This window comes from Dermacentor silvarum, chromosome 4 (genome assembly GCF_013339745.2).
Source record: "Dermacentor silvarum isolate Dsil-2018 chromosome 4, BIME_Dsil_1.4, whole genome shotgun sequence".
Classification (NCBI taxonomy): Eukaryota; Metazoa; Arthropoda; class Arachnida; order Ixodida; family Ixodidae; genus Dermacentor; species Dermacentor silvarum.
In genome coordinates this window covers 100,201,442-100,273,196 of record NC_051157.2, presented here as the reverse complement: position 1 = coordinate 100,273,196, position 71,755 = coordinate 100,201,442, and the positions used below count along the sequence as shown (strand labels likewise).

Here is a 71,755-nt window from a genome sequence, read left to right as displayed (position 1 = left end):
AACTCCGTGAGGTACCCTAAAAATGCTAACGCCATAAGAGATTCCTAGCTTTAAAAAAGCCAATTTACATGAAAGCAAATACTCAGACGCGCAGAGAACTAAGGCTACCTTACGTGGATAAGTTTTTCGAAAACCGGGTTCAGCCGGCCACTGTGGCTGGCCACATAGTCGGAGACCTGAGACCCAAGATGGAACGGCTTGACGAAGTGACCCCGACCGTTGTTTTCCGCCATTGGAAATATGAAGCAAGTAGACCGACTCCTGTGTGTGCACTGAGGACTCGGAGCGGCAGCCAAATACCGGTGCCTACAGTGAAGAAGAGAGCGTCGGCCAGCTGATGCAGAGGAAAACTGTCACGAGTGGTGTTTCCGCCAGCTGTGGCAAGGCTGAGTGTGTCGAGTGGCACATGTGGGACTGCGCCGTTGGAATGAGTACACCAGTGAGAACTTTCTACTATAGGTATATTAAAACGCAGCGTTCTTTATCTACCCTCCCTGCTATGGCGTTGCTGCTGCAGCCGTCTGCTGCGGGATCGGCCGATTGCAAGAACAAGCAAACACGCTGTGTACGTAATCCCTGTGTATACACTAGAACGCCTTTATGACCAAGTGATTCGGGCTTCCGAAATCACTCGATAAACAAGTTACTTCTTAGTAAAAGTTTCACCGCACAGTTCACAATAGAACCAGAACAGACTTGTTCTTTCGTTTTTGTTATACAGGTCACTTCCTTGCAGAGGCATCCGTTGTAGAGGCGCTCGACTTTATATTGATTAAGAAAGTATAGCGCTATGAAAGCGCATCTACGTTCCGCGTAATTGAGAAAATTTCTACATACAACCCGAACGTGTGATGTATCTCTAAAGCACGCCAATCGGTTCTAATAATAGCAGGCTACTGTAATGCGTAGGATGGACAACCGGTGGAACATTAGATTTACAGAATGGATACCACGAGAAGTGAAGCGCAGTCGAGGATGGCAGAAAACTAGTATGACGTTACGAAATTTGCAGGCGCAAATTGCAATCAGCTAGCGCAAGACAGGGGTGAGTGGAGATCGCAGGAAGAGTCCTTCGTCCTGCAGTGACATAAATATATGCTGAATATATATATATATATATATATATATATATATATATATATATATATATATATATATATATATATATATATATATATATATTGTGACGTCTCGGTTGGAACGACGTTTATTAGGCCCGGGAGCTCGTCAGCGAACCAGCGCAGCACACAGGCGATGATGATGAACACATATACAGGCGAAGAGGAGGATAGGTAAAAGTGCGAGGATGATGATGATAACATACAGATGAGGAAGATGTGCGTAATAAACGCCCACACTAATTTCCCCCCGACGTGAAAGCGGCCATCCTGGCCGGCCGTCAAGGTGTCGAGGCACGCCGCGTGAAGGGCTTCATGCGGGAGACGTGGACAACCTTGGTATTGCGGCAACGGCGGTCTGTGGGGGCGTCAAGAGGAGTAACGCGATAGTTGACAGGCGAAGTCTGTCCAAGGACTATGTACGGCCCGATAAACCGTGGCTGGAATTTTTCGCATAAACCAGGGGTGCGAACAGGAGTCAGGAGCAGGACCTCGTCACCAGGTCAAAAAGATACAACGCGATGGCATTCGTCGTAAATATTTTTCCGGTCTTGTTGTCTGGCCTCTGTGTTCAGGCGAGCAAGCTGGCGACAGTGGTCGAGTCGGGAAATGTACTCTTCGCACGATGATAGAGATGTATTAGCCTTGGAGTTGAAGAATGAAACGTCCAGAAAGAAAGTAGGGGAGCGTCCATAAACGAGGTAAAATGGCGAGTAGCCAGTTGTGCGCTGCACGGCCGTGTTATAGGCGAAAGTGACGAATGGTAAAAGAACATCCCAGTTTTTGTGGTCTGGTTGAATATAAGCGGCGATCATGTCGGCAAGGGTGCGATGAAACCGCTCGGTCAGGCCGTTAGTCTGGGGGTGATAGCTAGAAGCTGTCTTGTGGGCTGTGCGGGAGGCTCGAGATGGGGGTCACGCTGGGCGCTGTTGATGATAAAGGAAGGAGGCACTTGCGATGTCGGAATGGAGGCAATAGGGGCGCCAGGCTGCACGTCCTGCGGCATGCTAGCTGACGGTGGGCGCAAGCGGCGACCTGAACGAAGCTCCAGGAGGCAGACTGGACGGCCAGAGGACGTAGGACCGAAGAGCACACTCCACCACTTGTGACGTCTCGGTTGGAACGACGTTTATTAGGCCCAGGAGCTCGTCAGCGAACCAGCGCAGCACACAGGCGATGATGATGAACACATATACAGGCGAAGAGGAGGATAGGTAAAAGTGCGAGGATGATGATGATAACATACAGATGAGGAAGATGTGCGTAATAAACGCCCACAATATATATATATATATATATATATATATATATATGAAAGAGAAGAAAGAGAACCGAGAGGCCCGATTTTTATTCATCATATCATTAGAAGCCAACAAACAATGACACCAAGGACAACATAGGGAAAATTACTTCTACTGACTCATTCAATTAAAGAAATTATAAATTAATGAAAATGAAAATGGATGAAAAAACGACTGTCCGCAGGTGGGGAACGAACCCACGTCTTCGCATTACGCGTGCGATGCTCTCACCATTGAGCTACCGCGGAGCCGTTCTCCCATCCACTTTCTGGGGTCTTTATGTTTTTACAACTAGGACTAACGCTGGGAGTGTTACTCTCCCAGAGTAACAACACTCCTTCTCTTCCCCAGAAAGTGGATGGGAAAACGGTTCCGCGGTAGCTCAATGGTGAGAGCATCGCACGCGTAATGCGAAGACGTGGGTTCCTTCCTCACCTGCGGACAGTCGTTTTTTCATCCATTTTGACTTCCATTAATTTATAATTTTTTTAATTCAATTAGTAAGTAGAAGTAATTTCCCCTATGTTGTCCTTGGTGTCATTGTTTGATGGCTTCTTATGATATGATTAATAAAAATCGGGCCCCTCGGTTCCCTTTCTTCTCGTTCATTACATAACGAGGGCTCGAATCCGGCAACATGATGCCTTCAGGTAGCATATGTTGGTTTATTGACCACTTGCCATCACCCAAAAAAGATCACGTGCTCCTGACGCCTGCGGCAGAAAGGATGTTCCACATCCGCCCCTAGGTTTGTGAGTGGTGGCGCTGGCGAACACTCCCAGAGATAGTTCTAGTTGTAAAAACATAAAGACCCCAGAAAGTGGATGGGAAAACGGCTCCGCGGTAGCTCAATGGTGAGAGCATCGCACGCGTAATGCGAAGACGTGGGTTCGTTCCCCACCTGCGGACAGTCGTTCTTTCATCCATTTTCATTTCTATTAATTTCTAATTTGTTTAATTCCATTAGTACGTGGAAGTAATTTCCCCTATGTTGTCCCTGGTGTCATTGTTGGCTTCTTATGAGATATATATATATATATATATATATATATATATATATATATATATATATATCAGAAAGTGCAAGTAGTGTAGCATGTTGGCCTTCATGCCCTTTATTTGTTTTAAATCCTGTTTGACGAATAATGAGAGGCGGAAACAGTGTGGCGACAGCGCCTGTGCACGTGGCCTGCGCTTCTGTGGTTATAACGTGACGCGCGTCGGAAGTGCCCGCGCGGCTGCAGCAGTGGTTGCGGAAAGTGCATAGAAGATCCGGTGACCACGGTGGCGCTTGTGTTGGCGTAGAGGGATGTCGTATGAAAAAAATTGCCGCGTATCTGCGTGCTTCGCTGCAAATGTCGTCGAAAGACGATAGTCTTCTGCCGGCCGTACTACATGAGTGCTGGTCTGATCCGCGGCCACCCGTGATGCTGTTCTCGTACCATTTCCGTCCTGGCATGAAGGTTTGTTTGAACAGATTTCATTTTACCGCATTATTTCATCAAGCGGCCACTTATGTTTTGCCCTGCCTCAGACAGCGCTTCCTTTATGTTAAATCGGCCGCATCTGGCTGGCATTGATAAAATTGAGGAGGCGCTGCGTGAGACATGGACGCCATCTGGCAATACATCGGGAAACATGAGCTTGTGCAGAGGGTTTCCTTCCTCCATGGCAGAGGGCGCTCGTCGGCGCGCATGATGGAGGCGACCTGATCTCTTAAAACCATAGGCAGCGGTACAAGGTAAATTTTTGAAAAAGAAAAATAATGATAGGTATACAAAAATGCAAGATAAAGAACATGTATAGTATACCTGATTAAATCAAGCAGGCTAGGTGACTATTTGTCGCCGCCCCGTTTCAAAGGGGATGCCAATAAATCATCATCATCATCATCGTAGGGAGCCTACATGCCACGCCGTTTTAGGGTGGTGACAACACCAAGATTTTGGCCGCTATTTGCCGCCAAATTTGGCGTGTAGCCATTTTGGTCCCCAGTCTTTCTGCCTTTTTTGTCACGCTCTGATGTACTCATGTTGGCACGCGATCTATTAAATTTCTTTAATTTAGATTCGCGCCAATGTGCTCAAGAAACCTGCATACATCTTTATTATACTATTTGCATTTTCCTTTTATTTTAACGTATCAAACTTACTCTTCCATTGCATGTCGTGCGACACATGTAAAGCAACATGTTATAAGGCACGATGGCATGCTCGTGGTAGGATTATCTCACGCCAAGAATGTGAACTGCATTAAGCATTGTCGTTGCCTTCCAGTTGTACATAATATATAAAGGGTGCTTTTCGAAGTGTGCTGTAATAAAGATTGTCCGTACTAGTCTGTTTAACTAAAAGGTAGACTTGCCGTGTACGGCGCGCAGACGCGCCATTTGCCTCTGGCTGCTGAGGCCAAAGTTTATTAAAAGAAGTTAATTAATTTCACGTCACCAAGGGTTACAGGAAATGTGGTCGTCGGCTGGTCTTTCGCCTTTTTGTGCCCCAGATTTCACCCACCAATTTAGCTGGCGGCGGCAAGTGCCCTTACAAAGGCTGTCACCACCCTAAAACGGCGTTGCATGTAGGCTCCCTACGCAGTCGGGGAACGTCGTTCGTCGGCGCGCATAGCATGGCATTTTCAGCGCAGCTTAAGAAACTAGGGTCTTTAGAGTTACGTATCTATGTATTTTCTATTAAAGGAACACACCTCCTAATACTTACCTAGTGATGTTGCGCCTCAGATATGCGTAATATTTACTTTGTGATCGATAACGTTCACAAGTATGAACAGCCGTACCAGTTTAAGTAGTGTGGGCGGTAAGCGAGTGGTCCAACTTTGGCCGAGTGGCTGAATCGGGTGACAGACAGACAAACAGACAGGCAGACAAACAGACCAAATTTTCAGCGTTTAAGTTCCCCAAGAAAGACTATCGTCTTTAAAAATGTAGGATTTCATAATGTATGCAGCCTTTGTATCCATCCTAAATAGCTTCGCTGTTAATCCGTCACCTTATGAATGTTGCGACCCTACGAATTTTAACTGACATGATCTTTGATATAACTATTCGGCCTGAGCCACTGGGACTGTGCCCATTCTTGGTGAATCCTCCAGAAGTGTGACGTCGCTCGGGAATTATTCAAGGCAACATCAGTTATTTGTTTAATCTGTTGCTTCAATAGACGAATTAAAGTTTAGAAAAATAATAAAACATACAAACCGAATTCCTGCGTGTTTTTGTTTTATTTCGCATCGCAGCATGAGAGATGTGTACTTCCGTTTCGTCTGCTTGTTCCCACGTCGTGTGGTCACGCGCGCTGACAACGAAATTATGTCATTTTCTACTGTGTTCCGGTGCTCGATCATGCTCTGTGATCCACTTGCGTCTGCCCCAGCGTTCGTGCAGCACTGACTTACTGCTAGTCGGGTGTTCTCGTGCGCTGCACGATTCAAGGCAAACGCAATAGCTTTGCGTTCGAGGCCGTCACCGGAAGTGCGCCGCGCAGCACAAATACGAGAAAGAAAAATAAAAGAGGCGGGGCCCGTGACGTACACGTAATGCGCTTCTCCGGCTCCTACATTGGAGAATGCAGGGAAGGAATTTCGCTTGCAGAGGCTAGACAGGGCAAGGGGAGAGAGTGTCTGTCTTGACAGTGGCCCTCTTGAACGCATGGTTTCGCGGCACTGAAATATTTCTATCTCGGATATTAATGATCCTACGAATTTATGCACGAGGCGTACGCAAGCACTCTCCTTGTGCAGTGGACTATAGTTCCGGACGTAACTGTCTGATTCATGGTGGGATTAGAGAGTTTTGTTTTATTGCGATAGCAATTATATGGACACTCAAAAGCAGATTTCTGCCGTCGGCGTCGCCGTCGCCGTCGCCGTCGCCGTGAGGTTCCGTATGACGTCATTTGGAGATGAAATCGTCGCCGCGCGCCGAACGCTGTATGTGCGAGTGAAAGGGCGCGAGGGGCGCGTCTTTCACGGGGAGTGAACGCACGGCGGAGAACAAACGCGCGTTCGGCGCCGTGCTCGCTTAAGGGCTGCAGAAGTAGGCGTCTCTTTTCTCCTTTACAATCACCATATATGTAGAGCAAACGCGCCTTCTTCGGACGCGCGAGAGGCCGTGGGGGAGGGGGAGGGAAGGGAGGCGACGTTTAGCTGCGGCACCAAGTGCCTATTTATATCAGAGGTTTCAGCAACAGTCACCAACGCCGCACGCATTTTGAGCTAACGCGGGCAAAACGCCGATGGCGTCGACAACAGTTCTGCGTGTTGTTGCTACCAAAGCCGCTCACCTTACTTCGTATGACATTGCTGTGTTGCTATCGCATTCATTGCTTCGCCCTTAGGGCGAAACTGTGACATTTTTTTATTGCGATAGCAATTATATGGACACTCAAAAGCAGATTTGTGCCGTCGGCGTCGCCGTCGCCGTCGCCGTGAGGTTCCGTATGACGTCATTTGGAGATGAAATCGTCGCCGATGATAAGTGGTTCTTGAGGGAAAGGGAAAGGTTGGCGCTATCTTCTGCAGCCCTTGAGGGAGCACGGCTCAGCGCCATTCGTCGCCGCGCGCCGAACGCTGTATGTGCGAGTGAAAGGGTGCGAGGGGCGCGTCTTTCACGGGGAGTGAACGCGCGGCGGAGAACAAACGCGCGTTCTGCGCCGTGCTCGCTTAAGGGCTGCAGAAGTAGGCGTCTCTTTCCTCCTTTACAATCACCATATATGTAGAGCAAACGCGCCTTCTTGCAAATGCGCGAGAGGCCGTGGGGGAGGGGGGGAAGGGAGGCGACGTTTAGCTGCGGCACCAAGTGCCTATTTATATAAGAGGCTCCAGCAACAGTCACCAACGCCGCACGCATTTTGAGCTAACGCGGGCAAAACGCCGATGGCGTCGACAACAGTTCTGCGTGTTGTTGCTACCAAAGCCGCTCACCTTACTTCGTATGACATTGCTGTGTTGCTATCGCATTCATTGCTTCGCCCTTAGGGCGAAACTGTGACATTTTAATTGGTACATGATACGATACCACGACACGTGACGGTCTAGGGCATTTGCGCATGCGCATCGTAGACAGCGATCCACAGCTCAAACGCTCGGGAACACCGTCTCGAAAATTAAAGTTTATTTCATCATCATCGGATATTAATGAACCAAACCGAAAAATTTTTGCGGTAGAACGCTCCCTAGAGGCCACGTAACAACTTCCAGTGTATAACCAGAATTTGCTATGGGGCCTGGCGAGGGGCCCTTTAAAGTAGGTGGTGCTTTGGAAAAGTTGCGCCGTAAGTACCCGAGCATGCGATTAGCATTGTTAATGACGTATGCTGTATGAATGGTTCAATTTAAGTTATTTGTAATGTTTACGCCAAGACATTTATGTTACATGACGAAATCTAAGGTAACCTTGTTAAGATGATAAGTGCTAGGAGTAAAATTAGATCCGGATACTCGTATTATTTTGTGTGGCATGTATGGTGCATACAAGCATCAAACACACAGAGACACCAAGTATACACCCACGATCCTGCGCTGTGATCCGCTTGCGTCTGCCTCAGCGTTCGTGCAGCCCCTTCAGGGCTGCAGGAACGCAATACGCATTCACAGGACGCCGTAAAAAACTGGCGAAGCCTTTTGTTTGGCATTCGCTCTTGCCCCCCTGAAACTTCGAAATTGGCCGTCCCACTCCCCGCGTCTTCGATTGTCTTCCTATACTCCATTTCACGACTCGTTTGCAGCAGTGCCGAAGGCACCAGGCATACGCAAGCACTCTCCTTGTGCAGTGGACTATAGTTCCGGACGTAACTGTCTGATTCTTGGTCGGATTAGAGAGTTTTGTTTTTAATTGGTACATGATACGATACCATGATACGTGACGTACTAGGGCATTTGCGCATGCACGCCGTAGACAGCGAATTATTGCGGCAGTGAGCAGACGACGCGGCGTGGATGAACACATCTCGAGGGGTATTCGGCCTTCCTATTGGCTAAGGAGTCCTGCAGCTTCCAAAGCTGCAAACTACTTGCGAGATGAAATATAGTTGAGCATTTAAATTCGCGCTCTCCATCGCTGAGGGGCTCGTCGACGTGTAAACCTCGGCATGCCGCCTCTTGAACTGTGCTACTGCTTCCCACGCAGGGTGCTGGCACTCCTGCCCAGAACAAGTAAAGAATTCTGTGGCTGAAGAGCATATGGGTTAAGTGGGAAGACAAATCAGGCACACGGTTTTGGAGTCACGTTGATACGTACAAGAATATGGCACAATTTTAAAAGTTGAGGAATTGTGTTTTGCAGCGTAAGCTGTTATGGGCTCATTCCAATAGCCGTTCCGGGTCGCGATGATGCCGCCGCCGCCCCCGCCGCGTAACCGCTATCGCATGGAAATGAGAAAAAAGTATCCGGTCTCATCCGGAATGGGACCCAAGACCGCTACGCGTGAGTCGGATACTTTACCACTGAGCCACGCAAGCACTTGACAGAAGATAAAAAAAACCTATAAACACAGACGCAGACGATCCGAGCCTCCACCAGTATGGTGGCGCCATCTAGTTAAGGCGCAGACGACGAGAAGCCATGCAAACGAGGCGCGCAAAAAAACGCGATCCCCAGTCTCCGCAAGTATGATGGCGCCATCTAGTTAACGTGCCTGCAAACGCATCGTGCGCAGCTCGCCATCGATGCCCGGCGGACAGTTCAGATCGTTCTCGTCCAAACGAGGCGAAGAGACTTTCTCGCGAAGACCCTGGTGTGCGTGGTGCCGAAATGGGAGCTGCTCTTGAGCCGCTCCACCAGCTTACGCTGTGACTCTGCTGCGTGTGCCGCGCAGGCCTGTGACCTTTTTTACTTTATATCGGAAAGAGCTTGGTGAGGTAAAGAATTATAACGTTGGGCCTATGCACCAGTGCCTATCACTTGAACTGATTTGACTGATCTACATAAACAACACGAAATCAGTGGTATCGGTCCCACGCTCTTTTTCCTCCGCTTGTACGCACGTTTACAAGTGACAAATGGGTAGGCTTTTGTGGCCGGAACTTGAACAGAATTCCGGTGGACTGAAATAGGCCAGCTAGTCCAAGGAAAAAACCGTTAAGAGTGCGATATCTAATGATGAGTCATGAATAACTTCAAGATCATTTTAAATTAACTTTGCGGGTAAACATTCAATCCCAACTATTTAATTGAAACCGAAAGGAAATCGCATTCATGGCGAAAGAATTTCGGTGTCTGAGATTAAATGGAGAGTCGCTCGTCGAACCGTACGCAAGAAGTATTTCCAAGCACATTGATGTGACAACTGTGAAGGCACTCTTAACTGAAAATATTGAGGTTCTGCAAGCCGATTATGATCGGCTTGCAGATCTGATTACGAGTCACGCAGTAACGATCTGATCTGGATTAACGATCTGATTATGAGGCACACAGTATTGGAGCACTACGGATTAATTTTGACCATTTTGGATTCCTAAGACGCATGTAAATTCAGGTAAACGAGCGACTTTGCATTTCCCTCTTATTGAAATGCAGCCGCCACGGTCGGGATCGATCCCGCGACCTCGAGCTCAGCAGCGCATCGCCATAACCGCCGGGCTACCACCTCGGGGGAAGGCACGCTTCGAACGCCGGCGGTCGCTCGGTTTGAGCGGCTGATCAAAGGTTACCAAAGTGTTAAACATTTAACACTTTGTTTAATGTTTCAACACTTTTTAAGGTGGTTCACTGGCAAAAGAAGACTCACACGAGTGTTATGCCTCGCCCGAAGGTTGCTTGCTCACTTTGCATTGTCGCGAGTTGCACTGTCTGCACCCTTCATTGCGCCTTCGACTGTCGCCTGGTTTATCTCGATGCGAGGGACCTTTACCACTTGGCACTGCCGCGTGTCATCGGGAATCACTCGTACAAACAACTACTGCTCTCGCATCGGCATGACGGAGACAGCCTTGTGCAACTTTTGTGATTGTGACAAGACCATCGCATTCATATGCTTCCCTTCTTTTCATGATAAAACAGAGCGTGCCACTCTAGGGAGACCGACGAGGGAACGACAAGCACAGGCGCTTGCGTTTGTCGCTCGCTCGTCGTCTTTCAAGTTATTGCGGTAAAAAGTTGTATCACTTGTGGGACACTTGGAGAATCGCTGCCCTATTTATCAGAGAATCGCGGTTAAGCTGTTCCTTTCAAGCAGTTGCCTTAAACATTTCAGCTGCCTGTAATTAGGCGACATATTCCAACATGTGGCCCGCATATCACATCCGCTTGAAACGCTTCCCACATATCACGCTTTCGAGCACTTGTTAAGGAAGCTCTAGCAAAGGTCACACCTCGCACACTTACTTTTAACTTAACACTCACATCAGCAATAATATTCACCCCATTTTCACCCAATTTGATCACGGTGGCTGTCACTGTTCTGCCAGTACAACTAGCTAAATTCGGCGCCGTTCGTAAAATGCATTATTAAAATCTACCCTACGTTTTTACTGCAAAGGCCGTAAAGGACCCGCATACGTTGGGCTTTGCCACACATTACCCTTAACATTGACCCTACTTTCAGGAACACAGAGACGGGCATATACGCATATACGCCTACATACAAGGTATAACAAGGTTGACTCGTACAACGCACAAAATTATTAAGCAAGAGTGTTCAGCTTTATTTGCAAAACTCATAATCTGGCCAAAAAGCTGGAAATTTGCAGATACAGTACAGCTAAAATGCTCCCCATTTTTACCGAATGTGAACTCAGTCTGACGCTGAGTTCTCTCGGGACACTCGGAACGATTGTAGATAACATCAATTTAACGTTTTTGAACAGTTGTTGAAAGTTTATAAAAAGCTGCAATTTATCCCGACACATTAAACTTCGAAGCCTTTATGCTCTCACCACTTTCCCTCAGTATGATCTGGTTGGCACATTTGGTTCTCCCAGGATGGCGCGCTGAATTTGCGCGCTTCGTAAAGCACACTTATAATGATCCGTAGCGCGTGCAAACATAAGGTAAAGCAAAAACCGCGATGGTAACGCGCACTTTGAACTTCGCACACTGATTACCGATAGCAAGCCCCTTATTTTCACCAAATATAAACAAGGTGTCTTGTTTTGTTGACGGAAGAAAATTGAGAAACTACTAATACATGTTCAGGAATAATTTGCGCAGTTCATGATGAAGCCAGTGACGCTACTTTTGCCGCACACTACACATAACTCATCCCTCATTTTCACCTAATGTGAAATCAGTGTAACTCAGAAAACATTATAACATACCGGCCACCAAACGCTTTCGAGGATGTAATGTTACGGATTTTTTACAAAGTACGTAGTTCTTTCAAACTCTTGAAACTTTGCCCACGCATCACTCGCGAGATTCCTCTTAATACTTGGATATGTGCAACTTTGTGGCAAGATGAGTTTTTTTTTTTTTTTTTTTTTTTTGGGGGGGGGGGGGGGGGAACATTGTAAAACGTTCCTACGCGGCTCGTAGACTACTGTTGTAAAGCTCTCGGACGTTTTCATAAATACGTTTCTGCGAAGGATATGTTTAACCTACACAGTTCAAACTTCTTTTCATGCATTACTGAAACCATGCTTCCTAATTCAGTGAAGTTTTGAAAAAACGTGCCTTACTGACGTTGATTAAGAACATTCCAGCTAGATATAGTATTCAGGTACTTTTCTCAGCTCCAAGGTATGCGTAAAAAGGTTAATAATGAAAGAAACCGGCAGATCCAACGCCCTGTGGGAATCGATGTTATGTGAAGCAGTGTGCGGGGAGCCTACCAAGTTAACAAAACGACCATGAGAGCACCAAGACGTAAGCGACTCTTTGATGACCTACATGATACTCATGTCATGACATTCATGTCATGACTCCTGAGGAGTCCCTTTAGCTATTACCTAATAGACCTTAGGGCGAAAGCCTTAGTCATACTTCTGACTATGACTTTTACCACCATCCTTTAGGGTTTCCTTCACTTTGTACCAACGTCCGAACCCATTTCAGTGTTTTTTAGTGTTAATGTTTTTTCACTGAGTCATTGTCATTTTTGCTCAGTCATGCTCATGACTATGACTTCTACCACCATCCGTTAGTGTTTCCTTCACTTAGTACCGACGTCAGGACCCATTTCAGTGGTTCTTGAGTGTTATCTTTTTTTGTGCTGAATAATTGTCATTTTTGCTCAGTCACGGTCATGACGATGACTTCGACCAACAACCTTAGCCTTTTCCTTCACCTAGTACCCCACTCGAATCCATTCCAGTGGTTTTTGAGTGTGAATATTTTTTCGCTGAGTCATTGTCATTTTTGCCGAGTCATGCTCATGACTATGAGTTCTACCATCATCCTTTAGTGTTTCCTTCACTTAGTCCCCACGTCCGATCCAATTACAGTGGTTTTTGAGTGTTAATCGTTTTTTCGATGAGTCACTGTCATTTTACTGAGTCATGCTCATGACTATTACTTCTACCAGCATAATGTAGTGTTTTCTTCACTTAGTACAAACGTCCGAACCCATTTCAGTGGTTTTTGAGTGTTAATTTTTTTTCACTGGGTCATTGTCACGACCTACATGACCCGCAAGTCTTGACATTTATGTGATGACCTATCACTTATGTTCGTCATACACTACCTAATTAGGTACCTACACTAATTTGGTACCTACCAAGTTAACGAAACGACCATGAGAGCACCGAGACGTAGGCGGCTGTTTCATGACCTACATGACACGCATGTCATGACATTCCTGTCAAGACATATCATTTATGTTTGTCATATACTCTTGTCATAGTATGCCAATTTTGGTACATACCAAGTTAACGAAACGACCATGAGAGCACAAAGTCGTAGACGGCTAGATAGATAGATAGATAGATAGATAGATAGATAGATAGATAGATAGATAGATAGATAGATAGATAGATAGATAGATAGATAGATAGATAGATAGATAGATAGATAGATAGATAGATAGATAGATAGATAGATAGATAGATAGATAGATAGATAGATACTGTCAATGTAGCAAATGTTCGCCAAGAAATGCTTCCCATTTAAAAGCGTCTAGATTTGGATTGGATTGGAACAAACTCTATTTGTGCCTGCAGTTGGGCGCTCGCGTGCCCCGACGAGGGCCTACGTCGTTACGGGGTTGCCGCTACTCGGCGCGGGTCTCCGCTCACCGTTGCCGGCTCGCTGGGTCCCTGCCTTTCGAGCGCCCCGAGGACCTGCTGGACGGCCTAGAGCTGTTGGTCGTGGTCGTAGCTCTTCTCGGCTGCCTCGAGCTGCGGCGGGATCGTTCTTGATCTTGCTTCCTCTGGGTGTTTGATGCAGTCCCACAATGTGTGTGTGTGAACTGCGGGAGTTACACTTGTTGGTCGGGTATTTCTCGGGGTACATGCGATGCATCTGTCCCAGGCTCGGTAGCGATCCGGTCTGGAGCTGTCTCAGTAGTACCGCCTCCGTTCGACTCATCCTCGGGTACGGGGGTGGGAGAGCCCTGCAAGCCCGGAGGTAGGCCTTCATGATGTTATAGTCCGTCATGCGGTCCTTGGCTCCGAACCACGTCGGACGGTCTGTCTCCGGGGCGCGGTTGGTTAGCGCTCGCGCCACTGTGTGGGCCGTCTCGTTGTGGTTGTCATTGCGTTCCGACGCGTCGCCAGCATCCGCCGGGAACCACTTGATTCTCACTTTTCTGTCTTGCAGTGTGTGCTTGCAGTTTGGCCGCTCGCAGTACGCACTCGGCCTCCCTGCAGATTTGGACTTTGGCAATGTTTCGCACCGCCTGTCTCGAGTCACTCGGCACCGCATGCAGTCTGCGTCGGCGATGGCCAGGGCGATGGCCACCTCCTTCGCTTGTTCCGCTCCGGCGCTTCTCACGCTCGCTGCCGTCCTTGTGGCGCCGGTCGACGCCTCTATGAAGACCGCTGCGAAGGCATTCCGTTGGTATTCGGTCGCGTCCACCTACCGCGCGAGCTCGTCGTTGGCGTGCAGGTTTATGAGAGCCTAGGCCCTTGCCGCTCTTCTTCCCTTGTTGTACTCGGGATTCATGTTCTTGGGTAAGGTGTCGATTCTGGTCTGGCGTTGGACCTCTTCGGGGACGGGGAGAGAGAGAGACAGAATTAACTTTATTAAAGGTTCTGAAGGGGCCTGGGCACCCCTTACGGGGGCCGACCCGGTGGCTCCGCCCATGTGAGGACTGGGAGACGTAGCTCGCCAGCCACCTGTTGGGCCTTCTGGACGGCCTGGTGCTGAAGGGCCCTGCCGGGGCTCCTGAGGTGGTTGATCCAGTCGTCGTCGGTGGCAGGAGACCCGAGGCAAGCGTTTAGCGCGGGACACTGCCACAGCATGTGATCTAAGTCGCACTTTGGATTTTGGCATTTAGGGCATTCTGGCCTTATATCTGGGAGGTATTTGCTGCATATAGAGGGGTTGGGGTAACTGTGCGTTTGCAGCAATCTAAGCGTTAATTGTTGTCGGGAACGGGGAGCTTTATCTTCGCCTCGTTCAAGTGTCCTATTCCCAGGTCGTCCAGTATCTTCCTCCCGGCTTTGGTCGTGGACAGCCACTCCAGTCGGAGCGGTCCGTTGCGCTTCGGCAATTTCTTCGAGCATGTTGTGTATCCCGAGTTGTAAGAAACGGGTGGTGTTCACTCGAACAGGCCCAGCACCGTCTTGTACGCTCTTCCGATGATGACGTTGATTTTATTGGTTCGTATTGCAGTTATCTGTGTTAGGCTGCAACGTACGCGACGTGGATGATAATGAAGGATTAGACGAGCCTGATAAGGCTCGCCTGTCTCATGCCAGCCTTCCGGGACGCGACTCGTTTCAGAAGTCGAGTCGCGTCGCGTTGGCCGCTTTTGCCCTGAAACGTGCAATGGTTTCGCCGTTTCTTCCGTGCTTTTCGATGACCCTGCCTAGGCTCCCGATTTTGCCTACATCGTGGATCACGTTGCCGGATTTGGTTAGGATTCGGATCTTTTCGTATTCGCGTTGTCTGGTGTTGCCCCTGCCGTGGTTGGTATATAGGTGGGAGTATGAGGAGCTCTGATTTGCTCGGCGAACATCTCAGTCCGGTGCCTTCCAGCTGGTCTTGTATCGCGTCGACGGCGGCTTGCAGCGCGCCCTCCATGTGGGCGTCGCTGCCGCCGGTCACCCACAGCGTGATATCGCCCGCGTAGATGGTGTGCCTGACGTCTTCGATGTCCGCGAGCATTTCGGCCACTCTGATCATTACCAGGTTGAACAGCATCGGCGAGATGACCGATCCCTGCGGTGTGCCGGTGCCATTGAGCTTCTTCTCTTGCGTCTGTAGGTTGCCTGCTCGTAGCTCAGCGGTTCTTTCCATGAGAAAGTCCTTAATGTAGTTGTAGGATCTTTCGACCATGTTGAGCTTGGAGACTTGGGAGAGAACCACCGAGTGTTTCACCTTATCGAAGGCGCTCTGCAGGTGGAGCCCCAGAATTGCCTGGTTGTCTCATGCCGATCACCATGGCCGGGTTCAGCCCTTCTCGTTCTACGCAGTCTTGCCACCTGTTGAGCAGGACGTGCTCCAGCACCATTCCTACGCAGGACATTAGCGAGATGGGCCGGAGGTTGTCCGTGTCCGCTGGCTTCCCGAGCTTGGGGATCAGGATGGTCTTGTCTGTCTTCCACTGCTTCGGCAACACGCCCGCTCTCCAGTACTTGTTGAAGTATTTTGCTAGGTTCTCAATCGAGCCGTCGTCGAGGTCCTTGAGCATGACGAGGTCCGGGCCGGCCGCCGAGTGACTGTTGAGGTCGTGCCGGGCCGCGCGAACCTCCTCGACGTCCATGTCACGATCGAGCTTCGCGTTGGGTAGGCCGCCGTACGGAGCATGTTGTTCGGTGGATGTAGTTGGCAGGTATTTGTCGTTGATGCGCCTAGTGACTTCGTCGGCGCCGTGTACCGCGACCGCCCGATGTATGAGCCTGGCGAGTCTGTCCCTTTGGTGCGACTTGGTCTTGGTTTCGTCGAGCAGGTGCCGCCGCAGGTTCCACGCCTTCCCGCTGTGCATCTGCCCATCTGCCGCGTTGCAGATCTCGTTCCACTGTTGCGCGCATAGCGCGTGGCAGTGCTCCTCGATCGCTTGGTTGGGCTCCGCCACCTTTTAGGGGCGAAGCACCTTAGGGCCGAGCCTTGTCCCTCCCTCGTCGTCCGTAGCTCTGGTTTGCATAGAGACCGCTCGGGGCGCTGCGGTGCACAAGGGCGTTCGTTCCCCACGCGCGCTTTCTCACGTCAGCCATGGATGAAAACGGTCGCTTCTGATAACGGTGCGCCCGCTATGAATGAAAAGGCGAGAGTGGCGGCTCAACTGCAAGCGGAGTCGAGGGCTCGCAAAGCTGCTGCAGCACGGAGACGCCGACAACAAGCAGACCCGGAGTCTAGGGCGCGGGAAGCTGCAGCAAAACGGCAACGCCGGCAAGCGGACCCGGAGCTGATGGCTCGCGAAGCTGCAGCAGCATGGCAGCGCCGGCATGCGGACCCGGACCTCAGGGCTCGCAAAGCTGCAGCAGTACGGCAACGCCGGCAAATGCAACCGGAGCTGAGGGCTCGTGAGGCTCCCGCTTGAACTGAGCAGCGGCGCCACCAACCTCAGGTAGAGAACGCTTCCGGCGTTTTGCCGCCGCTTCCCGCTCTGTCGCCGCCTCTGGGTCCGCTTGCCGGCGTCGCGCTTGAACCTAGCATCGGCGCCACCAACCTCAGGTAGAGAACGCTTCCGGCGTTTTGCCGTCGCTTCCCGCGCTCTCGCCGCCTCTGGGTCCCCTTGTCGGCGTTCGGTGGATTCACGGTTAACCGAATGATCCCCCGGTGCTTAGCCCACTCATCATCATTCACTTCGTGGATATGCGGTGATGTTTTAACACGAAAGTGTTTTATGCTGGGGTCCACCAAGACTTCACTGACGTATTTCCGTCACGGAAATACGTCAGCTTACAATGTACACGAACATAATACAAAGAAAAAATCCAGAAGAAAAAGTTCCACAAACATGCAAAATTTGGAAATCGAACCCATGACCTCTCGGTCCGCGACGGTAGATCGCCGAGCGTTTAACCCATTGCGCCACAAACGCATTTGCAGAGAGCTACACAGACGCGCCTTATATATCTAACACTCCTCCGTGTACCCGCGCTCTTGCTCGGGGCGGTGCCGCCGCCTACGAGCAGAAAAGAGAAAGTACTGCATTATGACACTAACGCGCCACCGAAGTTGTGTCTGTAGCGGAATCGAACCAGGGACCCCCTCGCTTCTGAACGCGAGGCGCTAACAAACTACGCCACGAAGCGCACATGGACACACGCACCACGATGGCAATAAATACCCAACATTAACGAAAGACTGCGCGTTTCTAACGCGTTTGTGCTAGCGCGTTACGGCCCGTGTAAGAAGCTGGTGTAAGACGCTGTGGCCTCTCCGCCTTACCCCCGTATTCACAAACGCTGATGGCGTCGGCAAACGCGGTGCACGTTCCGGCATGTGTAAACGGCTGCGTAAGACGCTGTGGCCTCTCCCCCTTAGAGTACTGCACGTTTCTAACGCGTTTGTGCTAGCGTCCCCTTAAGCGGGAGATGGTGCAATTATAATGAAGGGCGCTGTTATAAAATAGGAATGACGTCACATATGGCGCCTGTCATTGGTGGAAGTCAATCGTTCGATTTAGTGCGGCGAGACTGGGCGAATCACACGGAAGATTCACGGTTTACCGATGATTCCCTCCGGAGCTTCGCCCACTCATCATCATTCACCCCGTGGATATGCGGTGTTCTTTTTATTGCGATAGCAATTATATGGACACTCAAAAGCAGATTTCTGCCGTCGGCGTCGCCGTCGCCGTCGCCGTGAGGTTCCGTATGACGTCATTTGGAGATGAAATCGTCGCCGCGCGCCGAACGCTGTATGTGCGAGTGAAAGGGCGCGAGGGGCGCGTCTTTCACGGGGAGTGAACGCACGGCGGAGAACAAACGCGCGTTCTGCGCCGTGCTCGCTTAAGGGCTGCAGAAGTAGGCGTCTCTTTTCTCCTTTACAATCACCATATATGTAGAGCAAACGCGCCTTCTTCCGACGCGCGAGAGGCCGTGGGGGAGGGGGGGGTGAGGGAGGCGACGTTTAGCTGCGGCACCAAGTGCCTATTTATATCAGAGGCTCCAGCAACAGTCACCAACGCCGCACGCATTTTGAGCGAACGCGGGCAAAAACGCGGACGGCGTCGACAACAGTTCTGCGTGTTGCCGGTGCTGCTGCATGTCCAAGTTTATACAGCTGATAAAGCTAATATCATTACTCCGTATGGCTCTCTACAAATTTGCTATCGCAATTGATGCTTCGCCTTTCAGGTGAAACTGCGACACCTTTTTTCTTAGTCTGCGGTTGAGCCGTTGTTTCTTCCATCGATTGTGTATCGACCGTTTGGCTTCGATGAGATGCGCTAGCCGGCTGTCTACTTTGTCGATCGCCGCGTCTGTTTCAATTTATTTGGTCGCGTCGCGTACGCTCTTGGTGATTTCGGCCGTCCACGAGTCGATGTCTTCGGTCTCGTCGTCACCATCTCTCTTCTTGCTTCTGGCGTCTCTGAAGGCATCCCAGTCTATCCATCTTTGTGTTCTGATGCTGGTGTCGTTGTGTTACGGTATGCCGATTTCCACGATGGTGTGGTCGCTGGCGATATCTGTCGGCCCCCATGTTTCTCCAGGTGATCGCTCCCTGGACGTCGTTCTGGACGAACGTAAGGTCCGGAGTGGTGTCCCGGGACACGGTGTTACCGATTCTCGTCGGAGTCGGGTCCGGGATAAGGGTGAGCTCGAGTTCCGTGGCGTCTTGGTACAGGTCGTGGCCCTTTGCTGTGTACTTGTAGCGCCATGCTGGGTTCATCGCGTTGAAGTCGCCGCACGCGATCAGCGTGTTGCGGCCCACTGCGGTGCGGGCTCTGTGCAGTAATGTCTTGAATCTCTGAAAAGAAATATGCTTCCTTTTATCTTCTTGCCTGGCATGATTTCGGTGAGTGTGTGCTCGATCTTGTTGTGCAGCTCGTGTTCGACGAACGTGAGTCCTTTCCTGACCAGGGTGCACAGGCCTCTGCCGTCGGGTGGGCTCTTGTGCACTCTGCAGCCGAAGAGGGACCGTGCGTCGGTGAGTGTCTCTTGTAGTACAACGTAGTATCACCTCCGGCTTCTGCGCGGCTTGTGCGATATGCTGTGGGATAAGTGCCTTCTTCCTTCCGAGGCCGCGACAGTTTCACTGCCACGCTATTACGCCTGCTGCTGCTGTTGCGTTGGCGGCCATCATTGCGTTGGCGTGTACGGGGTTCTCTGGTTGGGTGGATGTTGCGCGAAGAGGGGCGCAAACGTCGGGTGGCTCGCTATCGACTGTAGGGTCCTTTCGATGTAGGCGAATCTGTTCGTGTTCGCGGCTTGGTAGGTCTTTATTGTTTGTTTCATTTCTGTCACTGCTGCGATGTTCGCCGTGATTAGCTGTTCGAGTTTGCTTCGAATTTGGCTTTGAGGTTGTCGATGCGATCGTTTTCTGTTTGCTTGCGCGTGGCCTCGACGGGTCGCTTCTCAGGTGCCGGTTCCTCTACGGCTGTCTCCTGGGTGTTCGTGGTTGTTTCCTCGGTCTTGCTTGTGCTTGGCGTGCGTCTCTGTAGAGGCTCGTTGTTGCATAGCAGCAGCTTACGGTTCTCGGCGATCTCTCTCGTGAGGTTGTTGATGGTCGTTCGCAGCGCCGCGTTCTCTTGTATTAGGGTCTCGTTGGCTTCTCACACCTTGTTCACATCGTCTTTCTTCGTGGCTTTGGTGATTTTCTGCGCGCTCCTTATATTGTTCCCTTTCGTTGCGTCGACCCAGCCCACTCACTCACGTGATGGTGACATTTTCCTCCCGAGGTTTCTCTTCCTGCAGCTGCTGTCACTCGATTTTGGCGCGCGGTTGTTCGATGGGGTCCTTGACTTTCGCGCAGCTGGCGGCTTGTCGAGTGGCGGGAAATGGCTCTCCGATGGCAGCTGGTGCTCGGTCTGTCAGCGCTCCCATTGTCGCTTGCGCGCTATGTAGGGGATCTTGTGTTTCGCCTCGCACGTGAGGTCTCCGGTCGGGCTTTCGCCCCCACACAACTTACATTTTGGGGTACAGCGATGGTCTTGGTTGGAGTTCGCGAGTCCGCAGGCCAGGCACGTCTTGACTGTGGGGGTCGGGCACACGTCCTTGCGGTGTCCCACTCGGCCGCACTCCTTGCAAACGTCCATCTGTTTCCTGTAGAGGTGGCACGGTATCAGGGCGACTCCGTATCGGACGAAGGTCCCTTGGGTCCCTGGAACACTACGATCACGGTGGTCGTGCTGCCGATCCTCTTTGCGGCCACTGCTAGTGGGTTCCTCCCGGTGACGATGTTCCTATCTAGCTCGTCGGCGCTCGCGCAGATGGGGATGCCTCTGATAACGCCCTTTACGGTGTCGTGAGGTGCCGTGCGATATGCGCTGGCTTCGTAGGGTTTGCCTTGAATAGAGATTTCCTGGATTTTAGCGTAGCTTGCCGCGTTGTTCTCGTTCGATGTACTGGCGAATATTGCCAGCCAGCTAGAACAGCTAAAGTAGTTGACCAGCGGCAAATTGGCAAAAAATGTCTGCCTTTAGCAACAAAAAATGTCTGCCTTCAGCCCTACAAACGGCGATTGACACGGTTGAAGCCTATCTCCAAGGGACCGGACTGCGCTGTTCGCCGGCTAAATCGGAGCTTCTTCTCTACAAGCCCATTCAGCGGGGACGCCCTCCAAAACACCAATCTGAGCACCGACCCTGTGACTCTATCACCTTACGCCTTCAAGATGGCAGTCCTATACCACACGTCCCTAGTATCCGGGTCCTCGGTCTCACCATCTCTACCAACGGCTCCAATGCCTTGACTCTCAACAAGATCTGCGCCCAATCTCAAAACACCCTACGGCTTCTTAAACGCATCTCCAGCCGACGAGGGGGACTCAAAGAAGAAAGCCTTCTCCTCCTCGTGCAGTCCTTTGTCATATGCCACATCACCTACGTTGCTGCGTACCTCAACTGGTACCGGGTTGAACAAAACAAGCTCGACACCCTCATACGCGGGGGTCTACAAGCAAGCACTTGGCCTTCCGCATTACACCATTACTGAACTCTTCAACCAACTAGGAGTTCACAACACCCTTGCCGAACTCATTGAAGCACAACAACGCTCTCAGCTTGAACGGCTCACCCTTACTGAAACGGGACGCTTTATTCTACCTATGCTTGGCTTTACTTACCATCAGCAGCAGGGCCCCAAACAATCGATCCCGACTGAATCCACACAGACCCTATTCCTAGAAATATGCACCCTGAATATAACAGGGCCCGGCGCCAAGCTCGGACCGGAGCAATCATAAAAGCCTTTGCTCGTGTACCTGGCGTTACATCTGTTGATGCAGCCCAATATTCCCATGGCACACGATTTGTGGCCGTCGCCACACGCGATGGAGTCCTACACCACGCCTCCAGTGTCATTACCCCCACTGCCGAAACGGCTGAAGAAGTGGCCATCGCCCTGGCCACTCTAGATCCCACCTGTCACACCACCGTGTGTGACTCTCGCTCAGCCGTCACTAACTTCAGCAAAGGCCGTATTTATCCTCAAGCTCTTCGTATCCTCCGCCAGGCATCACACTCTAAAGAAAGCATGATCTCCCTGGCATAGATCCCGGCCCACGCGGGCACTGTCCACCCACACCTCCCCAACCTCAACGAGGTCACCCACTCCATTGCGCGAGGACTAGTAAACCGCGCCGGAGACACTGGAGACGAGTTGGACACCAGGGACAGTCTGACTACTTACAACGATCTCGTTAAGGCATTTTACCTTAGTCGCCGAACCTTCCCCCCACCTCACCCCAAGTTCAGCCGGGCGCAGGCTACCACCCTGCGTCTGCTACAAACAAATACGTACCCTTCACCCGCCCGCCTCCACCTTATATTCCCTGAAGTTTACAATACCCCCAACTACCGGTGCTGTGGCACTCACCCGGCTACGCTTCCGCATATGCTGTGGGAGTGCCCAACACAGTACACACACATTAACACCACGACCCTCTCGTCGAGATTGCGTGAGGCTCTGCGGAGCTCCGCCCTCGACGACCAAACCTGTGCGATCCAGCACGCCCGTGAGGCGGCGGCGAGGCAAGCCCTCGACGTCCCCTCATGGGAGGCTTAGGCCCGGCCATCTTAAAGTGCTGGTTCCGCAATAAATGTTTATTCCTCCCCTCCTTTGGCAATGGCTGGTCCTTGGAGCGAGCGCGCGCGCAACCACGAACTTCGTCATTCTCGCCTCAAGGGACCAGTGTCATCACGTGCCAACTTATTTTGCGTCATTGCTCCCCTCTCAAAAGCGACCGACCCGGTCGCGTCAAGGGCAGGGGGCGAGCACTATGGGCGAGAGTGTCAACAGGAAAAGACAAAAAAACATATAGGAATGTACAATGCTAAAGCAGTTTGTGAGGGTTGCTTATCCCTCGCGTGCGTAGTGCGGCTTCATCCGTACTACGTGGACGACTTCAGCACGGGGACGGCGTCGGTTCGAACCGGTATCAGAGCTTTGATGCACCACCTCGTAGTTCACATCACTGAGGCGGCTTACAACTTCATAGGGCTCGAAATAGCGGGGCAACAATTTTTCTGCGAGCCCATGGTGTCGGATAGGTGTTTACACACACACGCGGTCGCCTGGTGAGTACTGGACGTTCCGTCGGGTCCGGTTGGAACGGCATTCGTCGGTACTTTGCTGGATGCGGATGCGATTCCGAGCAAGCTGGCGAGCTTCTTCGGCTTTCTCGACGAACTCTTCAGTGGTGTCATTCCTTGTGATTCCGTGGTCTACCGGGAGCATGGCGTCTAAGGGGGTTGTAACGCGACGTCCGTAAACGAGCTCGAATGGTGCAAACTCGGTGGTCTCCTGCACAGCTGTATTGTAAGCAAACGTCACGCATGGCAAAATTTCATCCCATGTTTTGTGTTCCACATCAATGTACATGGAGAGCATGTCGGTCAATATTCTGTTTAGGCGCTTCGTTAAGCCGTTAGTTTGGGGATGATAGGCTGTGGTCTTTAGGTGGTCGGTGTGCGTCAGCGTGACGACTTGTTGCAATAACTCTGCGCACCGCGGTCACTAATGAGTACAGCGGTTGCACCGTGACGAAGCACGATGTTGTGGACGAAGAAGCTGGCGACTTCAGCAGCAGTTCCCCGCGGTACAGCTTTCGTCTCCGCATAGCGAGTTAAATAGTCAGTTGCCACGATTATCCACTTGTTTCACAAGGATGACATGGGGAACGGACCAAGATGGTCCATTCCCACTTGCTGGAACGGCACCGGAGGCGGATCCAAAGGCTGAAGGATGCCGGCAGGCTTGACGGGTGGGACTTTACGCCTCTGCCAGTCCCGGCACGTTCGCACATAGCGCTGAACCGACGAAAACAGGTGAGTCCAATATTATTTCTGCCGTATGCGCGCTAATGTCCTCGCGAAGCCTAAGTGGCCGGCATAGGGGTCGTCGTGACACGCCTGTAAACTTCCTCGCGCAGCGCCGTCGGAACGACGAGAAGGAACGTTTCCTGGCTGTTCTCGAAATTTTTCTTGTACAGGACATCGTTCCGCAGACCGTACGACGTCAATCCTCGTGAAAGTGGGCGTGGGACAACAACGTCAGGTCCCTCGAGATATCGGAAGACTGGAAGCAGCTCATAGTCTGCACGTTGATAGTCAGCCATGCGCACCACGTCGACGACACCAAGAAACGGTAAATCTATAGCTCCAAGTCGGAGGATGTAAAGGGAATAGGAGAACGTGACAAGCAGTCAGCGTCGCTATGCTTATGGCCGGATCTGTAGACAACAGTTATGTCGTATTCCTGGAGGCGGAGGCTCCAACGAGCGAGGCGACCTGACGGGTCTCGTAGATTGGCAAGCCAGCAGAGCCAGGGGTTTTCATTGATCGCTCGAAATGGCCGTCCGTATAAGTAGGGTCGAAACTTGCTGATGGCCCACACGACTGCTAAACAGTCTTTTTCGGTGGTTTAATAATTAGCTTCTGCTTTTGTGAGACTACGGATCGCGTGCGCAATTACACGTTCTGCGCCATCTTGCCATTGATCCAGAATGGCCCAGAGTCCTACGTTGCTTGCGTCTGTGTGAATTTCAGTTGCCGCGGTGTCAGCAAAATGCGCCAGCACTGGAGCGAATTGAAGGCGTTTGCGCAATTCGGTGAAGGCGTGCTCTTGGTCTTCCATCCAGACAAAGGGCACATCTTGTCGCGTCAGTCTCGTGAGAGGTTCAGCAATCCTTGAGAAGCCTTCAACGAAACGACGGTAGTAAGCGCAGAGGCTTAGGAACCGCTGAACAGCCTTTTTGTCTTTAGGACGAGGAAACTCCGCAACGGTAGCGAGCTTTTCTGGGTCTGGTCGTACTCCTTGGGAGCTGACCATGTGGCCTAGAAACTTCAGTTCCTGGAAGCCAAAGTAACATTTTTCAGGCTTGGTGGTGAGGTTTGCCTTGCGTATTGCGGTAAGGACACTTCGTAGCCGGGCGAGATGTTCATCGAACGTGCTGGAAAACACAATAAAGTCGTCTAGGTACATTAGACAAGTCTGCCACTGTAGTCCAACTAGTACAGTGTCTATCACTCGTTGAAACGTAGCAGGAGCGGAACAGAGACCGAAAGGTAGGACTTTAAATTCGTACAGCCCGTCGGAAGTCACGAAGGTGGTTTTTTCACGGTCACGCTCGTCCACTTCGATTTGCCAGTACCCTGACTTTAGGTCTAACGAAGTAAAGAACTGAGCATGACGCAGATGGTCCAAAGCGTCATCGATCCGTGGCAGGGGGTAAACGTCGCGTTTGGTGACTTGGTTAAGCCGTCTTTAGTCAACGCAGAAGCGGAGTGTGTTGTCTTTCTTTTTTACTAGGACGACAGGCGACGCCCACGGACTTGTCGACGGCTGGATGACGTCATCATTTAGCATTTCTTGAACTTGACGTTTAATCGCCTCCCGCTCCATAGGTGACACGCGGTACGGATGCTGACGAACAGGCCGCGCCAACTCCTCTGTAACTATCCGGTGTTGCGTAATGGAGGTGCGCTGGACTTTAGATTCCGTGGAAGAACAGCCAGAAAATTCTGTCACTAGGTACAGCAGCTGATCCTTCTGTAGATCTGCTAAGTCAGCATTAATGTGGACGCGGGTACGCAGGCTCGCGTGAGTGGTTGGATCAGGTGAAGTCACTTGTAACGTTCCGACGTCGGAGAAGTCAGCGATGTCGTTCATTCACGAATGCTACACTTGTACCTTGAGGGACGTGCTGATACTCATGGCTGAAGTTTGTCAACAAAACTTGCGAGCACTTATTCTGTATTCGAACAAAGCCCCGGGCAATGCAGATGTGTCTTTCGAGCAGCAGCGGGATATTTGCCTCGGCAATACCCTCACAGTCGTCGAATGCGTCGCAGGTTACGCGGCTCAATACGCTGCTCCTTGGCGGCACCGTGATGTTCTTGTCGACAATCATCAAGGTGTTGACATGCGTGTCGTCAGTGCTGCTCCATGCTAAGGCCTGCGCCGTCGAAAACGTTATACGCGACTTTTGCAAGTTAATCACGGCTCCATTAGCCTGTAGAAAGTACATTCCCCGCATTAGGTCCCTCGAACAGCTTGGGATGATAACGAAATCTCCGAGGTATGTAAACCCACGAATGCTCACTCGCGCTGTGCATCTTTCTACCGGAGTTAGCAGATGGCCTCCTGCAGTGCGAATCTGCGACCCAGTAGACTCGGTAGAAACTTTCCTCAGCTTGCAGGCAAGGTCCATGCTCATAATTGAGGTGTCCGCTCCAGTGTATATTAACGCCGTTATTTCTTCGTCGTCTACGGTGACGGGAATGTTCGACGTTACGACCTTTCGTACGGTGTTTGACTGCGTCTGTACGTCTGCGTCGTTCTGTTTTCGTCGTTGTCGTCGTAGTGGAGGATCTTGCGTACAGTCGACGTCAGCAGCCTCACCTCCGGAGGTCGCTGAACTCAGTCTTCCCGACCCGCCGGGCTAGGCGAGCGGCGTCTGAGACCGCCGCGAAAGAAGGCTTGTCTTGGTGATGGCGACCTGTAACGAGCAGAAGACGACGAAGGGGGCACGTGCCATCGCTGATCGCGACGATTCGCTCCGAAACTATCTATTTCCGGCGGCCGCTAACTAGGTCGTGGATGAGGTGCACTTGGCGAGAATCCACGGAGCCCCACATGATGATAAGGACACATTCTGTAGATCTGCCCGGCTTCGCCACAATGAAAACAAATGGGCTTGCAGTCTGTGGTGCGCCAGACGTTGCTCTTCCTAGTGCTTGCTTCGGCGATGTGCGGTGGGCTGCGAGGCGGCCCGAAGCTTACGTCCATTTGTTGAGCGGGGTGTACCATGCTGTACGCACTTGAGGGTGGTGGATGGCATACTACTTCAGCGTAACTCATTTCAGCAGGCGGTCCCTGATGTGGTGCCTCGTACTGTCCAGGAACATGGACGGCCTGTCGGACCTCGGCGCGCACCATTTCCGCAATGGAAAGTTGTCCCACAGGGGCAGCGGTCGTCTGCATCTTCTGCAGCTCCTCCTTGACGACAGCGCTGATGAGTTGTCGCAAGGCGCCGACAACGTTACCGAGGGTAACGGCAGAGAGCTCTCTTAAAATCACGGCGTCGCGGTTGTATTGCCTGGCCCGCTGTTGAAGGGCCTTTTCCATGGTAGTCGCTTCGTCATGGAACTTCGAAAGTGTCGTCGGCGGATTTCGAATGAAGCCACCAAGGATTTCCTCTTTGACACCGCGCATTAGATGGCGCACATTCTTTGTTTCAGTCATAGAAGGGTCCACACGTCTGAAGAGCCGATTCATGTCTTTACGTACGCCGTCACTCGCTCATTCGGGCCTTGAATTATCGCCTCCATTGCTAACTCCGCCCTCTCCTTTCTTTCCGCCCTGGCGAAGGCATTGAGGAACTGCCGTCGAAATTCCTCCCGTGACGTCAGTGTCGCCTCGTGGTTCTGAAACCATGTTTTCGCGGAATCTTCAAGAGCGAAGTACACGTAGCGTAGCTTACGCTCGTGGGTTTAGTCGTTGAGGTTGGCAACCGGGTCAAAATGGTCAAGCCAGTCGTCGGCGTCCTCTGAAGCACTTCCTTGGAACAGATTCGGCGTCCGGGTGTGATTGACGACCACGTGCAATGCTGCAGTAGCGGCAGGAGGTGGTTGGTTCGTTATTCTACTTCGTTCGGGTAGCAGACCGTGTTGTGGCTGGGGTCCCTGGAGATGTCGGCTGGTACGTACGTGCACAGGGGTAAGCTCGGCCGAACTACTAGCCGGGCTTAGGTCTGGGGTACGCTCCGGAGATCTTAACGTCGACTGTACCCAGCACTTCCACCAGAAATGTCACCCAGCTAGTACAGCTAAAATAGGTGACCAGCGACAGATTGGCAAAAAAACGTCTGCCTTTATGGTTCACCAAACAATTAGACTAATAAAGCGGATATCCAACAGGAACTATGACATGAAAGAGCACAATCTTATTCGATTAATAGAAACATTCGTAATCAGTCATATTGTATATGTGGTTCCTTACCTTAAGCTCTACGCTGCGGAGAAATCCAAGATAGAATGTATCATTAGAAGGGCATATAAGCAAACCTTCGGACTTCCAGCAAATACGTCAAACGAGAGGTCGCTAGCGCTCGGCGTGCGCAACACATTAGACGAACTTATTGAGGCCCAGAGAGTGGCGCAGTATGAAAGACTTACTCAAAGTTTGACGGGCAGACACATCTTAGACGACATCGGAATATCCAACGAAGCACAGCAGGGACTTCGGGGAGACATCCCAAGGAAAATAAGGGAACATCCCCAATCCCCAGAAAGATTCACCCGGAGTTTCACGAAGATAGAAGAATCGCAAGAGCGAGAGCTCTCCACAAAAGATTCAGTAGTGCTAGGGACGTGGTCTACGGGGACGCGGCGGGGTACACAGTATGTCGATAGTTGCTACCAGTCTAGAGGGTGACTCCATAGTTAGTGGCAGTGCAAAAACAAGAAAGGCTGAGGTGGCGGAGGAGGCTGCCTTAGCACAGGAAATAACCTCCATGGAGGCCAACACCATAGTCAGCGACTCCAAGACCGCCGTCAAGAAGTATGCCAAAGGAAGAATCTCGCCAGAAGCGCTAATAATTTTAGCCAACTTTCGTGAAGATCGAGATGTTTACATTATATGGGCACCCGCACACTCCTCTCTTCCCGGGAGCGAAATAGCGCACAACCTGGCTCGAGAACTGACGCACCGAGCAGGTGACACGCCAATACTGGGAACGGAGAGAGACCAGATGACCAACTTTACCGGGATAACCAAACACTATAAATTGAGCAGGGCCCGTTTCCCCCCGGCACACTCCTCGCTAAGTAGACAGCAAGCGACAGCATGGCGTTTGTTCCAAACAGAAAGGTATCCGAACCCGGTGGCCTACCACCGTTACTATCCAGAACTTTACACCGATAGATGCAGATTCTGTCAAGAAAGGGCGGACCTACAACATATGGTTTGGGCTTGTCCTGGCACACCCACAGAGAATAAAACACACAAGACCAGAGAGCAGTGGGGACCGCTTGTCAGCTCTGCACCGGAAGACCAACTTAAGGCAATCCAGCAGGCCGAAGATGCCGCCAGAGCCCAAGGGCTCGAGGCCGTCATCTAGGTAGAGAGGCCTAGGTCTCACAAATCTGCTACACAAATAAAGTTTATTCCTCCTCCTCTGCCTTTAGCAATGGCTGGTCCTCGGAGAGAGCGCGCGCGCAACCACGAACTTCGTCGTTCTCGCCTCAAGGGGCCAGTACGTGTCATGACGTGCCAACTTATTTCACGCCAATATGATGTTCTGTTGCGTGCTGGGGCAGATGGTGTCCGCGGCGCTTTCCTCGCTCGTGAACTTGGCCGCGGCGATCATGGCCTCGGCGACGGTGGTGGTGCCGGTCTTGACAATGTCCGGTCCCCCTCTACGTCTGATGACTATCTTGCGGTCTTCCAGCGGCAAGGCTGGCATGCGTGCTGCCTTGACTACCGAGGCTCTGACGTTCTTGTTGAATTTCTATTTCGCGCTTGCTTGCCTCCCGCTGGGTCCGTCGGGCTGGCCGCTGGCGGGGGTCCGCTGGCGCAGCCTCGACATGCATTCCCCCGCGAGCGTCCATCCGGCTTCGTTGTGGCATTCCTATAGTGATATCTGGTCTCCTTGAACTTGAACTCACATTTGGTTTTCCACGATCATTCTTGTCGGATTGGACGCCTCCATCTCGGAGCTGACGAGTGGCCGCCGCAGGTGGCGGCCGGTGCGACGGTGTTGGGCCTAGCGTCCGCGGAGCACGTCTAGGCCTAGCAGTCCTTCGCATGGCGGCAGTGGAAGAAGTCCCGAAATTTGGCAAGTAAAAACGCACCTCTTGGGTTATCTGGTATCGCTTGATGCCTCTCGGCTCCACGGACACATTGGTGCAAGAAATATTGTACACTCGGAGCGTCGTGGAGGAAAAAGAGAAATACCTAACAACGCCTTCGATCTTGCTCATTGGCCCTGAGGTAGCAGCAGAGGCAAGAATTGTGATATAAACTGGAGCAATGCATCTGGCGATGGCTAATCAAATGCGGTATTCACCGTTTTGTCATTGTGTTCTTCCTTATTCGACCTTCTCATTGTGCTGTCGTTGTATTGTTTTTCATACGTTTTAACTTAGGCATCTGCACATGTTATCTTGAACGCAGCCCATATATGGGCAATGTTTGAGTGACAATCAACAGTTGGCAATTCGCACTCTGTCGTCCATGTCTGGGGTTTCTTTTTGCGGTCCTTACTTTAATTTCAGTTGCACTCAACGCGTTACAAGATGAACATGATTCATGTTGTTCAACGAACAGTCTGATAAAATTGACTACACACCTCGCAGAACGCGCGATTATTGAAAAAGAAACGCCTATTCACTACTTATTTTCAAAGCCACAATTATACCGTACATTTCGATCTTTCGGCACACGTTAGGTTGACAGAGGGGCAAACCAGTGCATGAAGAACCGCAGTTACACCCGGTGCTTTAGCCACACAGCCACAAACTTCGGTGCATCAGCACAACAGAATCGCTGGGGCAGCCGCCTCGTTGCACAATGGTTACACCGCAACTCTGTCATCGTTCCATTGGTAATATGTTTCATTCCATATGTGCCCAAAGCCAGTGCAGAAGCATGGCCGATGTAAGTTCGGTAGCGGGGTGGGCTTTGAGCGAGAATTTGTGGCGTATATATATATATATATATATATATATATATATATATATATACGCTGCAGGCCTGCAGGCAGTGTATCGTGTAGTGTAAGCTGCTCGTGGAACTCGCAACCGTCACAGTGGTTTCAAGGTCAATCCAAATAGGTCGCGAAGATTCGGGAGAAAAGCGGTTCAGAACAAATTGTCACCGACATCAGCAAGGCTGGTTACGGGAGCAGCGATTGAAGCGTGACTATGCTTGGAGGGAACAAATATCGGGAAAGAAAAAAAAAAACGTTTTTTAATTAAAGCGAGACACAGTTAAATTCAGTGAACAGAAATAATATTCCTAATCAATTTTAAATACGCGTGACGACAAAAGAAGATGCAACTCTATTTTATAATTTTCAATAAATATCTTTTTTAAGCGCCACGGTAAGATTGATAGCGTTGACGCCGCTATCACTTGCAATGCAATGCAGCTTTTGCCGAGTGCACAAAGGCACGCTCAAGTTCAGCTTTTACAATACATCCCCCTCACACGTTGTGTTGTTTTGCTTTTCGACGTTTGTCTGAATTCGGTGACACGGGTAGTTTCATCGTTTCTTGACCTGTTCAGTCAAAAGTAGTGAGTTACGACCGCCAGATAATTGTTTACTTTAGTTGTTTTCGTGCGGCTGCGCTGGCCGACGGGCTTTGGCGTCGGACGATAGGACAAGCACTCTACACCTAAAGTTATCGTCGGCCTCCAAAGAAAGCATGTTCTGCGCAAGGGTACGACAAGAGTGCGCAAGGATACGCTTTCCGCGCTGAAAGCTCGAAACGCCCATCACATCGAATGGCGGAGTATTGGAATATACGGCTATTAATGGCAGGCCACCAAAACAAATTTCGTGCCTTTGAAAACAAAATGACGTCACTTCTGTTTTAGCAGATATGGTGTCACATTATTTTTTCTTCCACCGGAAGTGTTCCCTCCTCACACAGATAGCGCTACGCCCCATGAACAACCGATAAACCGCCATGTTTCGAACGTAAGGGCTTTCTATGAAAGCTTTGCTACCAGGTATATTCACCTTGGTGGTTGCTCCAGCAGACGTCACTGCGTTGCGGCAATTTTGAGAAAGAACTTGGCAAAGGCTACTTTGTTGTGGTGTTTTTACACGTATTATCCGGTTTTCTTGCGCAATTTTCGCAAAGGATACGATGCCCGAAATCAACACTCAACATGGTAATAAATAAACATGGTAACTCCTTGCAATCGGTAGCATCTAGCTGCTTCTCCTAAAATGAATAAATATAACGCAATGAGAATAAAATGGCATACTTCTCAACTTTAGGAGCTATTTGTATCAGTTTGCGTTTTGCTACACCATTCCGCTAGAAAACTAGAATTTCCTCGATAGTCAGCAAACAGAGCCCAGAGAACGCATACCCCGCATTGCAACGCGTTTAGTGACGGTGAGCTGAAATGTGTAACGTATCAAAAGTACACCGAGATCATTCATCTCAGAGAAATTACACAGCGGTGCAGAATCTGCAGAATAGAAAAACAAATGCTTGCTGTTTTGCGTGTGATAGTCATGAATTCTAGTCTGCTACACCATTCCGTGCATTCTACCGGTGCTAACATATGGGGCAGAAATTTGAATGTTCACAAAGAAGCTCAAGGACAAGTTAAGGACCTCACAAAGAGTGATGGAACAACACATTTTAGGCCTAACGTTGAGAGACAGGAAGAGGGGGTTGTGGATCACAGAGCAAACGGGGATAGCCGATATTCTAATTGACATTAAGAGAAAAAAGTGGAGCTGGGTAGGCCATGTAACGCGTAGAATGGATAACCGGTGGACCGTTAAGGTTACAGAATGGATACCAAGAGAAGGGAAGCGCAGTCGAGGACGGCAGAAAACTAGGTGGGGTGAAGAAGTTCGGAAATTTGAAGGTGCAAGTTGTAATCAGCTATCGCAAGACAGGGGTAATTGGAGATCGCAGGGAGAGGTCTTCGTCCTGCAGTGGACGTAAATATAGGCTCATGATGATGATGATGATGACACCGTTCCGCAATTTGTACACAGCAATCTGTGTTCCTCAACTCTAATACGTGTCGGTCGTTGAGAATCGCATTTTTAAGTCCAACAATGACATTATACATCGGGTCCAGAAAACAATTGGTAGCCCTTCCCCTCTCGAAGGAATGGCGGTAAGCGCAGCTTCTCGCGTGTTTCTTGGGTGTTCCTCCGAACGAACTGCACTGACGAGTACCACGTTGTGCTCAAACCACAACTGGTCACACGCGCGGCAGCTGGCTCCGAAGTTCCGGTTGAGAAACTCGCGTTGAAATCTGGCCGTCGCACCGGGGAAGTTGGCGCTAGCGTCGCCGAGGTGTGCACCACCGTTGTCGGCTTCCTGGAGGGCTAGTCGACGCTGACGTTTGGCCTCACCATCGCACTCCCTCAACTCAGAGTCCGCGGCTCTTCGCTCAAGTTTCGCCTGGGCTTGGGAAGTCCTCATGCTAGAATCGGCCCGTCGACGACGAGCCCTTTCCTAAGCGCGTTCATTCTGGGTGGATTTCCATGAAATTGCTTCAAAATGAAATGTGACCGATACGCAAGACAATGAATGGCTCATACCCCCTAAGCAACGGCCCATACCCCCGTAAACGAAGCCTCCCCATTACGACAACCGAAGAGAAGTGAAACTATTATACCTACTGCTTCGTCCCACAGGGCGGGGTATTGATCCCTACTCTGTTTAACCTAGCTGTGATTGGCCTTGCTGAACTATTACCCAATACAATACACCTGTCGATCTACGCCGACGATATTTGTCTTTGGTCTTCTGCTGTGACTCGTCTTCAAGTGCGCGCAAGAATTCAGTGGGCAGCCACCCTAACTTGTTCGTATCTCCGAAAACAAGGCCTTACTATGTCCATCAAAAAATGTGCGCTCATTGCCTTTACGCGCAAACCCATGTCACCGTACCCTGTTTCTCTCAATGGCCAGGCTATTACATACCAGAAGTCTCACCGCTTCTTAGGTGTGATTATTGACAGGAATCTTTCATGGAGCCCCCATTGCATCTACCTGAAGCGGAGACTAATTTCAATTATACATATAATGAAGTTCCTGTGTGGAAAAACTTGGGGAACGTCGGTACGGTCCATGCTGCAGCTGTACAGAACACTGTTTCTGGGCTTTTTACGATACAGCTTGCCAGTTTTGGCGAACACATGCAAAACAAATATTCGTACCCTCCAAAGTTTGCAAGGCCAGGCTCTGCGGACATGTCTTGGACTTCAACGATGCGCCTCAACTCATGCAACAATCGTGATTGCTAGAGACTACTTGATTCCAACATACATCACGGTTGACAACCTCAGAGCACACATTCGACACCTGTGTCGCGTACCCAGTCATCACATTGCTGTTTTGCCGGAACAAAGACCTCAGGCCACGTTTTCGAAACTTGTTGCGACACATCAAGGTTGCCTTCCATCGGGATTTACACCAGCAGCAAGACCACTGTCACCCCCGTGGTGTCTACGGCAGCCACAAGTACACCTCACGATTCCGGGAATTACGAACAAGCTCAGTCATTCCACGGTAGCTCTACGACAGTTGACATTGTCATTGCTGAACGATGCATATGGGTTAAGAACGCAGGTTTACACCAATGGATCTGTCTCAGCCACCAGCTCCACAGGCGCTTTTATCATCCCGACCTTACAAGTCACAAGGAAGTTCAAAGTGTCCCACATAACGACTTCTACGGCAACAGAACTTGCCGCTCTACGTGCTGCAGTTAATTACATCGTAGAAACACCACCTCGAAAGTGGGTCATTTTTTGTGACTCCAAGGCAGCCCTTCAGAGTCTGCAGTCAGCATTACGACGCAAGACACATGAACAACTGGTGTTTGAAACCAGAGAGGTTCTCCATCAAGCCCTCATGAACGGACATGACATCATCTTTCAATGGCTGCCGGGGCACTGTGGCATCGTCGGTAATGACCTTGTCGATGATGCCGCCCGGTCAGCCCATAAGGAAACCCTGACTGTTCCTATACTCTTATCAAGGACAGACGCTGCGAGGGGTCTTCGTTTACTCGGTCAAACCGAGACAGAAACGTCATGGAGCAGCCCGATTTTTACGAACTGTCATCTCCAACGGCTCGATCCTACACTGAGGCTACAAATTCCATCGAACTTCCCCCACCGTGATGCAACTTTACTTTGCCGCCTCTGGTTAGGAGTGGCTTTTACGAAAGCGTACTCATTCCTTCTGGGCATGTCCTACACACCAATCTGTGACTCGTGCAACTGTGAGGAGACGGTGGAACACGTGTTGTGTTTTTGTCATCTTTGTGAGACCGAACGTGACCTTCTCCGGAGTGTGTTAGACCGATTAGACAGCAGACCGTTTTCAGAGACAAAGATTCTTGGACCGTGGCCCCACGCGTCGCAGGCTTACAAAGCGACGCGGGCATTGTTACAGTTCATGAAGTCGACTGGCCTCAGTGACCGATTGTGAAGTGTTGGACAACCGCACGTGTTTATACTGCGAGTACTTTCTTCCCTCTCTCTCCTTTCTTTTCATCCCTTTAAACCCCTTCCCCCGTGTAGGGTAGCAAACCGGACGTGCTTCTGGTTAACCTCCCTGCCTTTCCTTCTTTTTTACTCCTCCTCCTACACTGGAATGATCAGCGGCAACGCAGCCATCGAGTTGGACTGACGGGGTCCCTCTTGGCCGCGAAGTTCTCGGCGCTCGCCTCCTCCGGAGTGTCCGTCTCCTTTCACTGGCTGCCCTCCCATGTGGGCATAGCTGGTAACAAGGAGGCGGACACCCTCGCTAAAGCTGCCCACCACCCAGGAGTCACATTCACTCGATCAGTGGCGGCTTCAGACTACTCGAGGCCACGACTGAAGCAGCTTCTACTGGCGATCCACCCCGACCCGAGGGTGGCAAATGGCAAGGGACCCAAGCTGCTCCCCGAGTCTGGCCTCACCAGGCGAGACAGAGCCACCCTGCTGCGACTCCGGACTGGCTGCATATGGACAGCAGCTAGGCTTCATGCCAAAGGCCGCAGCGCCTCCCCCTCGTGCCGACGATGCGGTGACCCCGAGACACTCGAACACCTCCTCTGCGCCTGTCCAGCCCTAGCACAGGAACGTTCGAAGGTCATCCGAGCCTATAGACTGCAGGGACTTCCTGCTGACTCACTGACCAACCTGCTGTTCCCATCCCGCTACCATCTCCCCGCACTACACAGCCTCGTGGAGTTCGTGGAGGCGAGTGGGATAGCAGCATACCGCTGAGCGTACCTGCCCTTGCCGGTCCCTGCCGCCTCTGCTGCCTATACCCGTGTGCGGACGAGCCCCCTGAACTATCTCTCTTCTCTTTTTCTTTACCTCCTACTCCCCCTATCCCCTACGACACTGCGCCGTGCTCCCTTATGGGCTGCAGAATTAAGCGTCTCTTGCTTATGTATAATAAACACCGTTCTGATCTCGTCGAAAACCTCCGAGCCATCCGCAGAGGCACCGGCAACAGTCACCAACGCCGCGCGCGTTTGATGCGAACGCGGGCAAAACGCCGACGGCGTCGACAACAGTTCTGCGTGTTGCCGGTGCTGCTGCATGTCCAAGTTTGTACAGCTGATAAAACTACTATCCTTACTCCGTATAGTTCTCTACTAATTTGCTATCGCAACTGATGCTTCGCCTTTCGGGTGAAACTGCGCCAACTTTTTTTATGTATAATATGTTATACGCGGATCACACACCATTTCCAATTTTCATACACCCTTCGGGAGGCTCCATTGTCCAGGGTCAATTAAATGAAAGATCTTCGTGTTTACTTCGTCAAAACGCTAAGATTTTTGTCACACGCTAAATATGTAAAACATCGTGCCCCTCATGCTCTTGGAATTATTTGTCGTACACCGCGTGACTTCCACTCCCCTGTTGGCTTTCTGAAAGTGTATTCCACTGTGTGCATTCCACTACTACAGTATGCTTTTGTAGTTTGGAACGGAACGTGCAAATCTCATTCTGACCTCATCGAACGCGCCCAGCATGAATTTAAATCTATTTTCAAAAACCGCTCTTGCCCTTCTGGCGACCATAGTCCAGTCCTCTGAAACGTACCTCAAATCGCACCTTTAAAATCAAGGCATATTAAATCAGACCTTCTGTTCCTTTATAAGGTGGTCCATGACATTATACATTGTCCAAAGTTTCTTGATCATGTGCAGTTTTCCGTGCCTCAGAAGTATAGAAAGCAACATTCTGTGTTTTCTGCGAGGCCTTGTTGCATTAGAGATTATCCTATGGCTCGACTCTAAAAAAACATGTGATAATTAAGTATTCTTCCGGTATTGACATATTTCAGAGTTCATTTCCTATGATTCCTGGGAGCGGCCCGCAGCTCTGCCCTAGGGCAGAGCTTCTCAGGACCTAGTGAATAAAGTTCATCACCCGTCCGTCCGTCAGTCAGTCGCATCTCCGGCGTATGATATACAACGAAGAAGTGCCGCTCAGTCAGGCGCCTCACCAGCGCTTTACGCACGGGGCCGGTTCTGACTACTCGCAGCGTTCTGACTGCCACACCGAGTTCGACCTCTCAGTCCTTTCGTACCCTGTCAATAAACACCTTGACATGAGCGTAAGTGCTCATGGGTCGGCGGTAATCACAAATAGGAGGCAAACGGTGCCAACAATAGCGGGCAACGTGTCCCGAAATACCCCAATGGTAGCAAATTGGGCGGTTGTCCGCTGTGCGCCAAGGATTTGGCTAGCGTAATAGCTATTGTGGAGGCGGCGAGAAGGGAATCGGCGGCGGTCGCGCAAAAGCTTAGAGACGTGGACGTGGAGCGAAGGGCGGCATTGCAGCGACGACAGCGTACGTGAAAGGCCCCGCGATGGTAAGAGGTTGAAAAGCTGCTAGTAGGCGCTCAGCGACTTGCTCCTTGATGACGGTCTGTAACCCCGGTGTAAATGAGGAGTATGGTTCCGCGTTAGTAAAGGGCGCCAGAGAAAGCTGCCGAGCAACTTCTTCTTGCACGAACTCCTTTATCTGGTGTATTAGAGGCGACTCGTGAACACCTAGCGTTAGACCGGAGACTGAGGCGGATGTCGTGGGGGCAGATGTCGTGTGACTACTCGCTGCCTTCGAAGTTCGTCGTAACTCTGACACAGCATACTGACGACTGACACTGTGGTCGGATTTCGGGCGACCAACATCTGGAAGGCGTCGTCCTCAATTCCCTTGAGGATATACCTGATCTTGTCGGCTTCTGACATCGTTGCGTCGACTCTTTTGCACAGATTAACGGGCGCGTCCGCGTAGGCACTGTTCGGCTTGAAGTTAACGGACAGCAGGATGACCAAATACTTCTGTGCAGTTGGTCTTGAACGCCGATCATACCAGGATGTCAGATTCGTGGTTACGATACCACAAATGTGCAACGTTGCTCAAGTAGAAAATTACGTTGTTGAGCTTTGCCGTATCGTCCCGTCGGTTGTGTGCGCTGACGCTGTCGTACGAGGCGGGCCAGTCCTCAACGTCCTGATCACCGGTACCCGCGAAAATCACAGGATCCCGATGTCGCTGCATGCCAGGACAGATGACAGGTGGTGCCGTGGCTGTAGCTTGTTGGGCGGGATCGTCAGGCATTGTGCGCGAAGGCTAGGCTGGATCGTCCGGCATGGGTCGAGATGGTTGAAGGGTTCGGCTGCGAAGTTCCAGCGCTGATGGAGTCATACCCCGCACCTCCACCAAATGTCAAGGTGTTTATCGACAGGGTGCGCAAGGATTGAGAGGTCGAACTCGGTGCGGCAGTCAGAACCTTGCGAGTAGCCAGAACCGGCCCCGTGCGTAAAGCGCTGGTGATGCGCCTCACTGACCGACACATCTTCTTTGTTGTATTCCATACGCTGGAGATGCGCCTGGCTTACCGGCATTTCTTTGTTAGACTATGTAGATAATCATGTTGTATGATCAAGTTCCGTTTACGCCGCCTCCTTGTTTTCTGTTTCCCTATTCCTTTCTCTATTTCGCATTGTTCTGTCTACCACATTTGTCTACTGTGTGCATTTTCTGTCGCGTACTACTTTTATTGCGATCGCAATTATATGGTCACTCCAAGCGGATTTCTGCCGTCTGCGTCGCCGTCGCCGTGAGGTTTCGTATAAAGTACAAGGGCGATACAATCGTCGCCGCGCACCGTATGCTGTATGTGCGAGTGAAAGCACGCGAGCGACGCGCGTTTTCACGGAGAGTGAACACACGACGGAGAGCAAACGCGAAGTCTTCCGTAGCGCGAAAGGTCGTGGGAGGATGGGAGGGAGGGACGGAGGGGGGCGACGTAGTGCTGCGGCACAAACTCCGTGTCTTGCGACCGGGCTCAAGGGGAACTGCCGACTCAGTCTCTCACGCGAAAGGAGGAAAGCGGGAAGGCAGCGCGGGAGGGAGGGGGTGCGGATTCTACTCTGCCAGTAACTGCATACTTGTACTTTGGCCGGCTGCGGGATGTGGCGCGCGCCGTATCTTGGAAGCGATCTCCACGTGGCTCTTACCTTTGAATGCGCTATGCTTTCGCCGCGCAGTTTCCGTTGAAGCGATAGACCGCGCGAACCTTCGCTGGCTGCTTCGCGCTTGCTCATGCCAGCGTTTTGACAGTGGTTTTCTGCGGTCATCGAGTGTGAACTATTCATGTTTGGTTGTGCGCGCTGACACCATGCTTGTTAATTCCGTTAGTAAGCGAATATGTCCAAGTTTATGCAGCCGATAAAACTATTATCCTTAGTCCGTATAGCTCTGTACTAATTTGCTATCGCAATAGGCGCTCGCCTTTCGGGCGACACTGAGACTTATTTAAGTACACCAGTACGAAGACTCCATAGCTGTTCCTGGGCACTTGATTGATTGTTTGATTGATCGATTGACTGATTGATTCATTGATTGTGTGTTGAACAAAAAGCAACAATTCACTTAACTGTGCTCTTATACTCCCTATACAAAAGAAAGATGTAAATATGTTTCAGTTAACACTACTCAAATAAAAGGTAGCTTCGGAGAAGCATAGTTAGAGCCTTTCTAATATTATATTAGGCAGAAGAATGCTAAAATGTGTTGTCATTCTAGAAATATTTTTTAACAGTGGAGCTGTTTAAGCCGGCCGTTAGTCCGTCCATCGTCGAACAAAACTGTGGGCCAATCCTGGCAGTAGTGCAGAAAGGGTCCAAGCGCAATGGCACATACCTCAGTGAACTAGCGAAGCTTATCCAGGCGAAGTCTAGCTAAGCATGGTTGGGACTACTTAAGCTGAGCCAGTAATCGATAGGCAATCGATAGCCAATTGATAGCCAATCAATAGCTTATCGATAATTGATCAATAATCAATAAACTCCGAAAATGCCGGGGATGAATTCGTAGTGCTTAGCCTATCCCAAATACGTAGCCAATACCTTGCGATAGCCAATCGACAGCCAATCAATAGCTAATCAATAATCGATCAATAATCAATACATTCCAGAAAAAGCGGCGGATTACTTGGTAGTGCTTAGCCTAGCCCAAAAGCCAAGACGAGCTATAGTGCCCATCAGCTCCGCTGTCTCTTTAGCATTGCGCCACTAGTGCCAGCTGCGCTATTTTTTTTTTTTTTGTGACTAACGATCGCCTCTTGAACATTTGAAGATTAATAGCTCTTGGAAAGGTCATGCTGAAATATTAAAATTTGGCACCCGGTGTTATATTATTGTTGAAAACATTCCCTCACATTTTAATCAAATTGATTAATCTGTTCAAAAGTTCACTTACGCGGGTTGTGTCCCCCTTAAAACACTGGGCAATAGCAAGACAACAAAGCGCGTCTCGGGTCGCTGCGACCACACCACTCTGAGGCGCGTGGGCGAGAATTCGGCGTCACTTGCCTAAACGACGCCGAATTGCGAATTGTATTAACTACAGCCGAATTCTTTTCTAGGGTTTTCGGAGGTTTGTCCTTCATTTCACCCCAAAAAGTCTAGTCTAAAATGTTATATCAATACAAATTGGACTCTGTCCTTACTGTGGGAAAGATGGTTGTCTTATGTAACTTTTGTTTACGCTGTTTTGAGAGGAAACTAACAAGTCTTCTTTCTTCTTCTTTCTGGGGTTTTACGTGCCGAAACCAGTTCTGATTATGAGGCACGCTGTAGTGGAGGGCTCCGGATTAATTTTGACGACCTGGGGTTCTTTAACGTGTACTACAACGCAAGCACACGGGCGTTTTTGCTTTTCACCTCCGTCGAAATGCGGCCGCCGCGGCCGGAATTCGATCCCGCGATCTCGTGCTCAGCAGCGCAACGCCTTAGCTGACTGAGCCACCCCGGCGGGTAAACTAATAAGTCTAGAAAATATTGTTATTCATATAAACGAAGCCAAATAAGCTTAATTTAGAACGGCGTGTGCTTCAAAACAGTTTTTATTATCAAAGCCAAATTTATTTTCTCTAACACAAAGTTTCGACCAACATTTGCCCGGACATCGTGAACAACAACAGAAACAAGCAAAGGGCGAGGAAAATATCAAATTATACAAAACGTTTACCATTCTGTCAATGCAAAGCTCCTTAATATAAAAGCTCTATTGTGAACTATACCCCACTATATGGAGCAAAAAAGCCAAGCAACTCGGCTACAACTTTCAAATAGACGACCGCTCTCATCGACCGCCGATGACCGACGCTCAACAGGCGCAGTAGGGAAAGTTTAAAAGTCCTCCGCGTCTGCTTCTGGTGCGGTCGTAGTTTCAGAGAGCCACATTTTCAGAGGACAGAACCCATGCGGCGTGTGCATCGTTACGCATCGCACGCTCGAGATTTCCTCTACGGTCTGTCCGGACAGCACGGGAAGCGGTACTTGGCGGCTGCTCTACCCAGCGCCGGTGCCACTTGTTCGGCGACCACCTGCTGGACGATGTCCTTGGCGACCTTCTCGTATCCCCAGGCGAGCTTCTGGTTTTTGGGGTCGCTCCTGTCAAGGCCCCAAAAGCGGGCCTCCAGCTTCTCGAAGCCGCTCAGTCGAGTCAGGTTGGCCGAAGGGTTTTCCCAGGGCGCGAACTGGAGGACGAGCCGAGTGCTGAGCGGGTAGAAGATGCGAGCTGCTACCCGGTAGGTGTCGTTGCTGTCGTACGTCAGCAGACTGTCCATGCGCACCAGAATGCCCGGGAACCTGCGACCAATGGAATGAGGAGATTTGGTATTATCGTCGCACAAGCACAATAAGTTCCGGTTTAATAATCAACAGAGATGGGTCTGCTTACAGCCAACAATACCCGTCTTGTCCTTCAAAGCGAACAGCTTTCTTTGACTTTTTAGCCCTCTTTGGTTCTTTCACCGGTTGTTTGGTGGTCGACGGTGCTCATGCTTTCGCCGCTGAGACAAACACGCGGATACAAAGGTAACCTGCTCTAGCGCAACCGAGTTGCTTGAGAGCAGCTATTATAGGGACGCCAGCAACTGTTATACGAACTGTTACACTAACGATAACTATTACAACTAATTGAGAAACAGCTCGTCGCGCGTGAGATTTGGATGCTGTGGCGGCGAGCTCCGAAAGGACAGCCGTCCTCTTTTGCCGCCGCCCTCTCCACCTTTGGCGACTGCGAGAAAGGGCTCCTTAGGCGGGAGAGGAGGATGTCAGTCGCAATTCCACGCCGGAGCTCGCGCCGCTGGAGACAACACACATTTGTTGACGACTCGGCTTATATACATAGTCAGATATGATAGAAATATACATTGTGCCGGTTAACGGCTCTGTTCCCGACGGAATCATCTAATGAAGCAACAAACGCTATACTTAAACATACTCTGCAAGCAATATACGCCCTCGGCTGCGTTCACACCTGGTTTCGAGATGGGCGGAAGCGGAAAGAACTCCAAGATATTCGTCCGCTTTTCCGCCTAAGCGGACGGAAAACGAGGCGGCGAGCCAGATCGGTTTCGTACCAATTTTTTTCGCCTCGGTAAAAGCGAAAAGTCGTTCCGCTTCTCCGGAAGCTGCACTGGTATGTAAACGTTGAACATGAAGCCCAAAGTGTCTTCGGCGATGCTATCGACGAGATCAAACAACTCCGTGTTGTGCGATAAAACTCATCCTCTACGAGGGCACATTACACAAGGGCGAGATTTGCATTAATATTGCCGAGGAGCTGGGTATTAGCAGAAGGTGAAGCAGCAAGGCGTTTCTGTGTCCTCACTTCTCCCGCTTTTGCAGAGCCGGACGAATTCATTACCGCCGCTTCCGGTTGTTGCGAAATGTTTGGTTAGTTTCGAATATTCGAAAATAACGAATAGTTCCTTTTCGAACACGAATGCAATACTACACGCTGAGTTTTCGTATTCGTAGTCGAAACTTCGCATATTCGCTCACCCCTAACTTAAAAAAAAAGTTTTGTTGGCCTTCTATATTCACCGTTAAACAGTAGTGGGGGCGAGTTGCACGCAATCAATCTTTTTGCTGATCAGTGGATCAATTAATCAGCGTACTGCTTGAAATGGTGTGGTGACGAGTGCCACCACGCGGACAAACGTGCTCACAGTGGGTAGCTTTGGCGAAGGCTTTGGTGGTGGCAAAATGATTGTGAGCATCTTGGACATCTGCGAAAATGACTTTCCGCCCGCTTTGGAGTTTTCGCTCTCTTTTCGCTCCACAAATGTGAACGAAGCTTTCAAGCGCATAATCCTTTTAACAAAGCGAATACCTTTCTAGAGGCGAACGGCTATCCGCTTACTTTCACGATCACCGTTGATGGTTTCGCGCAATTCTGTGTCCTAAAGAAATCAGTGCAGCTCGAGTTTGCACCATTCGTGCCAAATTGAATAGGGAGAGTGCTTTGCGTAGCTCAAGCAACAAAGAGCGAGACTCACCTGACGTCGCATGAGATGACGACTCGCTCGGGGAACTCTGCGACAGAGCCGTTGCAGTCGACCCAGCGCTTCATGCGCTCGTGCTTGCTGACGTTAGTCGATTGGAACAGTACCGAACCGTAGTGCGAGTCGTGGCTGACGTCACGAGTGAAGGCCGGCAGATGGATCTGGCTGTTCACCTCGCCTGGAAGCCTATCCTCCAGGATCTCGTCCACGTAGTCGTTAACGCGAGAAGGGTGCATCGACTGGGGCCTGACGGGTGCTGCGCAAAATCATTAACGGCCAACTGTAACGAAATTTCGCTTTGGCTAAATTGGTAATAGATGTGTAGTGCATGTTCTCGGTAAAGCCTGGTAAAGCCTGGTAAATCTTGGTAGGACTTGTTTTTGCCTATATATTTATATTAGCAGCCTTTAGTACAACTTATCAGACGACGCATGCACCTGGTGGTTAAAGCATATGACACATTTTCCCAACACGTCGCCTCCGAGATTAGCCGTAGGAGACGCCTAATGCATTCGAATTTGTTTAAATACAGTGCATATGTGATATGAGAATTTGAAGACAACTTTTTACGCAAATTAGACGTTTAACCTGAAAATTGAAAAATGTATATCGGTAACCCCTTAAATATAACATTAAAAACAACTTCCACCTTTCTTTTATCTGTCGTATTTTCCTTGCCGATTACGTACTCGATTTCGTTTCAGTTCGACAATTACGTTATGCTGTGCCGTGTACTATTGCATCCTTGCTTCTATTGTGCTATGCATTTTTTCTGTCATATGCATTTTCTGACAGCAGGTCTCCATTAAGTTATGTTCTCTGGGACTTGCTGTCATATATTCATGCATGCATACATGTTTCCTATGAATCAAGTAGGCTTAAATGGAACATAATGCACTGCTAGCGCATTTGCCGATGCTAAATTCTGGTCTCAAGCATATATGTACGTAGCGAAGCGCTGACCTTAGTCACTTGAGTCATTCTAAAAGTCATCGCTCCGGCAGAGATCAAATATGTTCAAGTTTTACGGCACGTAGCGACTATAACGAGGTCAATCTATCGGCGGTCAATAAATCGACGACTATACAAAAGGATATAGCGACCTCGCGCTGAAGTGCGACACTGCGTCCTCCACTAGTTGTTTCTTGCTGTTTTTTTTTTATGTCCATCGGTGGGTTCTTATAGTGTTTTATTTGATGTCAAATCTCATTCGTCCCTCGAAGCGCCTTAATCAGCCCATATTCAAAGTGAATGGGAGTAGAGGGAAGTAAGTGCTTGTAACCTTACTACGAGACCCCTTACGTAAACCTACCTTGATCACAACTGCTCTTACTTACCAGCCAACAGCAAGACCACCGACACCAGAGAGAAGAGGTCCATCTGCGAGAAGGGAATCCAGAAATGGAACCGTAGAAACGACATAACGTCACTTGAAAGTGTCAATCATAGTTTTTTGAACGTACTGCTGACAGAAACGTATTAATCGAAAGCAGAAATAAAGGAAAGAATAAAACAAGGTGTTATGTCAAGAGGCACTGTAAAGTAAAGCAGTATATCAGTAAAGCACTGACAAATTACAAAGTATGGCAGTAGAAACAACAAAAAATCGTACCGCCGGTTCGACTAATTAAAACAAAAATTGCTGACTTACTAGCGAGTGCAACGGACACCTTGAACGCGTCATGGGTTCGGAGACAGCATGCGCATACGTACGTAGCGCAATTCGAATCAATTTTGTCTGCAAGAAGTGCGTACTTCCTAATTACCGTGTGGCCGCAGATGCGCGAAGGCGAGCTTTCTGGTTCTTTTCTTTCTTTCCCCTACACGACCAGCGCGTCCGCTTGCCACGGATGCGCATACGAGGAGGCGATCGTCATCTGGTGGTGCAGCAAGGAACCCAGCGGCGCGCGCGGTGCGTGTGCTCCGCCCTGATTGGTTGACCTATTCGGCAAGCTAACAGCCAGGCCACAGGGACAGTCACGAAACCCGGCGAGAGTGGCAAATCGCAGCTTCGCCCGAAGCTGTGGCAGTGCTAGCAAAGTATAGCATTGGGCGCGGACTCTTCGGGTGATATTCTCCCTTTACGAGGGTGCGACATGGCACGACGCAGCAAGCAAGGCAACCGCGGCCGGGAAGAAGGAACAGCGCCTGAAATCTCGCAACGCTGTCTTGGTGAGGAGCGCCACAGTGGCAGTGGGAGATACGGCAGCGTTTCCAACAAGAACTGCTCTGACGCTGCGATGATTCAGCCACCATGGGAATGGCATGGTTAGTGCATGGATTTGTCTAAACTTTGCGCTTGTGGCTTCAGACGTTCTTGAGGCTTCGCTTACAACGCTTTATCTACCGTTATTGGCCTAAACGTCAAAAGCAATCTGCAGTTCTTTTAAATGCACAAGGCAATAAGACTCTGTGAACACGCATAACCGCTGCTAATTTCAGTGGTTCCCCTTGTCGATGCGTCCGTGGGCCTAATGTTATTCAATATGGGGCTTCTGTGGTAGAGGCCCTTGTATTCCACTCCTGCCGTCGGATGATTTTAATTATGTTTATTGAATTATTTATAACGCTGTACTTTCATGAAAACTATCTGTTTGTAAATACACAAAAAAAAACGTCTAAGATGATATGTAAAATCAACAGACTTAGCAGGTGAAATCTGCAAGCAAGTTTTACCCCAGTACTTTGGAGTCGCACTCAATGCTTTTCGCCAGCTTTGAGTGCGCGGAACGCACTGCGAAGGGCCGGTGGTCCACAGAACAATATAATCTGCTTCGATTGCTATCCGTATTGGGACGCCACGATCCTGAGGAAAACTGCTTGTAAATGCGACAAAAGCGCGTTTAAAAAGAAACGATGTGAAAACGCGGCCCGTGAGGGGCCCCACACCATACGTCACAGTGCCGGATTGGAGCACCAGTTTATCTATCCAAAAGCACCAGTTTATTTATCCAAAATTTTGCGCAACACGGAGTAGGCGGACAGAAATACAAGTGGTCGCAAAAGCGAAACTAATAGCCTTATGCTGAACTGAGTCGAAAACTTGCCGTATGTCCAGAAAAAGCACACAGGAGGAGCGCTTAGTTTCCTTCAACAAATTGACGCGACGAAACAAGGTGTCCAACGCCACATATGGTGGCAGCTGCCTGTCGAGATTGCAGTAAGTAGTCCAACAACGCTGGAGCTAGTAAACGCGTACTGCAGCAAAAGCGAGCCCCATAGTGACGACACGACGACAGTGGATGGTGCTAACGTCTTTAATTAAGATAACAACATTCTGCTCACACCCGTGAACATGTGTCCCGTGCGTCGATTTTCATCACGTGACACAGCCTGAAGAAACTGTTGCCATGTGGCGCAGTGAACTTCGCAGCACTCTTTGCCTCCGCAAGTTGGTAAGAAAAAACGCAAAGGGTCCTCGTGTATGGTGCCCCGAGAGGCGACATGCGAATTTCCCGCTTCGCCCTTCATACTAATCGGAGTTCGGTGCTATGTCCCTTGAAGTAATTTCGGTCTAAAAATATGTGCGCCGCGCCCGGGACCACGAAAAACTTCGAATAAGCGATATATTTTGAACAAAGCGATGGTGTTGGGGTTAGTGTAATAGTAATGAGAACAAAAATTAACGGCCTATCTCAGCGAAATGTAGATTGACTGTGAAAATCTCGTGTGTATTTCACGCTAAATAGATTAAAAACAAATATACGCAGCGAAAGCATCACGTAATGAGCAACGTCACGGCTGGCGCAACTTGGATGCGATAGATATTGTCAGTGTGAAGTCACCCCGAAAACGACCAAAAACAACACCTCTTTTTGATCTTAGTCAACGCTGGTGATCTTTTAAGTGCATCATGTAAGTGGCAAGTAGTTTTTGTGTGAATGGTGTTTCATTCATGTAGCGTAACTGACAAAAATTGTTTTTTTTTTCATTTCCTTAAACACATCTTGCTTGCTTTCGCTAAGCAGGTGCTAAACATATTCAACAAGAAACACGCACCACGTCGTGTGACCTGTTTTTGTGCCCTTTTTGATAGTGATCAAAAAACCAAGGTATAAAGTAGATTTCATCGGGAATATCGCCATAGTCGCCCCAGAGTGAACCGCCAGATAACATTTATGCTACAGCCATAATTTCCGCTAAGGAATGCCAGTGTTGTTCACAGGCTTAGGAAGGAAGTGGCGTTCACAGGCAGTTACGTGCACTTACAGCGGTGCACTGCGTCTGCAGACTGCCAGCTGCGCCATGTGCGTGAATCTATAAACCACGTATTATGTGACAGCCCTCAACACTCCGAAGATCGACAGAAGTTGGCTGATATTCTTGCGCGTCTCAACAGGCACCCGTTGTCAGAGGACTTCGTATTACGCCATGGGGTGACTGCTAAATGCCTGTCTTCACGCCGATCCGGTGCTTACTTAATATTCTGAAAAGCACAGGCCTAGAATAAAGGATATGAGCACAGACGTGCCCGTTATGCCCTTTTACTCTTCGTTGTGTCACCATAATCACCCATCTCCCATTTTGTCTTCCCTAAGCGCAGAGTAGCTGTCTGGAGGAATGTGACTCAAGCCTACCTCTCTTCCTTTCGTGACAGAGTTATGAACGACCATTTCTGTCTCACTTCTCCGCATATGTATATGCTTTTCATCTTCAGCGTGTTGGCTGGCACAATCCCAATGAAGCAATCACCCGCGCGACAGGATGCAGCTGAGGAAACAAACAGGTCGTCCTATCTTTTTTTTTTCTTCCTGTGGGTGCAGGTCACAGTTGGCTTTTCCTTCCCCGCAATGTCGATCTGTAGGAGCAGATTAATTACAGCCAGCATGCGGACGGGAGCATAAGCTTGAGCCCCAATAGTGAGCGGCCTAATAAAATTTTAAAAATAAATTCCGGGGTTTTACGCGTCAAAACAACGACATGATTATAACGCACGCAGTAGAGGGGAGGGGGGGGGGGGGGGGGACTCCGGATTAATTTCGACTACAAAGGATTCTTTAAGCTGCGCCCAATGCACGGTACACGGGCGTTTCTTGCATTTCGCCCCCATCGAGATGCGGCCGCCATGGGCAGGATTTGATTCCGCGCTCTCGGGCTTCGTATAGCGCAACGCCAAGACCACTACGCCACCATCGCGGGTAGAGCGGCCTGTTCAACAACAGCGTAATACAACCAGGGTGATTGGGGCATAAAATGTCCCATAAAATTCGGTTCTTTCCGGTAAAAATATACTTTTAACAGCGGTTTGTTTTTGCACGCGCTCTTGTGTTATATCTGAATTTGGCTTGCGTAAAAATCAACGAGAGAAAAAAAAAACGCCATATCACTGATCATCTTGCACTAGGTAACCCCGACAATCTCGCTTGTATTCTTTTTCTGGGATAGGTACAGGTATATTGAACTTTCCAGTACGGGTGATATCTACGTTGCAAAGCCAGATGATTCACAAATGTGGTAAGACAGAATCGCTTTATCCAGGAAGCAAGAACGTCAAAAATCCCGAAAAATATCACAAGACAAGGGAATTTTACGAGGCTATTCGTATAAGCAAAACAACTTTAGGCGACCTTAATGTTTCCCTTAAGGGTCTTTAATGGCGCTAGCCCCTAGACCTTAGGTTAACGCACGTCCTTCTCCTACCACACCCAGAGGAGCAACAGACAACGTGTCCTAACGCGCCGGCGGAGCGCGCGTTAGGACACGAACAATGAATCGGTCATACCCCCTTGAGCAATGGCTCATACCCTCGTTAACGCGGCCTCTCCATTACGACAGGAGAGAAGTGAAATTCTACGCTGTAATGATGAGCAGCAATGGAGCCAGCTGGGGGAAGAAGACGATGACGATGAACACGTGAGCATTGGCACGAGCGCATTGGCGCGGTTGCTCCGAGGGGCGCCAACGAGTCAGCTGTGGAACAAGACGACGACGCTCGAGCCATTGCTTATGATACTAGTTAATCATCATAATGATCATAATTGCGTGGCTGAGTTCGGGTTTGCTGCTCGCCGCTCGCCTGCTGTCTTCGTCTGCTGTCCTGTCTCGGGTGTGGTCAAGTATCGGGCGGCGGTTATCTATTGCTCTTTTAACGTCTCGATTGTTCTTTTGATTCATTTATTGATCTTTTTTCTTCATCTTTAGGATTATTGTGTCGCGAGTGTAAAGTCAGACTAACCTGATGTCTCTTTCTTCCCCCGGTCAAGGGCATTCCCCTTGGCTAGCCTCAATCCCTTCCCGAGAGTGGCCAATAGACTCTTTTTTACGCAGTGGCAACAAAAGTGTCCCTGTGGCTCTTGTGCCTACAAATGGGGGATCGATTCAGATGAAGAATCCGAAAGCGATTCAGGTGGAGCTTCGAAAGGCCTCCTCCCAGTTCCAAAAGATCACCGAGGTCCGCCAGTTTGGTCGCGGTGGTATTCTTTGCTGCTCATCGGATCAGGAGTGCGTTCGAGACCTTCTAAACTGTTCTGAATTCGCATCGAATCCGGTGAGCCCGTTTATTCCACCACACCTTGCATGCTCGAAAGGCTTAGTTCGTGGGGTCGACGCGAGCCTGGACCCCTCAGAAGTGCTAGACTTATTTTCAGTTGCTGGAGCTGTATCCGTATACCGGTGTAGCCGAATTATTGAGAACAGGAAGTCACCTACGGAGTCGGTGATTGTTACGTTCGCGGGAACAGTTCGTCCAACTGAAATCAAGGCATGGCCCCTGATATACAGAGTAGAGCCACTTTCCCCAAGACCACTACAGTGCTTGAAATGTTGGCGCTACGGACACACTATAAAAGGATGCAGATCGGTTACTCGATGCCGCCTATGTGGAGAGAATCACGACAGCACAGAATGTAAGTCGCAGGAAGAAAACTGCTGCCTATGCAATGAAGCACACCCTGCAGACTATTCAAACTGTTCTGCAAAGGAACGAGAATTAAGAATACTAGAAGTGGTGGAACGCAGGCGTTGCTCACGTAGGGAAGCAGTTACAGAAGTTCAGGGAAGATCCCAGGGCTACGCAGGCGTAACAGCTCGTCACACCGCTAGTATGGATGTTTCTCTATCCAAGGCCATAGCAGAGGCAGTAGAGAAAGCTATGGAAAAGGCAATGGAACGACTTGCAACAACTCTTTTTGAGTCCTTGACACAAATGATGACTAGCCAGATGGCGCAGGTCATTGGTGCAGCCTCTACCCAATCTCCTGCATACCAGGTTGCAAATGTACTAAACATAACTCAAAAACAAACATTGTCATCAAACTCGTCAGCTGACTCCCCTTGCGCAGGACCTTCTACTCAAGTAGAACGGACGGAACCGGAACCCCTAACGGAAGAGTATGAAGACTACCAGGATGTAGACATGGAACACAAAAGTCTAAAACGCACACGATCTCCTCCCCACAAAATTTCTTCAAAGTCAAAAACTCAAAAATATGAAAAAGTGAACCTTTCCAAGAAGGACTTTTTGAAAGAGACTATTTTGGATCAGGCGGTTTCCGCTACCGTTCTATCTTCACCATAGGGTCTCTAAAAATCTTGCAGTGGAATTGTCGTTCAATTGTTTCTGCTACTACAGATCTATCGTATATTTCTTCTCAATTTTCTCCAGACATCATTATCTTACAAGAAACCTGGCTTTCAAATGGTCAAAAATATTCTCTAAAATATTATCGAATGTTTCGTTTGGATCGGCCTGCCAGAGGTGGTGGCGTTGCTTTCTTGGTTTCAAATAAATTTAGTCACAAAGCAACGATATCGTTTCAAAGAATGTCTACCGAATGTGAAATTTTAGCATTAGACATTTCACTCCCAGACTGCTCCCCTTTTACCTTAGTTAATTTATATTTCCCAGCAGGAGTGCAGGATACATTTTCTCTAGACACCGTATTAGCTTCCTGCAGAAAAGACATAGTATTCGCTGGTGACTTTAATTCACACCATGTATCTTGGGGTTTTAAAACTGATTCAGAAGGAAAACGCCTGTGGGAATGGACTCTTGATAATAATCTATCTTGTCTAAATTCAAAAGTTATTACGTTTCTTCGCGGACAGTCTCAATCGGCTATAGATCTCACTTTCTCCAGCTCATCTTTAGCTATATCATCGTGGAATACTATAGACTGTGCTACGAACAGCGACCACCTCCCAATTATTTTTCAAATTGATTTCCCTGTGATTTCTCTTAGAAGGAAAAATAACTCATTTATAAACTATAACAAACTTCAAAAAGACTTGAAGTCTACGATGCTTTCACGTACGGCTATGCAAGAGGATATTAGGGCTCTGAGCCTCTGTGCAGTTTTAAAGCGTTCCGCGAAGAATGCAACAGTTAATTTAACCTGCAACACAGGTAAACCATTAAGTCCGTGGTGGAATTCAGATTGCGCGAGGGCCCACCGAAAACGAAAAGCTGCCTGGAAGCAACTTCTTTGTAATCAATGTCCAAAGAATTGGAGTGATTACCAATTTGTTGCTGCAACATTCAAGCGTACGATAGGTAAAGCCAAAGAGGAGTATGATATGAATAAATACAATCATCTGTCTAAATCAAAAAACAAAAAAGCCCTTTTTAGGTTTTTACGCTCTCGAAAAATGATTCCAGTTCCAGCAAATATTGACTCTTCCGTGCTTTCGCCACGTGAATTATCCGAATTATTAGAAAATATTGGAAAAGGACTGAAAGATAGGTTCACTTCAATCATTCCACCGTACATAGTGAAACCGTTACCACTAGAGGAATTTAGGGAAGTCACAACACAAGAACTGGCGGATGTTGTTCGCTATCTGCCTTCTTCAGCGCCAGGACCAGATGGAGTTACCACAGCCGTGATAAAAATTCTGTATGAATTGTCCCCAGAAGAAATTTTGAATATGGTAAATTACTCTTTAAAAAATGCGTGGGTACCTTCAGAATGGAAACTTGCTAAGGTAATTCCGATACTTAAAAAACAGGGAGGTCGATATGATTTAGATAATATTAGACCAATTTCCCTAACATCAAACTTAGTTAAACTAATTGAACGAATTTTAAATTGTCGAATTACGACCTACATTTCTGAAAACTTAATACTTAGCCCCTGTCAAATTGGTTTTAGATCAGGGTGCTCGATTTGGTGTGCGCACGTAGATTTAGAGAGTCGCATAAAACTTGCTCGTCGCCGAAGAGAATATTCAGCATTAGTGACCCTGGATCTAGCAAAAGCTTATGATTCCGTGGAACATAGCATACTGATAAAGCAATTAGAGAATTACAGGTTTCCGAAATACATCACGGCGTGGTTGTCAGAATTTTTAAGGGAAAGAGAGTTCTACTGTTTTCAAAACGGATGTTCATCGTCTAGGTATAAGCAACAGAGGGGAGTACCACAAGGATCAGTATTATCTCCTGTTTTATTTAATATATTTTTAAGCTCCATCCCGCTGCTCCAGGACATTCATGTGTACGTTTATGCTGATGACATCGCTTTTTTTGCATCGAATGCTGATCTACATTCACTTTATCAAATGTTACAAAATTACTTATCTATGCTTGAAACTTGGATTGAAACCATACATATGTCTCTGAACGTTAGTAAAAGTGCACTCCTTCTCTTTCCTTTAGATGTTCCCGTTCACATTTCACTGATGTATCGTCAAGAGTTCATTCCTCAGGTGGATTCTCTTAAATATCTGGGAATTACATATGATGGAACACTAAACTGGAAAAGCCACATTGATAACGTCGCGTTTAAGGCAACTCGGGCTGTAGGATGGTTGCGTAAAATCAGTAACCGACGATACGGGCTGCGAAGAAACACATTAATTATGATATATAAAATGTATGTCCGACCAATCATGGAATTTGGCTGTGTCTTATTTTCTGGGTGTCCAGCTTATAAAATTAAACCTTTGGTACTATTAGAAAAGGAAGCTCTGCGTTTGTGCCTTGGACTCCCTAAGTTTGTTGCAAACAACGTTCTGTATATGGAAGCGCGACTACCATGTTTAATTAGTAGATTCCAAATCCTTACTGTCCAAACGTACCTAAAGTTTTACGATTCTCCCCAAAGAAGATCAATGTATGTTTTCATTAATGAACCAAGTACGTTTTTTAATACTCATTGGTCGCGACTGCACACCCCTCAGATCGTATTCGTACAGGCACAGCTATCACCACTGAATGTACAAATTCAATGTATTCACCCAATAAGTCAATCCAAGAAAATCCTCCAAATTGAATTTGACGATATCTTCCCCTCGAATGCTAAACTAATGCCATTCCAATATTTAAATGACCAATTACAAGATTACCTCTCTCACCAGGAAACAAACAATATAATAGCCACGGACGCTTCAATGTTAAACGAAAAGGCTGGCGTAGGCATCTTTTCTCCTTCTCTTAGTTGGTCCTTTTCTATTCGCCTTCCGGATTACACGACTATTTTCATAGCAGAATTATTGGCGATTGTTTTAGCACTGCGCAAACTACCCCCGAATCAATTATCAGCTGTCGTAGTAACAGACTCTCGGTCGGTATGTGTGTCGCTTTCCTCGGCAACGAATTCAACTATCTTAAATGTGTTTCAAAATTTAATCCCTACAACGTTACAAAAAATTAATTTACTCTGGGTTCCTGGACACTGCGGTTTATACATAAACGAAATGGCAGATTTATTAGCCAGAACATCTTTAAATGGACCTGTGCTTCATATTTTACCGGATACAGCTTACGTCACTGCATCGAGATTCAGAACGTTTAGCCTACGAAATGACTTAATCAAATTATCGCTGATCCCATCTACAGACTTTCAGCATCTCGGTTTTGGCTGGAATAATCAGTGGTGTCCTTCTCGGCAGTTAGAAGTTACATTCTCCAAATTACGTTGTCGCATCCCGGAATTGAATTTCTATTTACACAGAGCTGGTCTGACGATGTCCCCTCTGTGCCAAAATTGTAAGGAAATTGAAACAATAGACCACTACTTTTTATCATGCCGACGTTATTCAAACCAGCGAACGAAATTACTCGAAGCTCCACTCTGCAAAATTGGATTAAGATTAAGTACACCAGTATTATTATCATTTGGGGCCTCCTCCCTCGGCTATTGTCACAGAGACGTTTGTTGCGCAGTCTTTCAATTTTTAACAGAAACAAGACGATTACCCTGTTAATTATAGTAACCTTATTCTACCTATCAGATCAGTATTCATTTCACTGAAATTTGTTTCTCCAAATTCGTTAGTAACATTGTATTTTTTCTGACCTTGATAATAACTATATTTTTCACCTTTCGGTTAGTCTGACTGCTCGTTGGCACAATACTCTAGGTATACAAAATTTTCTTTGTTTTTGATTGTGCCTTCTTTACTTTGCGTATCTCATTGTCAAAAAGAATTTTTTTTTAGCTACCTACTGCCGCCCGATTCTTGGCCTATCCCCCTCAGTGGGTGCGAGCCATGGTGAAGGATCATCATCATCATCATCATCATCATAAATGAGAAAAACTTGACGGTTAATTGGCCCTTTCCTTAACTCAACCTATGCCCCTGTATAATATCTTTCTATCTATCTATCTATCTATCTATCTATCTATCTATCTATCATATCTATGTATCCTATACAACTCTTAACGTCAATCATTACCTCCTTTTAGATGGGTATTTATTATTGTCACGGCTTCGGAGACTCTTCAACTTTCAGTTGCCCGAGGCCCAATTCCCCGGTGCTCCTTGAGAAACACAATGTCGCTACATGCTAGCGCCAGAAAAAGCTCAAGCTCGTTCAACATAGCGAAACGGTCACTCGTCACGGGCTTATTTACATGCTGCTCTGGGAGTCCTCCCTATCGTGACAGGCTCTGCAATGCGCTAGACAACTCCGCCATTATATTTATACAGCCCAAATGGATGGAACTCAGCAGCTACGCTTTCACGGACCTGAGAGAATCAGGCCGAATCACTCCGTCGGACTAAAGTCGAGCCGCCGCGCTCACCCAGACGGCATCGAATGGAGTCGAGTTGGGTCGGCCCACCTTTAAGTGACCGGTTTATTCAATCGAACGAGTTGGCTATATAGATGGAAACGTGCTCGGGTAGGGCTGGATATGCCCTATACTTCTGACAATGATTTTTCGCACTCTTCAATTAGTCACTTCTGAACTTCACACCCCTAAGTACACTTTCGCGGACTGTCTTTGTCTCAGGGTACGTCCGAAGTGGACAGCTGGCATCCACTGCAAATGCAGAACCGGAGCACTTCGGACACGGGACATTGACTTCCCGATGGTCCTCTGCCCACCTCCTTCGTAAAGTGCTAAAATATGGCGGCCTATAGAGACAGTCCCTCTGTTTGAAACGCAGCTGTCCGCGAAAGACGTAAGATTCTGAGGACTCTATGTGGCAGATTGAAACTCACAAATGTGAAATAAAAAATAATAAAACAGCGCGCTACTCACAGTTTCAGCTGCAGTGTCTCCCGGACTGGTCGAGCAGGTGAACTGTCCTGTCTGAAGCAGCATCGTTTTTATAGGTCGCGGACACAATGGACCAGAAAAATAGAGTTGCCTGGCGCCATGCTGATCTGCAAGGAAGAGATTTCATCGGCCTTGATGCCACTCTTGCGGCTAAGCCACCTGTCAATGTCCGGACACATATACCGCACGTGTTATTGTAACGTGTGTGTGTGTGTGTGTGTGTGGGGGGGGGGGGGGGGGGGGGGGGGGGCGGTGTACCGTCGTGTCACTCAGGCGCCCGCTCGATGAGATAACGCTTCGACACATTGACGGTTCTACAGCGCACCGTTTGCGTCACTGCTCGACGAATAGATAGGAATGATGGTTAGCAGGATGCACTGTTTTCTTGGCGCGCTAGATTGTGTCGTTAAGTCTTTCGCTTTTGTTTTGTCTCTTCTCATTACATGATGTTGTGAATTACCTTTAGTGTTAAGTGGTACTCACTATCACGTGACATTGCGAAATCTGAACGCTCTCTTTGACACCATTGGCTGTCAATAACTCTTTGAGCCTATTCACGGCCATTATGTTTACGCGATTTCAACGTGCACACGACACGCTCATCCACGTGGTATGCTGAGATCTAATAAGGCAGTGGTGGAACCATAAAAGTCGCAATTAGTTAAGATTTCTATTTGCCCCACGTAGTTTATAGATGCAGTTTTACGGAGATGTCCTCCGTGTTAGAGCAAAAGAGAAGAAAGGGAACCGAGGGGCCCGATTTTTTTTAAAGCATATCATAAGAAGCCAACAAACAATAACACCAAGGACCACATAGGGGAAATTACTTGTACTTAATAATTGAATTAAAGAAATTATAAATTAATGAAAATGAAAATGTATGAAAAAACAACTGTCCGCAGGTGGGGAACGAACCCACGCCTTCGCATTACGCGTGCGATGCTCTCACCATTGAGCTACCGCGGAACCGTTTTCCCATACACTTTCTGGGGTATTTATGTTTTACAACTAGAACTAACCCCGGGAGTGTTAGCCAGCGCCACCACTCACAAACCATAGGGCGGATGTGGAACATCCTTTCTGCCACAGGCGTCACGAGCACCTGATCTTATTGGGTGATGCAACTGGTCAATAAACCCACATATGCTACCTACAGGCATCATTGTAATATAATGCATCATTATTAATATGCTTATTAAAAAAATCGGGCCCCTCGGTTTCCTTTCTTCTCGTTCACTACATAACGAGGGCTCGAATCCGGCAACAATGTAGCCTGTAGGTAGCATATGTGGGTTTATTGACCAGTTGCCATCACCCAAAAAGATCCCATGCTCGTGACGCCTGCGGCAGAAAGGATGTTCCACATCCACCCTATGGTTTGTGAGTGGTGGCGCTGGCTAACACTTCCTAGGTTAGTTCTAGTTGTAAAACATAAATACCCCAGAAAGTGGATGGGAAAACGGCTCCGCGGTAGCTCAATGGTGAGAGCATCGCACGCGTAATGCGAAGACGTGGGTTCGTTCCCCACCTGCGGACAGTTGTTTTTTCATCCATTTTCATTAATTTATAATTTCTTTAATTCAATTATTAAGTACAAGTAATTTCCCCTATGTTGTCCTTGGTGTTATTGTTTGTTGGCTTCTTGTGTTATAGCAAAGGAGGACATATTTATTGCGTGTGCTATAAGGGTTTCTTAAGGCTGCGTGCGCCATCAGTGCTTATAGGGGTTTCCTATTGTTTGGTCTCCACTGTTGATAACTTCGCGACGAAGTCGCTGAATTTAGCCAGCCTTTAGCCTCTTAACAAGTTTTTTGGCGACTTTAAGGGCGTAAAAAGCCCGTAAATTGCCCATGTAAAATGCCTTAGGGACTGACAACCGTTCAGGACGTGAATCGAGATAGCCCCGCAAACGGAAAGTTCGTGCATGCCTCGTACTGACTGAAACGAGCACTGTTTCCCTCGTTAAACGAGGATTTATATTTTTCATTCTTCGCAACAAATCGCGAAAAAACAATGATGGTTGGCGTTCTCACGCCCACAAAAGCGTGAAAAAAATAGGATGCCCTATCATGCCGATGTCGTCATTCCTTCGACATCAATTCATCGCCTTCACGCCGTTGAGATCATTCCTTCGTTGTCATGTCATCGTCAGCATTCCGCCGTCTTCACTCGGTCGCTGTCGCTGCGTTGTCATATTGCCGTCATTACACCGCTATCTTATACATTACACCGTTATCTTATAACGGCATCGTCGTTCCGTCGTGTCATCAGACCATCTCAACCATTCTATCGTCGTAGTTTCTGTCGTTGTGATTGGGGTGGCGTCATGCCATTGTCTTATATGCATTTGTCATGTCATCGCCGTCATTGCCTCGTCATCAAGCAGTCGTCATCATGCCGTTGTGGTCGTTTTATTGTCGTCACACACTACCTGTTTGCACGATCAAGCTGAAAAGGTTTATCTTGAGCGAGGTGGCTCACAGTTGTGGTCCGTAAGCAGGAACAGCATTCTTCCCAGGCACTAATGAAAGCTTTGCTTAATTGAATTACCACATCTCGTGGGATCCGCAGATTTTTATTCTGTGAACGCTGTGTCGTCCAGTCGGCCTAAAGCACCACGCAAAGTCAGATTTTTATTGTCAAAAGACGTGTATTCGATCAAGATATGTTGTATGCTAGTCGCCATCCATCATGTCGTCATCCATCATGTCAATACAAAAACAATAGGAGCTTGCGAAACTATAGGTTTTCGTCAAAATGAAGTTTGCTGCTAGTCTATACTCAAGGGTTTGTGTGATAGTCTGTGGACCCGTAGTGATCGAGAGCCTTATAAAGAGTGTCTAGTAAAATCCCAAAGCCCATAATCGACTACCGAAGTTACAATGAACCTTGTAAGCACGCCAGCGCCACGGAGAGATTTCTCGTCATTTTAGTGGCGACCATTCTTTGCCTCATTTCAGGTACTTTGCGGTAGGTCGACATGTAAGTAGGTATGTCCTGTCTCAGCTTGTTTCAGATCTCTAATAAAAAGTAATTCGTCACCATAAGTGGCCTCTTACTTCGCGGCCTCTGACTTCGTGGCCTCTGACTTCGTGACCTCTGCCTTCGAGCACAGCAGCCGAAAGCTTGAACCACGAGGCCACGATCGGACGCGTACTTCACTCGTGCCAAAGCCCACTAGCTCTTTTAGACGTTTGGTCGTGCGCCAGGAGCCACTTTCTCGTGTTATTTCCTCGTGACAGCTAGGGCTTTGAGACACTGTGTTAGACTAGACCTCCGTCTCCGGGATCGGTCCGGATTACCCAGCACTGTCCTCGTAGCCTCTAACGCTACGTTTAGAAACTGTGGGACGCTGCACCGCCTTCATGATCTGCCCTGGTCGAACAGGTTTTAGCGTTTCATCCTACCGTCGTCGTTTTAACATACACCATACTACATAGCCATGCGTAGGTACGTACGATTGTATAACACATAATCGCTGATGACGTCACAATGCGTGATTCTCTCGGTTACGCTCGTCCAGTACCTGTGTAGAAGCCGACAGTAGGCATGTCGAAAGCTCGCGTCGAACTGCCGGAGTAGAAATTATGCCATCGCCGTCACATGATAGGGTTCCCTGTCGTCTTGCTTCTGTCGTCACACATGCGCTCGCCTTAGACACATAGCTGCTGTTCTTCCACAAACATGGTGGTCCACCTGGTAACGCTTCGCGTAATTTCAAACGATGCTGGGTAGCCCGCTATGAGTAAAATGCTTCGCGTAATTTCGTTTCCCACAGTGCGTGAGATCTGCTTCATTTTCGTCTTCACATATACTTTTGGATACTTGAGTTATATCCATAACTATACATCTGTCATAAAAAGGAATTAAAAGAACATCAGAGTGGAGCATGGCTCATTTTCAAAATTTCCGTGATCTCGCAAGCCGCGACGTGGAGCGCCATGGCAGCCGATAACTAAGTTGAGCCGAAGTGATGTATGCCATCCTCAGCTTCTTCTCAGACGGGGTTTCGTGTTCATTCTAAATTGTGTATTTACTTTTTTTTCGGGCTTTTGTACTATTTTTATTATCTTTATAAACGCTATTACGCTGTCCGTATGTTGTTACTTATGTGTATACCTCAGGTAATGTTTTATTTTTGGGACCCTTTAACATTATTATTGGGTACCGATAGATATTTTATTTGTATAAACTTGTAACTAATAAACTTCAAACTTCTTCGCTGCCGTCAAAGTTCCTGCCCCACGGTTAGTGCTAGGCAAATGCAATGTTGTGAGCTTGCTCTTCAGAGAATATCGGTAAGCTGCTGGTCATAGATGGGAGTGCTCTTCATATGCCTGCCAACTCCTTTTTATTCGTCTGTAAATTTTCTTTTCATGATTCATGTACCCTGTGACAATTTCGCTTAGAAAAATTTCTTCTTGCGCAGTTTCTACTGGCTGTCGATTAATAGCGAGCTCCTGTTCTCATGCGAGGGTGTTTAGCCTACTCCTTATAGTTTGCTGCAATTTATGACCCATTTGGGTATGCTATGGGTGGGCATCGCGTTTACCACTGCCCACGCGTTCCACATAGGGATGGCTGGCACCGCAGCCTGTTTCCGTTGGGGTGAATAGGAAACAGCGTCATGTTCTGTACCAGTGCCCCCAGTACAATGTGCAGAAACAATTGCTTTCCGTCGTGCTCGACCAGTTGGACGACCGACCTCTGTCGCAAGAAAGAGTTCTAGAACATCGACGGCACTTAACATCGCATCAAATGGCCATGCAAGCGTTGCCGCACGGTTCTTGAAATCCACCGGCCTGTTTTAGCGTCTCTAATAGGCACACCCACCCTTCCGGTTACCCCGTTTTGCAGCGAAACTGTTGAGGGCTCAGTCCCCGAGGATCGTGTCCGCATGTAGAAAAGAACTATCATTACCAGCACTGGCTCGAGCGCCGTCGTCTTTTCGAGCACACGGCCCCTGCCTCCCTCCCGGCCGGCTGAGCCCTCGCAATCTCTGTTGCGCCAGTCGACCTTCTCGTACGCGTCCACCCCCCCCCCCCCTCCCCTGAGTAGAGTTGGGCCTGGCGGCGAGGTGAGCGCGGCAAGCCTGCTAGAAGCTGCGCCCGACTAGAGTTGAGTCCTGCTGGGAGGCTAGCGAGGCTAGGCAGGTGGCGCGCCTCGGCTGCTGACGCGCGCGTTTATTGATAGGGCCGCTGATAAATGGAAGGAAGGCGAGGATGGCGCGCCGGCCCGATGGCGGTGGAGAGATAGGCGGCTGCCACGCATGACTTGCGTGTGTGTGCCCGCTCTCCGACTGAGGCGCATGCGCGCAGCCCTGCCGGCCTCGGCCGCTTGTGCCGCCGGCTCTCTCCGGGCTCCCGCCTGTCTACGAAAAAAGTAGGTCAACGGAGGATTGGGGTATGAGAGGAGTTCGCGTTAAGGCTGATTCACACTACGCCGACACGAGAACGAGTATGGTCTGCCGACTGATGACGCGAGGAGTTCATAGGACAGAAAACGCTGTGGCCAACGGTTTAAAGGAAGCAAAACGTTGTCGCCAACAGTCGGCAGACCAAAATCGGTGCCGTGTCGGCCTAGTGTGAATGAGCCTTTAGCGTTGGTTGTATATAGCTTTGGTCAAGGACTCTTGTCTGGGAACATGGTACAAAAGAGTGAGGAACGCGCTAGGAACGCCGTCGCCCGTGGACGCCGAGCCAGTTCTTTCACAGCCGAGCATTGTATAGCCATCGTCTAAGTGTTAACAAATACTCCATTGTGCTAATCGGAGCCGGCACCGAAGCCTCTTTCCCGAGTACGTAGCGCAGGGGTCGGTTTACCATTTTGTAGCCAAATTCTTCTTCTTTCTGGGGTTTTACGTGCCAAAACCAGTTCTGATTATGAGGCACGCCATTGCAACATAACAAATCTGCAATATAGCTAAACTCCAACATAGCAAATCCCAGCAGAGCGCCAGCTTCGCTGGAGGGTGGAAGGGCTCTGACTTTTTTTTCTCCCTCTTTCCCTTTGCCCTCTTTGCAAACCTTATATCCCCCACCATAGTGCAGGGCAGCAAACCGGAAACTCTTATCTGGTTAACCTTCCAGCCTTTGCCCCTGTCTTTCTTTCTCTCTCTCTAATCCTAAAATTTATCCTTAAACTATACGCAGTTAAGGTCTTCTATCATTTGTCGTGTGCGATTTCCAACGCTGCTGAACAACGCAATGGAATTTTCCAGCCGCACGTTGCGAAGGTGTTCCCCATCGCTACTATATTATAACACCCAATCTGCAGTCATCGAACAGCTTGAGTAAATTTTTTCCGTGCATGCAGGGAATTGGATTGGGGATATTGCGTCTCCTTTTCTTACTCTTTTCTTAACCGTTATTTTTATACTTTTCTTATGAATAATTATAGTAGCAGATGATTTTTGTAGATGCGTTCTAAGATATTCACATATGCCTTGTCTTTGCATTTCGACTACGAAATGCCTTCATGCCTGCTGGTATCTTCCCTTAGTCAAAAGCATTTTTTCGCAATATATGAAGCACATATAGAGAGGTTGTTGTATTCCGTAGACTGTCTTAGCTGCATCTGATTCACTAAATGGATGTGGAGGGCATTGTTGAATACTCATTTGTGAAGCCAGCTCGTATATTCAGGGTTGGTCGAAGTGCTGTCGTGATTCTATTAGAAATTTCCTGGGTGAATATTTTGTAAAATACGGAAAGCGAGCTATTCGGTTCGTAATATTCCAATTCTTTATCATTTACGTTCTTATGTATATAAAATTGTGTTGGCACTCTTTCAAATTTGTACGTATACAAATTCAGTAATGAGGGGTTGTGTGTAAAGGTCGCAAGCTTTGAGCATACAATATGGGCGCCATCTTAGTGCTTAGAAAAAATAAGCCACACAGTACCGTGGCTAAATGAAATTATGGATAAATTTCAGGCATTTACAAGTTAGAGCAAGGCGACAAGCGAACCACCGCAAGAGTTGGGGCGTGAGATGTGAGCGGTGCCGAGATGTACGTATACTAACGGTAATGACGAAAGCGCCTGCCGCATACTTCCAACTGATAACAAGGCGTAATAGCTTGCGAGCAAGCAAAATTTCTGTTTATCCAGTTTCTGTTTACCTACAGCTCCGGCAAAATGAGTCCCACTCTTAGGCTGTGTGTCCCTGATGACTGACTGTCTGACAGGGATTTAGAGGCCGGAAGTTCCCTTCATCGACATGATTGAGCAGATTTAGATAATGAAGCAGTTGGCACCTTTCATATCGCCGACTTGACAAGCACACAACACCCACGCTACAGCACAGTGGCCGGTAGCATGAAGAGGACTCACAGACTCTGCAACTGTCAGATTGCAACCTTGCATATCTGTACTGATTGACAGGGCAATGGGCTGTGATAAGCATTGCTGCTTCGTGACGCCTGTTTTGGCTGGCAGCCTCACTGCATTGAGGCGTGCCAGGAAACGTCTCTCCGTTCTGCTTAGGAAATGTGTTGAGTGAAAAACAAAAAAAAATTGCTCGTGGTGTCTTTTTGGCACGCAATGGTAACGTAGATCTCTAGGCTTGCAAGGTGGATGGAACTGTTCGGTGGCTCTCGCTGCTGCGTACGCGTTCTTTCTTTGGAGTTTCTGCCAGCGTCGTGATTACGACACCCTTATTAAATTTTTAAAAGCGAGTAATTAAAGCGACTAATTAAATCACTCAACTGCAGCTACCCGCGCTTTTGTATGTAGTAACCTCACACGTAGAGTCGCCATGGCGGGAAGGGGGGGGGGGGGGAGAGAGAGAGAGTAGTTATACTCGTATAGGGAAGGAATTCACGGGATGGTTATCTATACGGCTATACTAATGACATAGGATGACTATACTGATAACCTGTATTACGGCGCGCAGTGTCATAATACTTTACAGACACGATCGTCAGCGCATCATTTATACGCCACGCTTGTTTGTTAAAAATGACCGAACCTGGTGAGGGGCCCCTTAAAGCGGATGTAGGCATTAACCAATCAGCCGTCGAGATAAACAAGGGACGCTTAGAGTATTGGCGGAAGTAATGCAGGCAGAGATTGATAGGAGTGGATTTGTTACAGGCAGGATAGATAAAAAAGGTTTTAAGAACGAGATACGATTAAGAATATATAGGCAAAGTACAAGACTGATCGGTATGAATAGATTTCCGGATTAGCTCAAGCAGGCAAGGTGACTATTCTTCATTGCCGTGTTTAAAAGGGGATGCCAATAAATCATCATCATCATCATGAAAATAGTCACTACCCGCCGTGGTTGCTTAGTGGCTTTGGCGTTGTGCTGCTAAGCACGAGGTCGCGGGGTTAAATCCTGGCCGCGGCGGCCGCATTTCGGTGGGGGGCGAAATTCAAGAACGCCGGTGTACCGTTCAATGGGTGCACGTTAAGGAACCCCAGGTGGTCGGAATCAATAGGGAGTCTGCCACTACGGCGTGCCGCATAATCAGATCATGGAATCGGCACGTAAAATCGCAGATTTTAATTAAATAATTCAAAACTCCCTGCTCAACAAAAAATTTGGAGGACGCTTAAGCTTCGCCTTTGAGAGTGGATGGCGATAGCATTCAAATATCCCTGAATGCTTGTCAGGCTTCCCAGCAACTGCAGCTTTCTTTTATTTCTCCACCTTCGCCTCTGCGCGCCACAGCCGTTTTATGCTGCCAAGGAGGCGAGCGCCATCTGGATGGTGTTTTTGCAAGTAACCTACCCAGGTGCTCTGCTGTTGGTATGGTAGAAATGCTGGAAAGGGGGGTTTGTCTTTCAGTTTCCTCGTAACAGAATTATGTTTTCTTGTACATTCAAATTACATTCCGATGATATATCATGTCTGTAGGTTGTGGTTAAGTTGCACTTTGTGATTTTTCTGATGGCTTTTACTTTGAGAAATTCAATTAGTTAACTAACGCTTCTGCGCCACGCAGACGGCCTGCGTGGTCGGGGTGGTTCGGGATGATTTTCTCACCCGCGAACGCCGACACCACACGCTGACGCCGGATTTTCTGCGACGCGGGGCATTTACGCGTTCAAAAGGATAATTCCTCTTTTTGTGTGGTGGGCTGGTCGCGTAGCTTCAAGAGGGACCGCTAGATGTCGCTAGCTTGCAAAGATGTTGCAGATGAATGAAAAACATGTACAGTATACCTGATTAAATCAAGCAAGATAGGTCACTGTTTGTCACCGCCCCGTGCCACAGCCGTGTCAAAGTGGATGCCAATATATCATCATCATCATCATCTTGAAAAGAACTTTCAACGAATGCACAGACGAAAATTAGTTTTGAAGGAAAACTCAGGAACACGGATAATAAGAAATGGCCGGCTGAAGTGCACAAATATCTGTGCCTCAAAAGCGTGGACTGGGAACGGAGGGATAAGTCAAGAAAGCTAGCAGCCAAATATAGGGTGATTAAGGGGTGTAAACGGACAAGGAGTCATAAAAAAGAAAGAGAAACAGAGACATTAAATTTGATGCGTAAGGGGGAGACCAAAAATACCATGAAGTTTTAAAAACACGGAAAGAAATAAACCAGGAGGGAAATTTTGTGTGATAACGCAAAGTGGAGTGTCTTGCTATTTGAGGCCAGAGCTGGCTGCCTGAGGACAAAAACATACCGCAGCAAATGTGCGCCACAGGATGAGGCATGTCAGTGCTGCAAAAAAAATGGCTGGAAACGACTCGACCCCACCTATTGGAATGCCAAGATATTCACTCAACGACACCCGTAAGAAGCGTCCACGTTCCAGAAGCGTTGGGATGCAAAGATGGAAGGATTAACTCGTGAACAGTCGAGGTAAGTAAGAGGCGATTAGAGTAGTGGTGCAAAAAAAGTCACAGGCCTGCGCGGCACACGCAGCACAGTCACAGCGTAAGCTGGTTGAGCGACGCAAGAGTAGCTCCAATTTCGGCACCACGCACAACAAGGTCTTCGCCTCGATTTTGACGAGAACGATTTGAACTGTCCGGCCGGCGTCGATGGCGAGCTGCGGCTTGTAATGCTCTCTGCACAGCAGTCTGCTGAGCCCGATGATGCCTGGTTGTAGCCGCTCACGTAGCTCTACGATTCGCTTCTTCAGCAGCGGTTCGTACCTTGCGAGGAGACGCTAACGTGTACCGAAGAGGTACACATAATATGTGGCGCACATCTAACATCGGGAAAGCGTTGATTGCGCGCCTCGTCTGAATCGCATCTCGTCGCACGCGGCAGTTGCAGGCACGTTAACTAGATGGCACCACCATACTGGCGGAGGCTCGGGTCGTCTGCGCCTGCACGCCTGCCTAGGACGCGTTTATAGGGATTTTTTCTGACGGTGATAGCAAGCGCTTGCGTGGCTCAGTGGTAAAGTATCCGACTCCCACGCAGCGGGACTGGGTTCGATCCCGGCGGAGAGCGGGTACTTTTTTCGCATTTCCGGCGATAGTGGTTACGGGGCGGCAGCGGCATCATCGCGACCAGAAACGGGTATTGGAATGAGCCCATAACAGCTTACGTTGTAAAAAAGCACCAAAAAGATTTATACATCCGGAGTCATTGTAAGCGTAGGTAATGGTACAATGTAGTGGCAGAAATTTTAAATACGAAAGTTAAGATCCAGATCAGATAGGTAAAAGGCTAGATGGCAATATACGTAGTAAAATTTGATTTTTCAAGTAGGCAAGTTGACTATTTGTCTCCGTCCCGTTTCAAAGAGGACTCCAATAAACATCACCACCGCCACCATCATAATCTCTCCGATTGGGGCGCGGACATCGGATGGTTCATCACCGTGTTCGTCGCCGCACGATAGCGTTACTTCTCGTGGCCGGTCTGAAACGTAGTCAGCTTTGCCTCGCATCATGTATAGGGAGTCAAATGAACGTAGGCTAAACAAGATGATAGTCTGTAGTCCCCGTAGTTCCCTCGGTTTACCGCATTTAACCCTCAGTAGCCTTGTGAACGCTAGAAGCAAAAGAACCGGCCATTCAAGTGCTTCGCTTTCAAGAACTGTTCCGACACTTCATTCTCTTATCAAGAAAGCAATAAACTCACCCGCTTCGTGGCAAACCTCTCTAAAGAAGTGGAGAAATTGGTGACACTTCATGAGCCTATGAAGAGGTACTTCCATTACAACATAATTTTCTGCGTCCAGATATCAGCCATCCTCCTCAGCACCTCACCATGCCTTCTGTGACGTTGAGCATTACAGGAATAGAAAAGAAATCTGCACTGCACTACCTAGAAACAAAGCTTCTCAAGCAAATGCTCCGGTTTCAGGAGGCTACACATTTGTATTCACAGACGGATCTAAATCAAATGACAGTTTGAGTGCAACTTTCCATATTCCTGCGTGTCGAGAAGTTACCGACTATTCCATAAGACATCGTCTGCGGTAGCAGAGCTCTTGGGAATATTACAAGCCGCAAGATTGAGTGCCGGAAGTGAGAGCTGTTTGCACGGGGCGGTATATTACGACTCCAAAGGACCCCTAGAATTGAATAAGAATTTAATTTTCATGTAGATGATTCCAAGACATATGCAATTATGAAAATATTGACAATCGCTTCTCTTGCTGGTCACAAGGTCTGTTTTCAGTGGCTACCGAGCCCCGCTGGAACTTTGGGAAGTGAGGTGGCAGACAGGGGACGTATTCTGAAACGATCCACTTTGGCGATAGTATCGCCTCGGAGACAATATCGCCGTGAGGCTCGCGCAGATGGCTGGTTGAGCAAAATTGGATGACGTCGTGCTCAATCAGTCAATCAGTTCATCCAATTTTGCTAAAACAGGCAATCGGCGCACGCCATTGGCGGAGGCGTGGCCAAAGCGATAGTGTCGCCGAAGTGGATCGTTTCAGCATATGTCTCCAGATTAGCTACTGCAGCACACAGTTAAATGCCCTGACACTCGTGACGTTTTTCGTTTCGGACACCAACGTTGTTCTTTGCACTCTTTAGCACGAACTTTGCAAACACATGGGGTTCGACGAACATGTTAAGTCCTTACTCCTATAAAGAGTTGACTCATCCCTGTGGTTTTCACCGAACCAAATGATTGACCACACGTTCTTAACGCCTCTCCATCGTTTACGCTTCAGATCCTCAGATCTTGTGTTGCATAAAAAGACGAGCACTGCCACATTGTAATTATACTGTGATAACTCCGAGGCTTCAGTGGAGAATGTTATTATAGAATATGCTCAGTATGACCAGCATTGGGTTCGCCTGCTCGACCGCTTGAACGCACTTGGCAGACGTACTCTCACAGTAAACAAAATGCTTGGACCGTGCCCTGATAAGCAGAGGCGAAAAACAGCAGGCGTGACGCACTCTCGAACGGCACGTGCCGTCTAAACCGACTTTTCAATGTAGTAATATTCCGGTTCACGTAAGGTTAGTGATTCTTGGCTGACGCATGTTTCTGAATATTAGTACATTGAAAAGTCGGTTTAGAGCGCACGTGCCGTTCGATAGTGCGTGATTCAAGCCTGCTGTTTTTTTTTTTTGTTTGTTTTTTGTATTTTCCTAGGATGCTGCGTGGTGGTTTGGTTCTGTTTTTTCTGCGGGTCATTGCTCTGTTTTCTATAGTTGCTTTTGTATGTGTATAATATATTCAGGGTGGATCCAAATAAAAATTCCGGTGTGGGACACCACTCGTGTCACTGGGTTTCCTGTCTTCTTTGTGGCTTGTGTTTGCGCTGTATTTTCGTAACTAAAAAATTTAAAGCGAATATTTTTTTTAATTTGCAAACGCTAATGAAAGCTTCCCTCAACTGATCCAAGGGATACTGATACTGATACTAATCCACATCACGTCGTATCAGTCTAGTTTTTTTTTTTTTTTAAATCGAACAATATTTTTTTTGAAATCGCCTTTGACGGATAGCGCTCTATTGCGTTTTCTCGTTCACTTCAGCAAGGGGCAAAAATTACCTGCATTAGAAATCGCAGTGTTCAGGTGCTTGATTAAAAATACGTAACTTTTTATTTATTAATTTGAAGGCGCAATTCAATTGTAGTACCAGTCTTAGTAAAGTCCCGTTTTCTTATACCACCATTTCCGAGATATCCGGAAATACACGGCGCTGCGAAATACACTGGCGTTCCAGTTGACACTTTTCGAAGAGCGTACGTCAAGCAGTTACATTGCTTTAACCGGAACGCCCGTTAATTTTTAGCAGACCTTGAGGACCAATATCTAGGAAGAGGTACCAGTTACAATTTCTGTTAAGCAGACGTGACTTCACTCGGCTTTAATTTCACAATTGGAGCATATACGAGTATATTCAAGGTAATAAATATTAGGAGTTGAGTAGTTTCTTCATAGTCATGTCACATTGCTATTTGTCGTACAAGTAGTAGCCTCCTTTTCAGGCAATCCACCTGAACAAAGACTCCTGCTAGGTTCCCTATACAACAAAATGAATAAGTGTTCGAAGTAAACACCCCCCCCCCTTCCACACACACACACGCAGATCTGACATATAGCACCGCTACGTTTTATGACACCGTTTATGATAGTTATTTACACTCCAGGCGAATTCTAGCCGTCGGCGGCGGCGTTGCCGTGAGATTCCATATAAAGTCCAAGTGCGACAAGATCGCGCCCTGCGTGCCGAAAGCTGAGGGTGAAAGGAACAGCGTGCGAGGGTTATCCGAGGCGGATGGTGGCTTGATGGACGCCGTCCTCCGGAGCGCCCAATGTTGGAGGTCACGTGATCGAGTGCGCGCATTATCATAAGTGTCGTCCTGTTTATATAAATAAGCAAAAAAAAGACACACAGATAGGAGGGCACCACACCAGACCCGTTTGATTTTGTGTCTCTGTGTAATACACAGCTTCCTTCGCGGTGAAGAAAATAAGAGGCGCCGATACGCGGGAGAAGCAGGTGGGAACAAGTTCTACGTAGTGTCCACCTCAACGTCACTGCGCACAACGGTCCTTTTCATCTCTCCTCTTCTTTATGAGCCGACTACAAGGCTAGACGGTAATTCTCGTTCTCCTTGACTACTTGCCCACGGCCAGAATCTGTCCGCACCAATGTGTGCTAACAATGGTACATCAGGAAGTACTGGACCGCAAAGATTCAAAACCAAGCCCTCGTGGCCAGTCTCCCGAATATAACAGCAGGTTGCTAACGTGGGCAGTGTATTCTCTTGCGCTGGGTATTCTTAATTCGATGAAACGAACACATCTGAAATGAGTATGGGCTAACCACTGGAATGACCGGAATCGATGGATTAGAATAGACGAGTGAATCACTGCACCCCTATTACAGCCATAATACACACGTACTAGAATCTTAATTATGATTATGATTCCAAACATTGGTAAATGCCCACAACGGACGACCAGCCAAAGAGCGGGCTGCAGAACGAAAAGAAGATGGGGAATAATCGTAGAAATAAAGGTTGGTGCATTTGATAATAATATTATATAGAATAATTATTTCATATTAAGTCATAAAAATCAGGCGTAGTTCATTAGTCAGCTTACCACGAAGTAAGCACAGCGAGTTTTTAAAATGCGGAAGATGACGTAAAGAAGAAAAAGAAACTAGTGTTACCTAAAAATAGAAGAAACTTGGAATTTGCACGTTTCTTTCAAAGAGAAAAATAAAAATAACTATTTAAGCAGTGCTACTGAAGTTATCGTGTTTCTTTTTTCCTTCCCAATCCCTTTGTATTTTCATTTACGTTTCCCATTTTTATGCTGTTTATCTCATCCTTGTGCCAGCATGCCTGTTCTTAATTTCGCCGTTCCTACTTCGTTCTTTTCAATCTTAGGAGATTCAAATTAAAATCAATTGAATTTTTATTTACATAGAGCTGGTCTCACGAGCTCTCCTCTATGTCACAACTGTAAGGAAATCGAATCAATAGAACATTACTTTTTATCATGCAGACGATATTCACACCACAGAAAGTTATTACTGGAAGCTCCACTCTACAAAATTGGATTAGGTTTAAACATACCAGTATTGTTATCATTTGGGGCCTCAGCACTAGGCTAAAGTCACAGAGAAGTGTGTTGCGCAGTATTTAATTTTTTTAACTGAAACAAAACGATTACCCTGCTAATTATTGTATTTGTATTCTACACATCAGATGCATTCATATCACCTAAATTGATTTCTCCAAATTGTTTTGTTAATATTACCTCCCCGTGGTTGTAACAGCTCTTCACTTTCACCTTTTCAGTTAGTCTTACTGGTCGCTCGCATGGAAATCTAGTTATTGCGACATTTGTTTTTTGTTTTTGTTTTTTTTTGTCTTTTACTTGGCGTTTCTTGTTTGCTTGTTTTCAAATATGAATTTTCTTTAGTATTCCCTCTGCCGCCCGATTCTTGGCCTATCCTCCTTAGTGGGTGCGAGCCATGACAGAGGTACATCATCATCATCATCATCATCAAAATCAACGCCTCTGTCGTTCTCTTTACGCACGGCACCCGAGCCCTTTTTCCAAAGTGGGTATCAGTCATAGTTCTCCAGGGAGGTCACCGTCATCATCAAACAACCAACCAACGAACCTCCGTGCCCGGCCCCTCTAGTGCTGAGATGTACGGCTTTATTGCTGCAGCGCTGTGCTTGTTCCAAGTGACCTATGCGGAAAGCAACTTCCACGACCTCCTG

The 71,755-nt window shown here is 48.5% G+C and overlaps 2 protein-coding genes, 1 non-coding gene and 2 pseudogenes across 3 annotated transcripts in view; all 5 read right to left on the bottom strand.

The window, feature by feature from the left end:
- LOC125944746 (probable caffeoyl-CoA O-methyltransferase 2) overlaps positions 1 to 393 on the bottom strand; it is a 105,741-nt gene extending 105,348 nt beyond the window's left edge. The window contains exon 1 of the mRNA XM_049665883.1: positions 114 to 393. Coding sequence (XP_049521840.1) covers positions 114 to 233 — 120 coding nt within the window. The 5' untranslated portion in view covers positions 234 to 393. The remainder of the gene's footprint in view (positions 1 to 113) is intronic.
- Positions 394 to 13,564: 13,171 nt separating this feature from the next.
- On the bottom strand, positions 13,565 to 19,313 carry LOC125944993 (uncharacterized; annotated as a pseudogene).
- Positions 19,314 to 19,908: 595 nt separating this feature from the next.
- On the bottom strand, positions 19,909 to 29,795 carry LOC119448792 (uncharacterized; annotated as a pseudogene).
- Positions 29,796 to 41,204: 11,409 nt separating this feature from the next.
- On the bottom strand, positions 41,205 to 56,185 carry LOC119450454 (uncharacterized). The gene is made up of 4 exons (XM_037713899.2): positions 56,100 to 56,185; positions 45,009 to 45,051; positions 43,666 to 43,927; positions 41,205 to 41,968 (listed from the first exon to the last, which is right to left on the bottom strand). The coding sequence occupies exons 1-4, from the start codon at positions 56,160 to 56,162 to the stop codon at positions 41,623 to 41,625; spliced, it is 714 nt and encodes a 237-aa protein (XP_037569827.2). The 5' UTR covers positions 56,163 to 56,185; the 3' UTR covers positions 41,205 to 41,622.
- Positions 56,186 to 57,011: 826 nt separating this feature from the next.
- Positions 57,012 to 57,083, bottom strand: Trnat-cgu (transfer RNA threonine (anticodon CGU)). Its single transcript has one exon. It is a non-coding gene; the product is annotated as a tRNA-Thr (tRNA).
- Between the last annotated feature and the right edge of the window lie 14,672 nt (positions 57,084 to 71,755).

Excerpts from the sequence above, each read along its gene's own strand:
- LOC119450454 (XM_037713899.2), bottom strand. The coding sequence starts at position 56,162 with ATGCTGCTTCAGACAGGACAGTTCACCTGCTCGACCAGTCCGGGAGAC. Across the intron at positions 43,928-45,008 it reads GGTGGTCTTGCTGTTGGCTG|CACCCGTCAGGCCCCAGTCG; the intron begins GTAAGTAAGAGC and ends GATTTTGCGCAG. Across the intron at positions 41,969-43,665 it reads GTCATCTCATGCGACGTCAG|GTTCCCGGGCATTCTGGTGC; the intron begins GTGAGTCTCGCT and ends CATTGGTCGCAG.